At 40.8% G+C, this 72,089-nt stretch overlaps 2 protein-coding genes across 2 annotated transcripts; one reads left to right on the forward strand and one right to left on the reverse strand.

Moving 5' to 3' along the window:
* Positions 1–45,411: 45,411 nt before the first annotated feature.
* Positions 45,412–47,679, forward strand: LOC133546646 (uncharacterized). The gene is made up of 2 exons (XM_061892446.1): positions 45,412–46,332; positions 46,888–47,679. Exons 1-2 carry the CDS (start codon positions 45,505–45,507, stop codon positions 47,209–47,211), a joined length of 1,152 nt encoding a protein of 383 aa, XP_061748430.1. The 5' UTR covers positions 45,412–45,504; the 3' UTR covers positions 47,212–47,679.
* Positions 47,209–52,609, reverse strand: LOC133546638 (uncharacterized). Its single transcript, XM_061892435.1, has 5 exons — positions 52,366–52,609; positions 51,668–52,260; positions 50,400–50,531; positions 49,177–49,500; positions 47,209–48,844 (listed from the first exon to the last, which is right to left on the reverse strand). The coding sequence occupies exons 2-5, from the start codon at positions 52,115–52,117 to the stop codon at positions 47,783–47,785; spliced, it is 1,968 nt and encodes a 655-aa protein (XP_061748419.1). The 5' UTR covers positions 52,118–52,260; positions 52,366–52,609; the 3' UTR covers positions 47,209–47,782.
* Between the last annotated feature and the right edge of the window lie 19,480 nt (positions 52,610–72,089).

The following is a 72,089-nucleotide window of genomic DNA, read 5'->3' on the forward strand; positions in this document are numbered from 1 at the left end:
GAGATCATCTACAAGACAGGAGTCAGAGATCATCTATAGGACAGGGGTCAGAGATCATCTATAAGACAGGAGTCAGAGATCATCTACAAGACAGGAGTCAGAGATCATCTACAAGACAGGAGTCAGAGATCATCTATAAGACAGGAGTCAGAGATCATCTATAAGACAGGAGTCAGAGATCATCTATAAGACAGGAGTCAGAGATCATCTATAAGACAGGAATCAGAGATCATCTACAAGACAGCAGTCAGAGATCATCTATAAGACAGGTGTCAGAGACCACCAAAAGACAGGAGTCAGAGATCATCTACAAGACAGGAGTCAGAGATCATCTATAAGACAGGAGTCAGAGATCATCTACAAGACAGGAGTCAGAGATCATCTATAAGACAGGAGTCAGAGATCATCTACAAGACAGGAGTCAGAGATAATCTACAAGACAGGAATCAGAGATCATATATAAGACAGGAGTCGGAGATCATCTATAAAACAGGAGTCGGAGATCATCTATAAGACAGGAGTCAGAGATCATCTACAAGACAGGAATCAAAGATCATCTATAAGACAGGAGTCAGAGATCATCTATAAGACAGGAGTCAGAGATCATCTACAAGACAGGAGTCAGAGATCATCTATAAGACAGGTGTCAGAGATCATCTATAAGACAGGAGTCAGAGATCATCTATAAGACAGGAGTCAGAGATCATCTATAAGACAGGAATCAGAGATCATCTATAAGACAGGAATCAAAGATCATCTACAAGACAGCAGTCAGAGATAATCTATAAAACAGGTGTCAGAGATCATCTATAAGACAGGAGTCAGAGATCATCTATAAGACAGGAGTCAGAGATCATCTATAAGACAGGAATCAGAGATCCTCTATAAGACAGGAATCAAAGATCATCTACAAGACAGCAGTCAGAGATAATCTATAAGACAGGTGTCAGAGATCATCTATAAGACAGGAGTCAGAGATCATCTATAAGACAGGAGTCAGAGATCATCTATAAGACAGGAATCAGAGATCCTCTATAAGACAGGAATCAAAGATCATCTACAAGACAGCAGTCAGAGATAATCTATAAGACAGGTGTCAGAGATCATCTATAAGACAGGTGTCAGAGATCATCTATAAGACAGGAGTCAGAGATCATCTATAAGACAGGAATCAGAGATCATCTATAAGACAGGAATCAAAGATCATCTACAAGACAGCAGTCAGAGATAATCTATAAGACAGGTGTCAGAGATCATCTATAAGACAGGAGTCAGGGATCATCTACAAGACAGGAGTCAGAGATCATCTATAAGACAGGAGTCAGAGATCATCTACAAGACAGGAGTCAGAGATCATCTATAAGACAGGAGTCAGAGATCATCTATAAGACAGGAGTCAGAGATCATCTATAAGACAGGAGTCAGAGATCCTCCAAAAGACAGGAGTCAGAGATCATCTATAAGACAGGAGTCAGAGATCATCTATAAGACAGGAGTCAAAGATCATCTACAAGACAGCAGTCAGAGATCATCTATAAGACAGGTGTCAGAGATCATCTATAAGACAGGAGTCAGAGATCATCTATAAGACAGGAGTCAAAGATCATCTACAAGACAGCAGTCAGAGATCATCTATAAGACAGGTGTCAGAGATCATCTATAAGACAGGAGTCAGAGATCATCTATAAGACAGGTGTCAGAGATCATCTATAAGACAGGAGTCAGAGATCATCTATAAGACAGGAGTCAGAGATCATCTACAAGACAGGAGTCAGAGATCATCTACAAGACAGGAGTCAGAGATCATCTATAAGACAGGAGTCAGAGATCATCTACAAGACAGGAGTCAGAGATCATCTATAAGACAGGAGTCAGAGATCATCTATAAGACAGGAGTCAGAGATCATCTACAAGACAGGAGTCAGAGATCATCTATAAGACAGGAGTTAGAGATCATCTACAAGACAGGAGTCAGAGATCATCTACAAGACAGGAGTCAGAGATCATCTATAAGACAGGAGTCAGAGATCATCTATAAGACAGGAGTCAGAGATCATCTATAAGACAGGGGTCAGAGATCATCTATAAGACAGGAGTCAGAGATCATCTATAAGACAGGAGTCAGAGATCATCTATAGGACAGGAGTCAGAGATCATCTATAGGACAGGAGTCAGAGATCATCTATAAGACAGGAGTCAGAGATCATCTATAAGACAGGAGTCAGAGATCATCTATAAGACAGGAGTCAGAGATCATCTACAAGACAGGAGTCAGAGATCATCTATAAGACAGGAGTCAGAGATCATCTATAAGACAGGAGTCAGAGATCATCTATAAGACAGGAGTCAGAGATCATCTATAAGACAGGAATCAGAGATCATCTACAAGACAGCAGTCAGAGATCATCTATAAGACAGGTGTCAGAGACCACCAAAAGACAGGAGTCAGAGATCATCTACAAGACAGGAGTCAGAGATCATCTATAAGACAGGAGTCAGAGATCATCTACAAGACAGGAGTCAGAGATCATCTATAAGACAGGAGTCAGAGATCATCTACAAGACAGGAGTCAGAGATAATCTACAAGACAGGAATCAGAGATCATATATAAGACAGGAGTCGGAGATCATCTATAAAACAGGAGTCGGAGATCATCTATAAGACAGGAGTCAGAGATCATCTACAAGACAGGAATCAAAGATCATCTATAAGACAGGAGTCAGAGATCATCTATAAGACAGGAGTCAGAGATCATCTACAAGACAGGAGTCAGAGATCATCTATAAGACAGGAGTCAGAGATCATCTATGAGACAGGAGTCAGAGATCATCTATAAGACAGGAATCAGAGATCATCTACAAGACAGCAGTCAGAGATCATCTATAAGACAGGTGTCAGAGATCATCTATAAGACAGGAGTCAGAGATCATCTATAAGACAGGAGTCAGAGATCATCTATAAGACAGGAATCAGAGATCATCTATAAGACAGGAATCAAAGATCATCTACAAGACAGCAGTCAGAGATAATCTATAAGACAGGTGTCAGAGATCATCTATAAGACAGGAGTCAGAGATCATCTATAAGACAGGAGTCAGAGATCATCTATAAGACAGGAATCAGAGATCCTCTATAAGACAGGAATCAAAGATCATCTACAAGACAGCAGTCAGAGATAATCTATAAGACAGGTGTCAGAGATCATCTATAAGACAGGAGTCAGAGATCATCTATAAGACAGGAGTCAGAGATCATCTATAAGACAGGAATCAGAGATCCTCTATAAGACAGGAATCAAAGATCATCTACAAGACAGCAGTCAGAGATAATCTATAAGACAGGTGTCAGAGATCATCTATAAGACAGGTGTCAGAGATCATCTATAAGACAGGAGTCAGAGATCATCTATAAGACAGGAATCAGAGATCATCTATAAGACAGGAATCAAAGATCATCTACAAGACAGCAGTCAGAGATAATCTATAAGACAGGTGTCAGAGATCATCTATAAGACAGGAGTCAGAGATCATCTACAAGACAGGAGTCAGAGATCATCTATAAGACAGGAGTCAGAGATCATCTACAAGACAGGAGTCAGAGATCATCTATAAGACAGGAGTCAGAGATCATCTATAAGACAGGAGTCAGAGATCATCTATAAGACAGGAGTCAGAGATCCTCCAAAAGACAGGAGTCAGAGATCATCTATAAGACAGGAGTCAGAGATCATCTATAAGACAGGAGTCAAAGATCATCTACAAGACAGCAGTCAGAGATCATCTATAAGACAGGTGTCAGAGATCATCTATAAGACAGGAGTCAGAGATCATCTATAAGACAGGAGTCAAAGATCATCTACAAGACAGCAGTCAGAGATCATCTATAAGACAGGTGTCAGAGATCATCTATAAGACAGGAGTCAGAGATCATCTATAAGACAGGTGTCAGAGATCATCTATAAGACAGGAGTCAGAGATCATCTATAAGACAGGAGTCAGAGATCATCTACAAGACAGGAGTCAGAGATCATCTACAAGACAGGAGTCAGAGATCATCTATAAGACAGGAGTCAGAGATCATCTACAAGACAGGAGTCAGAGATCATCTATAAGACAGGAGTCAGAGATCATCTATAAGACAGGAGTCAGAGATCATCTACAAGACAGGAGTCAGAGATCATCTACAAGACAGGAGTCAGAGATCATCTATAAGACAGGAGTCAGAGATCATCTATAAGACAGGAGTCAGAGATCATCTATAAGACAGGGGTCAGAGATCATCTATAAGACAGGAGTCAGAGATCATCTATAAGACAGGAGTCAGAGATCATCTATAAGACAGGAGTCAGAGATCATCTATAGGACAGGAGTCAGAGATCATCTATAGGACAGGAGTCAGAGATCATCTATAAGACAGGAGTCAGAGATCATCTATAAGACAGGAGTCAGAGATCATCTACAAGACAGGAGTCAGAGATCATCTATAGGACAGGAGTCAGAGATCATCTATAAGACAGGAGTCAGAGATCATCTATAAGACAGGAGTCAGAGATCATCTATAAGACAGGAGTCAGAGATCATCTATAAGACAGGAGTCAGAGATCATCTATAAGACAGGAGTCAAAGATCATCTATAAGACAGGAGCACGCTGTCTTAAAGCACCAATGGAGAATATATCCTTGTGTTGTCCAGGCCGCCTTACAGTCCTCTTAAAGGTCCAAGACGGGTGCCACGAAGCGTCGGGTGGCGGCCCTCACACTCGCCGCCCAACAGATGAAACGCGTATCCGTGGCAACGGCGAGCTGCTGCTCCTCCGCCGGGGGTTAAAGAGTGAGCGCTCGGCGGGTAATGAGGGTGCGGGCGTGTACAGTCTTGAGGTTAAACGACATGACGGGCTTTGCTGCCTGAAAGGTCAGCGGGAGTTTCTCTCTGCCGCCGCGGCGAGTGCATTGAAATGTAAATAGGAGCGCAGGACCGCTGCGGGGGACGTGCTGATTCATGTGCGTGCACGGTCGGGGGGTGGAGGCATAGACGGGGGGGTGGGGGGTTTGAGCAGGGAAAAAGAGGGCGCTCGCCGCATGTTGATGCAGCACAAAGTGTTCATCGATCGCTTATTGATCCTTTTCCACCTCGCTTTGTTGATCGACGCTCGCCTCGCCTTTCACTTTGCTGCCTAAACGGGCAGCCATCGCAGTCCACACAAACCCTTTTACAGTGTGTTGTGTTTAAAAGCAAGCTTTTTTTCCCCCCGGATGTTGTCATACCCAATGTTGTCTTCCATACCTCGCAAACCCAGGTAAACAGTTTGCTGCCTAAACGGGCTGCCATCGCAGTCGACAGAGCCTTTCGCGCTGACCTTAAATGTGAAGTCATAGTTGCCTGCCTAAACGGGTTGCCATGTCAGTCGACAGCCCCGTTTACAGTGTGTTGTGCTTAAAATAAAGCTTTTTTCCCGGATGTCATCAGACTCACCGATGTGTGTCCCATACCCTACAATACCAGGACCACAAGATTAAGATGTGGTTTGCCACCTAAACGGGCTGCCATCAGTATTAAAAGCGCTTTCCACACTCCCCTTAAAAGCCTGCTATGGCCGGGTTATAGTAGGGTCACATCCCGCAATGTTATCAGACCCAATGTTGTGTTCCATTCCTCGCAAACCTAGGTACACAGTTTGCTGCCTAAACAGGCTGCCATCAAGATTTTATAAATCTAAGTCTAAGTCAACAGACCCGTTCACATTGCCCTTAAATGCCAGCTTGTTTTCAGGTTTTATTAGAGTCACTGTTCTGTTTGCCACATCCCGTACTGTGAAGTCATAGTTTTCTGCCTAAACGGGCTGCCATCTCAGTCGACATCCCCCGTTTACAGTGTGCTGTGCTTCAAAGAAACCTTTATTCCCAAATGTCAACAGACTCACTGTAGTGTGTCCCATACCCTACAATACCAGGACCACAAGATTAAGATGTGGTTTGCCGCCTAGACGGGCTGGCATCAGTATCAAAAGTCCCATTTCACACTGCCCTTAAATGCCAGTTTTTTTCAGGTTTATTTCGGCTCATTGTTCTCTGTTCCACATCCTGCATTGTGAAGTCGTAGTTTTCTGCCTAAACGGGCTGCCATCTCATTCGACAGCCCCTTTCATGACTACTTAAAAGGAAGCTTTTTTCCTAGATGTAATCAGACTCATGTTTGTGTGTCCCATACCCTATAATACTAGGACCACAATATGAAGTTGTGGTTTGCTGCCTAAACGGGCTGCCATCTCAGTCGACAAACCCTTTACAGTGCGTTGTGTTTAAAAGCAAGCTTTTTTCCCCGGATGTTGTCAGACCCAATGTTGTGTTCCATACCTCGCAAACCCAGGTACACAGTTTGCTGCCTAAACGGGCTGCCATCGCAGTCGACAGAGCCTTTCGCGCTGACCTTAAATGCCGGCTTTTTTCAGGTTTTATGTGACACGCTGTTCCGTGTGCCTCACCCCACAATGTGAAGTCATAGTTGCCTGCCTAAACGGGTTGCCATGTCAGTCGACAGCCCCGTTTACAGTGTGTTGTGCTTGAAATAAAGCTTTTTTCCCGGATGTCATCAGACTCACCGATGTGTGTCCCATACCCTACAATACCAGGACCATAAGATTAAGATGTGGTTTGCCGCCTAAACGGGCTGCCATCAGTATTAAAAGCCTGCTTTGGCCGGGTTATATTAGGGTCACATCCCGCAATGTTATCAGACCCAATGTTGTGTTCCATACCTCGCAAACCCAGGTACACAGTTTGCTGCCTAAATGGGCTGCCATCAAGATTTATTAAGTCTGAGTCTAAGTCTAAGTCAACAGACCCAATCACATTGCCCTTAAATGCCAGCTTGTTTTCAGGTTTTATTAGAGTCACTGTTCCGTATGCCACATCCCGTAATGTGAAGTCATAGTTTCCTGCCTAAACGGGCTGCCTTCTTAGTCAATAGCCCCTTTTAGTGAGTACTGTGCTTAAAAGCAAGTTTTTATCCCTGACGTCAACGGACTCACTGTTGTGTGTCCCATACCCTATAATACCAGGACCACAATAGGAAGTTGTGGTTTGCTGCCTAAACGGGCTGCCATCAGTATTAAAAGCACTCCCCTTAAAAGCCTGCTTTGGCCGGGTTATATTAGGGTCACATCCCGCAATGTGAAGTCGTAGTTTTCTGCCTAAACAGGCTGCCATCTCGGTCGACAAACCCTTTTACAGTGTGTTGTGTTTAAAAGCAAGCTTTTTTTCCCCGGATGTTGTCATACCCAATGTTGTGTTCCATACCTCGCAAACCTAGGTACACAGTTTGGTGCCTAAACAGGCTGCCATCAAGATTTATTAAGTCTGAGTCTAAGTCTAAGTCAACAGACCCGTTCACATTGCTCTTAAATGCCAGCTTGTTTTCAGGTTTTATTAGAGTCACTGTTCCGTATGCCACATCCCGTAATGTGAAATCATAGTTTCCTGCCTAAACGGGCTGCCTTCATAGTCGATAGCCCCTTTTAGTGTGTACTGTGCTTAAAAGCAAGTTTTTATCCCTGACGTCAACGGACTCACTGTAGTGTGTCCCATACCCTACAATACCAGGACCACAATAGGAAGTTGTGGTTTGCTGCCTAAACGGGCTGCCATCAGTATTAAAAGTGCTTTCCACACTCCCCTTAAAAGCCTGCTTTGGCCGGGTTTTATTAGGGTCAAATCCCGCAATGTGAAGTCGTAGTTTTCTGCCTAAACGGGCTGCCATCTAGGTCGACAAACCCTTTTACAGTGCGTTGTGTTTAAAAGCAAGCTTTTTTCCCCGGATGTTGTCAGACCCAATGTTGTGTTCCATACCTCGCAAACCCAGGTACACAGTTTGCTGCCTAAACGGGCTGCCATCGCAGTCGACAGAGCCTTTCGCGCTGACCTTAAATGCCGGCTTTTTTCAGGTTTTGTGTGACACGCTGTTCCGTGTGCCTCACCCCACAATGTGAAGTCATAGTTGCCTGCCTAAACGGGTTGCCATGTCAGTCGACAGCCCCGTTTACAGTGTGTTGTGCTTAAAATAAAGCTTTTTTGTCATCAGACTCACCGATGTGTGTCCCATACCCTACATTACCAGGACCACAAGATTAAGATGTGGTTTGCCGCCTAAACGGGCTGCCATCAGTATTAAAAGCGCTTTCCACACTCCCCTTAAAAGCCTGCTTTGGCCGGGTTATATTAGGGTCACATTCCGCAATGTTATCAGACCCAATGTTGTGTTCCATTCCTCGCAAACCTAGGTACACAGTTTGCTGCCTAAACAGGCTACCATCAAGATTTTATAAGTCTAAGTGTAAGTCAACAGACCCGATCACATTGCCCTTAAATGCCAGCTTGTTTTCAGGTTTTATTAGAGTCACTGTTCCGTATGCCACATCCCGTAATGTGAAGTCATAGTTTCCTGCCTAAACGGGCTGCCTTCTTAGTCGATAGCCCCTTTCATGTGTACTGTGCTTAAAAGCAAGTTTTTATCCCTGACGTCAACGGACTCACTGTAGTGTGTCCAAAACCCTACAATACTAGGACCACAATAGGAAGTTATGGTTTGCTGCCTAAACGGGCTGCCATTTCAGTCGACAAACCCTTTTATAGTGTGTTGTGTTTGAAACCAAGCTTTTTTTCCCCGGATGTTATCAGACCCAATGTTGTGTTCCATACCTCGCAAACCCAGGGACACTGTTTGCTGCCTAAACGGGCTGCCATCAAGATTTATTAAGTCTAAGTCTAAGTCTAAGTCTAAGTCAACAGACCCGTTCATATTGCCCTTAAATGCCAGATTGTTTTCAGGTTTTATTAGAGTCACTGTTCTGTTTGCCACATCCCGTAATGTGAAGTCATAGTTTCCTGCCTAAACGGGCTGCCTTCTTAGTCGATAGCCCCTTTTAGTGTGTACTGTGCTTAAAAGCAAGTTTTTATCCCTGACGTCAACGGACTCACTGTTGTGTGTCCCATACCCTACAATACTAGGACCACAATAGGAAGTTGTGGTTTGCTGCCTAAACGGGCTGCCATCAGTATTAAAAGCACTCCCCTTAAAAGCCTGCTTTGGCCGGGTTTTATTAGGGTCACATCCCACGATGTGAAGTCATAGTTTTCTGCCTAAACGGGCTGCCATCTCAGTCCACACAAACCCTTTTACAGTGTGTTGTGTTTAAAAGCAAGCTTTTTCCCCGGATGTTGTCATACCCAATGTTGTGTTCCATACCTCGCAAACCCAGGTACACAGTTTGCTGCCTAAACAGGCTGCCATCAAGATTTTATAAGTCCAAGTCTAAGTCTAAGTCAACAGACCTGATCACACTGCCCTTAAATGCCAGCTTGTTTTCAGGTTTTATTAGAGTCACTGTTCCGTATGCCACATCCCGTAATGTGAAGTCATAGTTTCCTGCCTAAACGGGTTGCCATGTCAGTCGACAGCCTCGTTTACAGTGTGTTGTGCTTAAAATAAAGCTTTTTTCCCGGATGTCATCAGACTCACCGATGTGTGTCCCATACCCTACATTACCAGGACCACAAGTTTAAGATGTGGTTTGCCGCCTAAACGGGCTGCCATCAGTATTAAAAGCGCTTTCCACACTCCCCTTAAAAGCCTGCTTTGGCCGGGTTATATTAGGGTCACATCCCGCAATGTTATCAGACCCAATGTTGTGTTCCATACCTCACAAACCTAGGTACACAGTTTGCTGCCTAAACAGGCTGCCATCAAGATTTTATAAGTCCAAGTCTAAGTCTAAGTCAACAGACCCGATCACATTGCCCTTAAATGCCAGCTTGTTTTCAGGTTTTATTAGTCACTGTTCCGTGTGCCACATCCTACTATGTGAAGACTTGGTTTTCTTCCTAAACGGGCTGCCATCTCGGTCGACAGCCCCTTTTACTGAGTACTGTGCTTAAAAGCAAGCTTTTTTCCCCCGGATGTTGTCAGACCCATTCCTCGCAAACCCAGGTACACAGTTTGCTGCCTAAACAGGCTGCCATCAAGATTTTATAAGTCCAAGTCTAAGTCTAAGTCAACAGACCCGTTCACATTGCCCTTAAATGCCAGCTTTTTTCAGGTTTATTTAGGCTCATTGTTCTGTGTTCTATATCCTGCTATGTGAAGTCATAGTTTTCTGCCTAAACGGGCTGCCTTCATAGTCGATAGCCCCTTTCATGAGTACTGTGCTTAAAAGCAAGTTTTTTATCCCTGACGTCAACAGATTCACTCTAGTGTGTCCCATACCCTACAATACTAGGACCACAATAGGAAGTTGTGGTTTGCTGCCTGTCGGGGCGGCAATCCTAAAACCCCTTGGTGGACACCAGCGGTGAGGGATGCCGTCAAGCTGAAGAAGGAGTCCTATCGGGTCCTTTTGGCTCATAGGACTCCGGAGGCAGTGGACAGGTACCGACAGGCCAAGCGGTGTGCAGCTTCAGCGGTCGCGGAGGCAAAAACTCGGACATGGGAAGAGTTCGGGGAAGCCATGGAAAACGACTTCCGGACGGCTTCGAAGCGATTCTGGACCACCGTCCGCCGCCTCAGGAAGGGGAAGCAGTGCACTATCAACACCGTGTATGGTGCGGATGGTGTTCTGCTGACCTCGACTGCGGATGTTGTGGATAGGTGGAAGGAATACTTCGAAGACCTCCTCAATCCCACCAACACGTCTTCCTATGAGGAAGCAGTGCCTGGGGAATCTGTGGTGGACTCTCCTATTTCTGGGGCTGAGCTCGCTGAGGTAGTTAAAAAGCTCCTCGGTAGCAAGGCCCCAGGGGTGGACGAGATCCGCCCGGAGTTCCTTAAGGCTCTGGATGCTGTGGGGCTGTCTTGGTTGACAAGACTTTGCAGCATCGCGTGGACATCGGGGGCGGTACCTCTGGATTGGCAGACCGGGGTGGTGGTTCCTCTCTTTAAGAAGGGGGACCGGAGGGTGTGTTCCAACTATCGTGGGATCACACTCCTCAGCCTTCCCGGTAAGGTTTATTCAGGTGTACTGGAGAGGAGGCTACGTCGGATAGTCGAACCTCGGATTCAGGAGGAACAGTGTGGTTTTCGTCCTGGTCGTGGAACTGTGGACCAGCTCTATACTCTCGGCAGGGTTCTTGAGGGTGCATGGGAGTTTGCCCAACCAGTCTACATGTGCTTTGTGGACTTGGAGAATGCATTGGACCGTGTCCCTCGGGAAGTCCTGTGGGGAGTGCTCAGAGAGTATGGGGTATCGGACTGTCTTATTGTGGCGGTCCACTCCCTGTACGATCAGTGCCAGAGCTTGGTCCGCATTGCCGGCAGTAAGTCGAACACATTTCCAGTGAGGGTTGGACTCCGCCAAGGCTGTCCTTTGTCACCCATTCTGTTCATAACTTTTATGGACAGAATTTCTAGGCGCAGTCAAGGCGTTGAGGGGTTCCGGTTTGGTAACCACAGGATTAGGTCTCTGCTTTTTGCAGATGATGTGGTCCTGATGGCTTCATCTGACCGGGATCTTCAGCTCTCGCTGGATCTGTTCGCAGCCGAGTGTGAAGCGACCGGAATGAGAATCAGCACCTCCAAGTCCTAGTCCATGGTTCTCGCCCGGAAAAGGGTGGAGTGCCATCTCCGGGTTGGGGAGGAGACCCTGCCCCAAGTGGAGGAGTTCAAGTACCTAGGAGTCTTGTTCACGAGTGAGGGAAGAGTGGATCGTGAGATCGACAGGCGGATCGGTGCGGCGTCTTCAGTAATGCGGACGTTGTACCGATCCGTTGTGGTGAAGAAGGAGCTGAGCCGGAAGGCAAAGCTCTCAATTTACCGGTCGATCTACGTTCCCATCCTCACCTATGGTCATGAGCTTTGGGTCATGACCGAAAGGATAAGATCACGGGTACAAGCGGACGAAATGAGTTTCCTCCGCCGTGTGGCGGGGCTCTCCCTTACAGATAGGGTGAGAAGCTCTGCCATCCGGGAGGAACTCAAAGTAAAGCCGCTGCTCCTCCACATCGAGAGGAGCCAGATGAGGTGGTTCGGGCATCTGGTCAGGATGCCACCCGAACGCCTCCCTAGGGAGGTGTTTAGGGCACGTCCAACCGGTAGGAGGCCACGGGGAAGACCCAGGACACGTTGGGAAGACTATGTCTCCCGGCTGGCCTGGGAACGCCTCGGGATCCCCCGGGAAGAGCTAGACGAAGTGGCTGGGGAGAGGGAAGTCTGGGTTTCCCTGCTTAGGCTGCTGCCCCCGCGACCCGACCTCGGATAAGCGGAAGATGATGGATGATGGATGGGTTTGCTGCCTAAACGGGCTGCCATCAGTATTAAAAGCACTTTCCACACTCCCCTTAAAAGCCTGCTTTGGCCGGGTTTTATTAGGGTCAAATCCCGCAATGTGAAGTCGTAGTTTTCTGCCTAAACAGGCTGCCATCTCAGTCGACAAACCCTTTTACAGTGTGTTGTGTTTAAAAGCAAACTTTTTTCCCCCGGATGTTATCAGACCCAATGTTGTGTTCCATACCTCGCAAACCCAGGGACACAGTTTGCTGCCTAAACAGGCTGCCTTCAAGATTTTATAAGTCTAAGTCTAAGTCAACAGACCAGTTCACATTGCTCTTGAATGCCAGCTTGTTTTCAGGTTTTATTAGAGTCACTGTTTCGTGTGCCACATCCCGCAATGTGAAGTCATAGTTTCCTGCCTAAACGGGCTGCCATCTCAGTCGACATCCCCCGTTTACAGTGTGCTGTGCTTCAAAGAAACCTTTATTCCCAAATGTCAACAGACTCACTGTAATGTGTCCCATACCCTACATTACCAGGACCACAAGATTAAGATGTGGTTTGCCGCCTAGACGGGTTGGCATCAGTATCAAAAGTCCCCTTTCACACTGCCCTTAAATGCCAGCTTTTTTCAGGTTTATTTAGGCTCATTGTTCTATGTTCCACATCCTGCATTGTGAAGTCATAGTTTCCTGCCTAAACGGGCTGCCTTCTCAGTCAACAGCCCCTTTTACTGTGTAATGTGCTTAAAAGCAAGCTTTTATCCCTGACGTCAACAGACTCACTGTAGTGTGTCCCATACCCTACAATACCAGGACCACAATAGGAAGTTGTAGTTTTCTGCCTAAACGGGCTGCCATCTCAGTCCACCAACCCTTTTACAGTGTGTTGTGTTTGAAACCAAGCTTTTTTTCCCCAGATGTTATCAGACCCAATGTTGTGTTCCATACCTCGCAAACCCAGGGCCAGAGTTTGCTGCCTAAACGGGCTGCCCTCAAGATTTATTAAGTCTAAGTCTAAGTCTAAGTCAACAGACCCGTTCATATTGCTCTTGAATGTGTGTGTGTGTGTGTGTGTGTGCGTTTGTGTGTGTGTGTGTGTGTGTTCTTGTATCTTGTTTCTGTAATATTGCAATATTTTCTCGTAAATTAATTAACGTTTTTGAGTAAAAATTTTTACTTTTTAATGCAAAATGGAGACTCTTGTCGTATAAAATTCGGACTTTTATCACAATATCCCCATTGTTTTTGTTGTTGTAAAACAGTGAACTTTTTTGACTAAAATGATGACTTTTGTCATAATTTTGCCAAGTAAAATTACAATTATTATTATGATATTGCAAAAAATTGAAAGTTTTGTTGTAAAATTATGACTTGTGCGGACTCAAATTACGATTATTTTTGTAAAATTGCCAAAATTTTTGATCTTTTCTTGTAAAATTAATGAGGAAAATTCCAACTTTTATCATAATATTGCACAAATGTTCAGTTTTTCTTGTAAAATGTTGCCTATTGAGTAAAATGACGACTTTTACTATAATACTGCCAAAATTCTAAGTTTTTCTTGTGAAATTATTCTTTTCATAAAATTGCCAACATTTTAGTCTTTTCTTGTAAAATTATGACTGTTATCGAGTAAAATTCCATTTTTTTATCATAACATAGCACATATATTACGATTTTCTTGTAAAATTTTGACCTGTGTTGAGTAAAATGAAGACTTTTACTATAATACTGCAAAAATTCCAAGTTTTTCTTGTGAAAATGTGACCTTTTTCTTTTAAAATTCCCGCTCATTTTTCACAACAAGTTTTTTTATATTACATTTTTTCAGTGGTCTCAAGAAGGTCAGAAATACAAAAAAGTGTGTGTGTGTGTGTGTGTGTGTGTGTGTGTGTGTGTGTGTGTGTGGCTTGTTTCTGTAATATTGCAATATTTTCTCGTAAAACAATTAACGTTTTTATGTAAAAATGTTTACTTTTTAATGCAAAATGGTGACATTTGTCGTATAAAATTCGGACTTTTATCACAATATCCCCATTGCTTTTTTTGTTGTAAAACAGTGAACTTTTCTGACTAAAATGATGACTTTTGTCATAATTTTGCCAAGTAAAATCACAATTATTATTATGATATTGCAGAAATTTGAAAGTTTTCTTGTAAAATTGTGACTTGTGCGGACTAAAATTACGATTGTTTTTGTAAAATTGCCAAAATTTTAATATTTTCTTGTAAAATTGCGATTGTTACTGAGGAAAATTCCAACTTTTGTCATAATATTGCACAAATGTTCAGTTTTTCTTGTAAAATGTTGACTATTGAGTAAAATGACGACTTTTACTAGAATACTGCCAAAATTTTAAGTTTTCTTGTGAAATTGTGACATTTTTCTTGTGCAATTCCAACTCATTTTTCGCAACACACTTTTTTAAATAATTGCATTGTATTTATATATTATTAATGTAACATATGCAATTCTGACTTTTATCACGATATTGCCATTTTTTTGATGATGTTTGTCATAATTTTGTCATCTTAAACTCTGATTATTATTAGAATATTGCCAAAATTGGAAAGTTTTCTTATACAATTGTGACTTTTGTGGAGTAAAATTAGGACTCTTTTCATAAAATTTCCAAAATTTTAATCTTTTTTTGTAAAATTGCAACTGTTATCGAGTAACATTCCAACTTTTATCATAATATAGCACATATATTACGTTTTTCTTGTAAAATTTTGACCTGTGTTGAGTAAAATGACGACTTATACTAAAATACTGCAAAAATTCCAAGTTTTTCTTGCGAAAATGTGACCTTTTTCTTTTAAAATTCCCGCTCATTTTTCACAACAAGTTTTTTTATATTACATTTTTTCGGTGGTCTCAAGAAGGTCAGAAATACAAAAAGTGTGTGTGTGTTTGTGTGTGTGTGTCTGTTTGTGTTCTTGTATCTTGTTTATGTAATATTGCAATATTTTCTCGTAAAACAATTAACGTTTTTATGTAAAAATGTTTACTTTTTAATGCAAAATGGTGACATTTGTCGTATAAAATTCGGACTTTTATCACAATATTGCCATTGTTTTTGTTGTTGTAAAACAGTGAACTTTTTTGATTAAAATGATGACTTTTGTCATAATTTTGCCATGTAAAATTAGTATTATTATTATGATATTGCAGAAATATGAAAGTTTTCTTGTAAAATTGTGACTTGTGCGGACTAAAATTACATTTATTTTTGTAAAATTGCCAATATTTTAATATTTTCTTGTAAAATTGGGATTGTTACTGAGGAAAATTCCAACTTTTTTCATAATATTGCACAAATGTTCAGTTTTTCTTGTAAAATGTTGACTATTGAGTAAAATGACGACTTTTACTAGAATACTGCCAAAATTTTAAGTTTTCTTGTGAAATTGTGACATTTTTCTTGTGCAATTCCAACTCATTTTTCGCAACACACTTTTTTAAATAATTGCATTGTATTTATATATTATTAATGTAACATACACAATTCGGACTTTTATCACGATATTGCCATTTTTTTGATGACTTTTGGCATAATTTTGTCAAGTTAAACTCTGATTATTATTATAATATTGCCAAAATTGGAAAGTTTTCTTATACAATTGTGACTTTTGTGGAGTAAAATTACGACTCTTTTCATAAAATTTCCAAAATTTTAAGCTTTTTTTTGTAAAATTGCAACTGTTATCGAGTAACATTCCAACTTTTATCATAATATAGCACATATATTACGTTTTTCTTGTAAAATTTTGACCTGCGTTGAGTAAAATGACGACTTATACTAAAATACTGCAAAAATTCCAAGTTTTTCTTGTGAAAATGTGACCTTTTTCTTTTAAAATTCCCGCTCATTTTTCACAACAAGTTTTTTTATATTACATTTTTTCGGTGGTCTCAAGAAGGTCAGAAATACAAAAAAGTGTGTGTGTGTTTGTGTGTGTGTGTGTGTGTGTGTGTGTGTGTGTGTGTTCTTGTATCCTGTTTCTGTAATATTGCAATATTTTCTCGTGAAACAATTAACGTTTTTATGTAAACATTTTTACTTTTTAATGCAAAATGGTGACATTTGTCGTATAAAATTCTGACTTTTATCACAATTTCGCCATTGTTTTTGTTGTTGTAAAACAGTGAACTTTTTTGATTAAAATGATGACTTTTGTCATAATTTTGCCATGTAAAATTAGTATTATTATTATGATATTGCAGAAATATGAAAGTTTTCTTGTAAAATTGTGACTTGTGCGGACTAAAATTACATTTATTTTTGTAAAATTGCCAATATTTTAATATTTTCTTGTAAAATTGGGATTGTTACTGAGGAAAATTCCAACTTTTATCATAATATTGCACAAATGTTCAGTTTTTCTTGTAAAATGTTGACTATTGAGTAAAATGACGACATTTACTATAATACTGCCAAAATTCTAAGTTTTTCTTGTGAAATTGTGACATTTTTCTTGTGCAATTCCAACTCATTTTTCGTAACACACTTTTTTTAATAATTGCATTGTATTTATTTATTATTAATGTAACATACACAATTCTGACTTTTATCACGATATTGCCATTCTTTTGATGACTTTTGTCATAATTTTGTCAAGTTAAACTCTGATTATTATTAGAATATTGCCAAAATTGGAAAGTTTTCTTATACAATTGTGACTTTTGTGGAGTAAAATTAGGACTCTTTTCATAAAATTTCCAAAATTTTAATCTTTTTTTGTAAAATTGCAACTGTTATCGAGTAACATTCCAACTTTTATCATAACATAGCACATATATTACGTTTTTCTTGTAAAATTTTGACCTGTGTTGAGTAAAATGACGACTTATACTAAAATACTGCAAAAATTCCAAGTTTTTCTCGTGAAAATGTGACCTTTTTCTTTTAAAATTCCCGCTCATTTTTCACAACAAGTTTTTTTATATTACATTTTTTCGGTGGTCTCAAGAAGGTCAGAAATACAAAAAAGTGTGTGTGTGTTTGTGTGTGTGTGTGTGTGTGTGTGTGTGTGTGTGTGTGTGTGTGTGTGTGTGTGTGTGTGTGTGTGTGTGTGTTCTTGTATCTTGTTTCTGTAATATTGCAATATTTTCTCGTAAAACAATTAACTTTTTTATGTAAAAATGTTTACTTTTTAATGCAAAATGGTGACATTTGTCGTATAAAATTCGGACTTTTATCACAATATCCCCATTGTTTTTGTTGTTGTAAAACCGTGAACTTTTTTGACTAAAATGATGACTTTTGTCATAATTTTGCCAAGTAAAATTACAATTATTATTATGATATTGCAAAAAATTGAAAGTTTTGTTGTAAAATTATGACTTGTGCGGACTCAAATTACGATTATTTTTGTAAAATTGCCAACATTTTTGATCTTTTCTTGTAAAATTAATGAGGAAAATTCCAACTTTTATCATAATATTGCACAAATGTTCAGTTTTTCTTGTAAAATGTTGCCTATTGAGTAAAATGACGACTTTTACTATAATGCTGCCAAAATTCTAAGTTTTTGTTGTGAAATTATTCTTTTCATAAAATTGCCAACATTTTAGTCTTTTCTTGTAAAATTATGACTGTTATCGAGTAAAATTCCATTTTTTTTTCATAACATAGCACATATATTACGATTTTCTTGTAAAATTTTGACCTGTGTTGAGTAAAATGAAGACTTTTACTATAATACTGCAAAAATTCCAAGTTTTTCTCGTGAAAATGTGACCTTTTTCTTTTAAAATTCCCGCTCATTTTTCACAAGTTTTTTTATATTACATTTTTTCGGTGGTCTCAAGAAGGTCAGAAATACAAAAAAATGTGTGTGTGTGTGTGTGTGTGTATGTGTGTGTGTGTTTTTGTGTGTGCATGTTCTTGTATCCTGTTTCTGTAATATTGCAATATTTTCTCATGAAACAATTAACGTTTTTATGTAAACATTTTTACTTTTCAATGCAAAATGGTGACATTTGTCGTATAAAATTCTGACTTTTATCACAATTTCGCCATTGTTTTTGTTGTTGTAAAACAGTGAACTTTTTTGATTAAAATGATGACTTTTGTCATAATTTTGCCAAGTAAAATTACAATTATTATTATGATATTGCAGAAATTATAACGTTTTCTTTTAAAAGTGTGACTTGTGCGGACTAAAATTACGATTGTTTTTGTAAAATTGCCAAAATGTTATCGTTTTCTTGTACAATTGCGATTGTTACTGAGGAAAATTCCAACTTTTGTCATAATATTGCACAAATGTTCAGTTTTTCTTGTAAAATGTTGACTATTGAGTAAAATGAGGACTTTTACTATAATGCTGCCAAAATTCTAGGTTTTTCTTTTGAAATTGTGACATTTTTCTTGTGCAATTCCAACTAATTTTTCGTAACACACTTTTTTTAATAATTGCATTGTATTTATATATTATTAATGTAACATATGCAATTCTGACTTTTATCACGATATTGCCATTTTTTTGATGACGTTTGTCATAATTTTGTCATCTTAAACTCTGATTATTATTATAATATTGCCAAAATTGGAAAGTTTTCTTATACAATTGTGACTTTTGTGGAGTAAAATTACTGCTCTTTTCATAAAATTTCCAAAATTTTAAGTTTTTTTTTGTAAAATTGCAACTGTTATCGAGTAACATTCCAACTTTTATCATAATATAGCACATATATTACGTTTTTCTTGTAAAATTTTGACCTGTGTTGAGTAAAATGACGACTTATACTAAAATACTGCAAAAATTCCAAGTTTTTCTTGTGAAAATGTGACCTTTTTCTTTTAAAATTCCCGCTCATTTTTCACAACAAGTTTTTTTATATTACATTTTTTCGGTGGTCTCAAGAAGGTCAGAAATACAAAAAAGTGTGTGTTTGTGTGTGTGTGTGTGTGTGTGTGTGTGTTCTTGTATCTTGTTTCTGTAATATTGCAATATTTTCTCGTAAAACAATTAACTTTTTTATGTAAAAATGTTTACTTTTTAATGCAAAATGGTGACATTTGTCGTATAAAATTCGGACTTTTATCACAATATCCCCATTGTTTTTGTTGTTGTAAAACAGTGAACTTTTTTGATTAAAATGATGACTTTTGTCATAATTTTACCAAGTAAAATTACAATTATTATTATGATATTGCAGAAATTTGAAAGTTTTCTTGTAAAATTGTGACTTGTGCGGACAAAAATTACGATTATTTTTCTAAAATTGCCAACATTTTTGATCTTTTCTTGTAAAATTACTGAGGAAAATTCCAACTTTTATCATAATATTGCACAAATGTTCAGTTTTTCTTGTAAAATGTTGACTATTGAGTAAAATGACGACTTTTACTATAATGCTGCCAAAATTCTAAGTTTTTCTTGTGAAATTATTATTTTCAATAAATTGCCAACATTTTAATCTTTTCTTGTAAAATTGCGATTGTTATCGAGTAAAATTCCAATTTTTGTCATAATTATAGCACATATATTACATTTTTCTTGTAAAATTTTGACCTGTGTTGAGTAAAATGAAGACTTTTACTATAATACTGCAAAAATTCCAAGTTTTTCTCATGAAAATGTGACCTTTTTCTTTTAAAATTCTCGCTCATTTTTCACAACAAGTTTTTTTATATTACATTTTTTCGGTGGTCTCAAGAAGGTCAGAAATACAAAAAAGTGTGTGTGTGTGTGTGTGTGACTTGTTTCTGTAATATTGCAATATTTTCTCGTAAAACAATTAACGTTTTTATGTAAAAATGTTTACTTTTTAATGCAAAATGGTGACATTTGTCGTATAAAATTCGGACTTTTATCACAATATCGCCATTGTTTTTTTTGTTGTAAAACAGTGAACTTTTCTGACTAAAATGATGACTTTTGTCATAATTTTGCCAAGTAAAATTACAATTATTATTATGATATTGCAGAAATTTGAAAGTTTTCTTGTAAAATTGTGACTTGTGCGGACAAAAATTAAGATTATTTTTGTAAAATTGCCAACATTTTTGATCTTTCCTTGTAAAATTACTGAGGAAAATTCCAACTTTTATCATAATATTGCACAAATGTTCAGTTTTTCTTGTAAAATGTTGACTATTGAGTAAAATGACGACTTTTACTTTAATGCTGCCAAAATTCTAAGTTTTTCTTGTGAAATTATTCTTTTCATAAAATTGCCAACATTTGAATCTTTTCTTGTAAAATTGCGACTGTTATCGAGTAAAATTCCAATTTTTGTCATAATTATAGCACATATATTACATTTTTCTTGTAAAATTTTGACCTGTGTTGAGTAAAATGAAGACTTTTACTATAATACTGCAAAAATTCCAAGTTTTTCTCGTGAAAATGTGACCTTTTTCTTTTAAAATTCCCGCTCATTTTTCACAACAAGTTTTTTTATATTACATTTTATCGGTGGTCTCAAGAAGGTCAGAAATACAAAAAAGTGTGTGTGTGTGTGTGTGTGTGTGTGTGTGTGTGTGTGTGTGTGTGTGTGTGTGTGTGGCTTGTTTCTGTAATATTGCAATATTTTCTCGTAAAACAATTAACGTTTTTATGTAAAAATGTTTACTTTTTAATGCAAAATGGTGACATTTGTCGTATAAAATTCGGACTTTTATCACAATATCCCCATTGTTTTTGTTGTTGTAAAACAGTGAACTTTTCTGACTAAAATGATGACTTTTGTCATAATTTTGCCAAGTAAAATTACAATTATTATTATGATATTGCAGAAATTTGAAAGTTTTCTTGTAAAATTGTGACTTGTGCGGACAAAAATTACGATTATTTTTGTAAAATTGCCAACATTTTTGATCTTTTCTTGTAAAATTACTGAGGAAAATTCCAACTTTTATCATAATATTGCACAAATGTTCAGTTTTTCTTGTAAAATGTTGCCTATTGAGTAAAATGACGACTTTTACTATAATGCTGCCAAAATTCTAAGTTTTTCTTGTGAAATTATTCTTTTCATAAAATTGCCAACATTTTAATCTTTTCTTGTAAAATTGCGACTGTTATCGAGTAAAATTCCAATTTTTGTCATAATTATAGCACATATTACATTTTTCTTGTAAAATTTTGACCTGTGTTGAGTAAAATGACGACTTTTACTATAATACTGCAAAAATTCCAAGTTTTTCTCGTGAAAATGTGACCTTTTTCTTTTAAAATTCTCGCTCATTTTTCACAACAAGTTTTTTTATATTACATTTTTTCGGTGGTCTCAAGAAGGTCAGAAATACAAAAAAATGTGTGTGTGTGTGTGTGTGTGTTTGTGTGTGTGTGTTTGTGTGTGTGCATGTTCTTGTATCTTGTTTCTGTAATATTGCAATATTTTCTCGTGAAACAATTAACGTTTTTATGTAAACATTTTTACTTTTTAATGCAAAATGGTGACATTTGTCGTATAAAATTCTGACTTTTATCACAATTTCGCCATTGTTTTTGTTGTTGTAAAACAGTGAACTTTTTTGATTAAAATGATGACTTTTGTCATAATTTTGCCAAGTAAAATTACAATTATTATTATGATATTGCAAAAATATGAAAGTTTTCCTTAAAAATTGTGACTTGTGCGTACTAAAATTACGATTATTTTTGTAAAATTGCCAACATTTTTGATCTTTTCTTGTAAAATTACTGAGGAAAATTCCAACTTTTATCATAATATTGCACAAATATTCAGTTTTTCTTGTAAAATGTTGACTATTGAGTAAAATGACGACTTTTACTATAATACTGCCAAAATTCTAAGTTTTTCTTGTGAAATTATTCTTTTCATAAAATTGCCAACATTTTAATCTTTTCTTGTAAAATTGCGACTGTTATCGAGTAAAATTCCAATTTTTGTCATAATTATAGCACATATATTACGTTTTTCTTATAAAATTGCCAAATTTTTAATCTTTTCTTGAAAAAATTGCGATTGTTACTGAGGAAAATTCCAACTTTTGTTATAATATTGAACAAATGTTCAGTTTTTTTCGTAAAATGTTGACTATTGAGTAAAATGACGACTTTTACTATAATACTGCCAAAATTCAAAGTTTTTCTTGTGAAATTATTCTTTTCATAAAATTGCCAACATTTTAATCTTTTCTTGTAAAATTGCGACTGTTATCGAGTAAAATTCCAATTTTTGTCATAATTATAGCACATATATTACGTTTTTCTTGTAAAATGTTGACCTGTGTTGAGTATAATGAAGACTTTTACTATAATACTGCAAAAATTCCAAGTTTTTCTCGTGAAAATGTGACCTTTTTCTTTCGAAATCCCCTCTAATTTTTCACAGTTTTTTAGTTTTTTATATTAAATTTTTTCGGTGGTCTCAAGAAGGTCAGAAATACAAAAACATGTGTGTGTGTGTGTGTTTGTGTATGTGTGTGTGTGTGTGTTCTTGTATCTTTTTTCTGTAACATTGCAATATTTTCTCGTAAAACAATCAACGTTTTTATGTAAAAATGTTTACTTTTTAATGCAAAATGGTGACATTTGTCGTATAAAATTCGGACTTTTATCACAATATCCCCATTGTTTTTGTTGTTGTAAAACAGTGAACTTTTCTGACTAAAATGATGACTTTTGTCATAATTTTTGCCAAGTAAAATTACAATTATTATTATGATATTGCAGAAATGTGAAAGTTTTCTTGTGAAATTGTGACCTTTTTTCCAACTCATTTTTCACAACAAGCTTTTTTTATATATTAGAATAGTATGTATATATTATTAATGTTTTAAATCCACATCTTTATATAACTAGAAAGGCTGCTCCTAAAGAGGTTAACATTTTTCAGAGGTCTCATGAAGGTCAGAAATACAAGTGTGTGTGTGTGTGTGTGTGTGTGTGTGTGAGTGTGTGTGTGTGTGTGTGTGTGTGTGTGTGTGTGTGTGTGTGTATGTGGACATGTAGATACGTGGTGGATAGCAACGTGGCCATTTTGTCAATAGACGCGGGAATCATTAAATTTTATTGCCGCACTTTAATCCTCTCAAAATGGACGCCCCTGCCCCCGCGCTCTACACACACACACACACACACACACACACACACACATTGGTGCATAGTTTTGTCCGGGGTCAGCAAAGCTTCCGGAAGTCTTCCGCCTGGATGTGTTCCAGGCTGAGCTTCCCAATATGCTCGCTGCTCGGAAACTTGCTGACTGCGGCGTAACAATGCGGAGCCCCGTCGAGCACATCTGTGATTTTCGGCCCTGACAGAGCGCCTAAACACACACACACACACACACAAACACACAGGGTCGCCTTTTCAGGTTTATTCCGGTTTCTTATGTATTTATTTTCATATTTGAATTGCAGCGCCGCTGGAAGTAGTCCAGCCAGGTAGAAATACTCAACATCTCCACTTCCTGCGGAGAAGAAGGCCACCAAACTACTGCCACACCATCAGAGTGCATGTTCGATAGCTGACTAGTGGCATGAAACGATGGACTCAAATGACCTTGAACGTTACTTAAAAACAACAAACTACTTCTTGGAGATAAAAATGACAATAATAATATTATTATTATTTAAATAATGGTTTATACTATTTGTTATGTATCCATATTTGTTTTTAATAGGCATGGTCTTTTTATTGTTGTATGGCCATCCATGTTTCTACCGCTTGTCCCTTTCAGAGTCACAGGGGGTACTGGAGCCTATCTCAGCTGCATTTAAAAAAAAATGTATATATATATATATATATATATATATATATATATATGTATATATATATATATATATATATATATATATATATATATATATATATATATATATATATATATATATATATATATATGTATATATATATATATATATATATATATATATATATATATATATATATATATAAATATATATATATATATATATATATATATATATATATATATATATTTATACATATATATACATATATACATATATATATATACATATATATATATATATATATATATATATATATATATATATATATATATGTATATATATATATATATATATATATATATATATATATATATATATATATATATATATATATATATATATATATATATATATACATGTTATTAAGTATGTTTTAGTATATTGTATCCATATGTTTTCATAGTATGTAAGATATTTTCTAGTTCTAAAAAATAATAGATATTCTTATAAAATAGTATTTGTATATCTTATATATATATATATATATATATATATATATATATATATATATATATATATATATATATATATATATATATAAAAGAGTAAAACCGGCCTAAAAATATTTTTGAAAATTTGATTCTCATGGAAAAAAATAAAAATAATTTAAAAAAAATAAAAATAAAATAAAATAAAATTTAAAAAAAATAAATAAATAAAAAATACATAAATAAATAAATAAAAATAATATATATATATAATATATATATGTATATATATATATATATATATATATATATATATATATATTGCTTCAAATCTAGAATCAGGATGAATGAAAATCGCGTTTTTCGAATGTGAACTGTTTTCTGTTTTTTTGCCCACCTTGTAGATTTTATTGTTAAAAAAATAAATAAAAAAAAAAGGTCATTCGGCAGTAAAATGTAATTAAAAAAAATAAATATTACTGCTTTTCTATTAACAATAATGCTCTGTAAAAACAACAATCTTATAGTTTATGGCAAAACAATTGGGAGCTCATTAGTAGCAATAACAGTAATTTCGACATTATTTGGTTTAAAAAATGTAATGAACATTTTTCAAAAGGAGGTTTCAGGTAATAAAATAAATTAATAATAAAACAGCAATAATAATAATAATTAAAATAATAAAATAAACAAAATTTTTTCTTTTTTTTTTTAAAAAGGACTTAAACTGGCCTAAAAAATATTTTTGAAAAATTGATTCTTATGGGAAAAAAAATCTAATCGGGGTACATGAAAATCCAATCCAATCCAATCCACTTTATTTATATAGCACATTTAAACAACAATAACGTTTCCAAAATGCTGCACAGCCATGTTAAAAACAATTGTAAAAAAATAATAATAAAATAAAATAAAATAAAAAAAAAAATATATATATATACATATTATGCTCCACCAATGACTGAATAAAACAAAAAATAAATAAATATAAAACCAATAAAAACAATATAAAAACAAATATGATTAAAAACTATTTGAAAGGGTAAGATCAATTAAAACAGTAAAATAGAAATCAAAGTGTATAAAAAACAACAGAGAACAGAGGACCACACAACTCACGTAGTGTTAAAAGCCAAAGAATAAAAGTGGGTCTTAAGACGAGACTTAAAATGTTCGATTTCGGATGTAAATGTTTTTTTTTTTAACCCCCTCGTAGATTTTATTGTAAAAAACAAAACAAAAACAAAAAAACAGGTCAGTTCAGTCGGCAGAAATATGCAATAAAAATCAAAATATTCCTGCCTTTCTATTTACATTAATGCTCTGTAAAAACAACAATCATATAGTTCATGGCCAAAAATAAATACATTGGGATCTCATTAGGACCAAATAACAGTAATTTGGAGTAAAACACAACCATAATTTTCACAGCTGCCAAAGTTTGACCCTAAAATCCACAGATTTGTGGTTTGCCGGTATCTTTTTTTACTTAAGTGTCTTCATTATGGATTTTACATCAAGGCTGTAAATGTAAAAAAATGCTCCCAAGGGCCCTGATGAGTCAATAAGTGTTTTCCAACGGGAGCAAAAGTGCCTTCGCTTGGTTGCAGCCCGCCGGACGCACGCGTGGCGATCGATGCCACAAACGGGGACGGTCCGGACGCAAAGAGAGCGCCACCGATGAGACTATTTATAACTTTTGCTCCGTCCATCGGAATAATGATCCAGGCAGGAGTGGCCGGGACCGCTCCTCGGGCGGCGATCCATACCGCTGTCCGGGTCGCCGGGGCTGCAGCCAAACATCCCGATAAAACCCCGAGGGTGACCTTTCTTCTTGTTCAAACACACACCTTAACTCCATTGATCATCTTTGCTCCGAGGAAGTGCTTGGAATGCAATGTTTTTTTTATCGTAAGGAAGATGAATAACATTTTTATCGGACAAGACACCCCCCTGGGCGATTATTTTGCCTCGGAAGGCCAAATTTTGAGAAAAAACGTGACTATTTTTTGGAACAGTAATACAAAACCTCACAATAATGTCTGATTGAACGCTAAAAACACTATGAGGACTGCCTAGAAAAAACAGAATGGAATTTTATTTTTATTTTTTTACTGAAAGACACACCCAGAATGAACATGAAAGTAAAGAACTTGTTTACAAGTGTCGGTGTTAGTATGTGGAGGGGGGTGTGGTCTGCGGGCCTGCCGCATAGCGAGATGTGTAAGGACCGGCCTCGAAGCCAGCGGCAGATGAGTGGATTGCCCAGCTGGGATTGTCGCCCTTATTAGCAGCAGCCGGACCAAGACACGTTGTGGGAGTTGGAGACAGAGAGAGAGAGAGCACGAACAGAGACACACGCCGGACTAAAAATTCTTAAATATATTGCTGGAAAGCACACCATACCTGTGTATGAGAAATACTTTTTAATTTTTTGTATTATTCCAGTCTCATAAATTCACCAAAACGTCACCGTGTAGTTACCGTTTAGCTGATTAAAGAGCTCGCTTGCGGAGCTCGTGGGTCCACACACCGACTTTGGGAGCATTTACGTGGGAAAAAAAGAAAAAATGGAGTTAAAACGAATTAATTTTAAATAAAAAAACAGTAAAGTTGTGTTAATCGTTTATAAAAGCAGATGATTTGCCAATAACAATCCGGATGGTTCGTTTCCTCTTTGGTTCGACGGACACAACGTCCACAGTTTCCAAAAACGATTTCAAATTATGACTCGTCAGACCACAGAACATTTTTCCACATCGCATCAATCCATCTTAGCCGGCGAGGTTTCTGGGTGTTGTTGATAAAAAGCTTTGGGTTTTGCATTGTAGAGTTTTAACTTTCACTTACAGATGTAGCGACCAACTGTACTTACTGACAGGGGTTTTCCGAGGTGTTCTCGAGCCATTGTGGTGATATCCTTTACACACTGATGTCGCTTTTTGACACAGTACCACTTGAGGGATCCTAGATTCCTTAATATCATTGCTTACGTGCAGTGATTTCTCCAGATTCTCTGAACCTTCTGATGATATTACGGACCGTAGATGTTGAAATCCCCGAATTCCTTGCAATAGCTGGTTTAGAAATGTTGTTCTTAAACTGTTGGACAATTTGCTCACGCATTTGTTGACAAAGTGGAGACCCTCGCCCCGTCCTTGTTTGGAAGCTGCTTTTATACCCAATCATGGCACCCACCTGTTTCCAATTAGCCTGTGGGATGTTCCAATAAGTGTTTGATGAGCATTCCTCAACTTTATCAGTATTTATTGCCACCTTTTCCGACTTCTTTGTCACATGTTGCTGGCATCAAATATGTTGTCTTTGTAGCATATTCGACTGAATATGGGTTGAAAAGGATTTGCAAATCATTGTATTCTGTTTATATTTACATCCAACACAATTTCCCAACTCATAGGGAAACGGGGTTTGTATGTGTGGCGTAAATTTTTTTTTGAGGCATGTTTGTGTGTAAGCCTCTGTTCCGTGGCCTTGATCTTGTGTCGTCCAAAGTCAACAACAACAAGTGTGTGTCCACGAGAGACAAGAAGGGAGTTTGTTGTGTCTTCGCTGCACTGTCCTTCAGGAGAGTCTCCAAGCCAGGGAAACAATCCAAGTTAGAAGGTTTTGTATGCGAGTGAAAATAAAATTCGCTTTTGACTCGAAATCGCTGGTCCTCAAAAATCTTGCGGGGCAGACAGTCCGACAGTTGTTGTGTGAGCTCCAAACGCCGTAGATGTTAAGGAGGAACATTATCACAATTTCAAAAGGGTTAAAAACAATAAAAATCAGTTCCCAGTGGCTTGTTTTATTTTTCGAAGTTTTTTTCAAAATTTTACATCTCCCGGAATATCCCTAAAAAAAGCTTTGAAGTCCTTGATTTTTGCTATTTGCGATGCGACTGTCCATTTCCCTGTGACGTCATACAGGGCTGCCGATACAAACAACGATATAGCGACATTAGCTCGGATTCAGACTCGGATTTCAGCGGTTTAAGCGATTCAACAGATTACGCATGTATTGAAACAGATGGTCGGAGTATGGAGGCAGATAGCGAAAATGAAATTGAAGCTATTGACGCTATTCGGCCATAGCGTGGGTGTACCTAATGAGGTGGCCCCTAGCATGGCTGCCTTATTAGCATCGCCGGTAAAATGTGCGGACCAAACGATCAGGACTTTCGCATCTTGTGACACTGGAGCAACTTAAATCCGTCGATTGGTAAGTGTTTGTTTCGCATTAAATGTGGGTATCTAGTTTCAAATGTACATACAGCTAGCGTAAATAGCATGTTAGCATTGTTTAATGTAGCATGTTAGGATCGATTAGCTGGCAGTTATGCTGCGATCAAATATGTCCGATTAGCACATAAGTCAACAACATCAACAAAACTCACCTTTGTGATTTCGTTGACTTAATGGTTGCAAATGCATCTGCAGGTTATCCATACATCTCTGTGCCATGTCTGTCTTAGCATCGCCGGTCAAATGTGAAGACACTCTGGTACATTCAATGGGGGTCTGGCGGGAGATTGTGAAGACACTCTGGCACATTCAATGGGGGTCTGGCGGAAGATTGTGAAGACACTCTGGCACATTCAATGGGGGTCTGGCGGAAGATTGTGAAGACACTCTGGCACATTCAATGGGGGTCTGGCGGGAGATTGTGAAGACAATCTGGCACATTCAATGGGGGTCTGGCGGGAGATTGTGAAGACAATCTGGCACATTCAATGGGGGTCTGGCGGGAGATTGTGAAGACACTCTGGCACATTCAATGGGGGTCTGGCGGGAGATTGTGAAGACACTCTGGCACATTCAATGGGGGTCTGGCGGAAGATTGTGAAGACACTCTGGCACATTCAATGGGGGTCTGGCGGCAGATTGTGAAGACAATCTGGCACATTCAATGGGGGTCTGGCGGAAGATTGTGAAGACACTCTGGCACATTCAATGGGGGTCTGGCGGGAGATTGTGAAGACACTCTGGCACATTCAATGGGGGTCTGGCAGCAGATTGTGAAGACACTCTGGCACATTCAATGGGGGTCTGGCGGAAGTTTGTGCAGACACTCTGGCACATTCAATGGGGGTCTGGCGGGAGATTGTGAAGACACTCTGGCACATTCAATGGGGTCTGGCGAGAGATTGTGAAGACACTCTGGCACATTCAATGGGGGTCTGGCGGAGGATTTCTTGCCAGTGGTGCAACTTGAATCCCTCCTTTTTAGTGTTGTTACACCCTCCGACAACACTCCCACGAGGCATGATGTCTCCAAGGTTCCAAAGAATAGTCGAAAAAACGGAAAATAACAGAGCGGAGACCCGGTGTTTGTAATGTGTAAATGAAAATGGCGGCTGTGTTACCTCGGTGACGTCACGCTCTGACGTCATCGCTAAAAGACCGATAAACAGAAAGGCGTTTAATTTAGAAGCCTTTAAGTCTCACCTTAAAACTCATCTGTATACTCTAGCCTTTAAATAGACCTCCTTTTTGGACCAGTTGATCTGCCACTTCTTTTCTTTTTTCTCCTATGTCCCCCCCCCTCCCTTGTGGAGGGGGTCCGGTCCGATGACCATGGATGAAGTACTGGCTGTCCAGAGTCGAGACCCAGGATGGACCGCTCGCCTGTGTATCGGTTGGGGACATCTCTACGCTGCTGATCCGCCTCCGCTTGAGATGGTTTCCTGTGGACGGGACTCTCGCTGCCGTCTTGGATCCGCTTGAACTGAACTCTCACGGCTGTGTTGGAGCCACTATGGATTGAACTTTCACAGCATCATGTTAGACCCGCTCGACATCCATTGCTTTCGGTCCCCTAGAGGGGCGGGGGGGTTGCCCACATCTGAGGTCCTCTCCAAGGTTTCTCATAGTCAGCATTGTCACTGGCGTCCCACTGGATGTGAATTTTCCTTGCCCTTTTCTGGGTTCTTCTGAGGATGTTGTAGTCGTAATGATTTGTGCAGTCCTTTGAGACATTTGTGATTTGGGGCTATATAAATAAACATTGATTGATTGATTGATTGATTGACGAGACGTTTGGCGGACGACGGCGGTTATTAATATTCCGCGGCGCCGTTGAAGAAAAGAGTGATTATTAGGACCAAACGGTGCACTCTATCTCACCCAATTCATGCTGGGACTACCTCTGCATCTTAATGTGAATGTTTTCCACTTCTCATTTGTCTTTTTCAGATTACGAAACCCAAAAGCAGTGAAGTCGTCACCTTGCGTAAATGGTCAATAAAAACAGAATAGAGTGATTTGCAAATCCTTTTCAACTTATATCGTACTTGCCAACCATCCCGAATTTCAGTGCCTCTCCCGAAAATCTCCCGGAACAACCATTCTCCTGAATTCCTCCCGATTTCCAGCTGGACCTGAGTGAGGACATCCTGTTGTCACTTCCGCTTTGATCTCCTTACAAACAGTGCCGGTCCAGTCACGTTTTAAAGGGGAACATTATCACCAAACCTATGGAGAGGACCTAAAATGTGGGCAACCCCCCCTCTAGGGGACCGAAAGCAATGGATGTCGAGCGGGTCTAACATGATACTGTGAAAGTTCAATCCATAGTGGCTCCAACACAGCCGCAAGAGTTCAGTTCAAAGCGGATCCAAGACGGCAGCGAGAGTCCCGTCCACAGGAAACCATCTCAAGCGGATCAGCAGCGTAGAGATATCCCCAACCGATACAGGCGAGCGGTCCATCCTGGGTCCCGACGAGCGGTCCATCCTGGGTCTCGACTCTGGACAGCCAGTACTTCATCCATGGTCATCGGACCGGACCCCCTCCACAAGGGAGGGGGGGACATAGGAGAAAGAAAAGAAGCGGCAGATCAACTGGTCTAAAAAGGAGGTCTATTTAAAGGCTAGAGTATACAGATGAGTTTTAAGGTGAGACTTAAATGCTTCTACTGAGGTAGCATCTCGAACTGTTACCGGGAGGGCGTTCCAGAGTACTGGAGCCCGAACGGAAAACGCTCTATAGCCCGCAGACTTTTTTTGGGCTCTAGGAATCACTAATAAGCCGGAGTCCTTTGAACGCAGATTTCTTGCCGGGACATATGGTACAATACAATCGGCAAGATAGGATGGAGCTAGACCGTGTAGTATTTTATACGTAAGTAGTAAAACCTTAAAGTCACATCTTAAGTGCACAGGAAGCCAGTGCAGGTGAGCCAGTATAGGTATATATGTATGTATATATGTATATAAAGGTATATACAGTATAGGTATATATGTATGTATATATGTATATAAAGGTATATACAGTATAGGTATATATGTATGTATATATGTATATAAAGGTATATACAGTATAGGTATATATGTATGTATATATGTATATAAAGGTATATACAGTACAGGCGTAATATGATCAAACTTTCTTGTTCTTGTCAAAAGTCTAGCAGCCGCATTTTGTACCAGCTGTAATCTTTTAATGCTAGACATGGGGAGACCCGAAAATAATACGTTACAGTAATCGAGACGAGACGTAACAAACGTCGACCAAATCCGAGTGTAGCCTCCTGCAAAGTATGCAAAAAGAAAATCCCAACCAGTCTACATGTGCCTTGGGGACTTGGAGAAGGCATTCGACCGTGTCCCTCGGGAAGTCCTGTGGGGAGTGTTCAGAGAGTATGGGGTATCGGACTGCCTGAATGTGGCGATCCGGTCCGTGTATGATCAGTGCCAGAGCTTGGTCCGTAGGTCGGACACGTTTCCAGTGAGGGTTGGACTCCGTCAAGGCTGTCCTTTGTCGCCCATTTTGTTCATAACTTTTATGGACAGAATTTCTAGGCGCAGTCAAGGCGTTGAGGGGATCCGGTTTGGTGGCTGCAGGATTAGGTTTCTGCTTTTTGCAGACGATTTGGTCCTGATGGCTTCATCTGGCCGGGATTTTCAGCTCTCCCTGGATCGGTTCGCAGCCGAGTGGGAAGGGACTGGGATGAGAATCGGCACCTCCAAGTCCGAGTCCGAGGTTCTCGCCCGGAAAATTCAACTTATATCGTACTTGCCGACCATCCCGAATTTCAGTGCCTCTCCCGAAAATCTCCCGGAACAACCATTCTCCCGAATTTCTCCCGATTTCCAGCTGGACCTGAGTGAGGACAGCCTGTTGTCACTTCCGCTTTGACCTCCTTATAAACAGTGCCGGTCCAGTCACGTTTTTAACATCTACGGTTTTCGGAGCTCGATGCGCAACTGCACACACAACATCTGTCAGACTGTCTCCCCCGCAAGATTTTTGAGGACCAGCGATTTAGAGTCAAAATCAAATTTTATTTTCACTCGCATACAAAACCTTCTAACTTGGATTGTTGCCCTGGCTTGGAGACTCTCCTGAAGGACAGTGCGGTGAAGACACAACAAACTCCCTTCTTGTCTCTCGTGGACACACACCTGTTGTTGTTGACTTTGGACGACACAAGATCAAGGCCGCGGAACAGAGGCACAAACATGCATCAAAAAAAAAATATACGCCACACATACAAACCCCGTTTCCATATGAGTGCCATCTGCGTAATGGGGAGGAGACCCTGCCCCAAATGGAGGAGTTCGAGTACCTCGGAGTCTTGTTCACAAGTGAGGGAAGAGCGGACGGCGAGATCGACAGGCGGATCGGTGCGGCGTCTTCAGTAATGCGGACGCTGTATCGATCCGTTGTGGTGAAGAAGGAGCTGAGCCGGAAGGCAAAGCTCTCAATTTACCGGTTGATCTACGTTCCCATCCTCACCTATAGTCATGAGTTTTCGGTTATGACCGAAAGGATAAGATCACGGGTACAAGCAGCCGGGTGGCGGGTCTTTCCCTTAGAGATAGGGTGAGAAGCTCTGCCATCCGGGAGGAACTCAAAGTAAAGCCGCTGCTCCTCCACATGGAGAGGAGCCAGATGAGGTGGTTCAGGTTTCTGCTCAGGATGCCACCCGAACGCCTCCCTAGGGAGGTGTTTCGGGCAAATCCCAACTGATAGGAGGCCACGGGGAAGACCCAGGACACGCTGGGAAAACATTTCCAAAATTGTATTAAAAAAATGTATACAAACATTTTTTTTTTTTTAATTTGCCACAATTTGTTTTTTTGGTGGCTTAAATTTATTCAAGCACAGGCTGCAACAAATAAATACATGTATTGACATATACTTTTTTTTTTTAAAGGCTAAAAAACTAAAAATAAATTTTATTTAAAAAAAAATGTATACAAACATTTTTAATTTTTTTTTTTTAATTGCCACAATTTGTTTTTTTGGTGGCTCAAATTTATTCGAGGGCGGGCTGCCACAAATAAATGATTTAATTGACATATACTTTTTTTTTTAAAAGGCTAAAAAAAAAAAAAATTTGTATTTAAAAGAAAATGTATACAAACATTTTTTTTTTTTTTTTAATTTGCCACAATTTGTTTTTCATTCAAGGGCGGGCTGCCACAAATAAATTATTTGATTGACATAAACTTTAGTTTTTTTAAAAGGCTAAAAAACAAAAAAAACAATTGTATCTAAAAGAAAATGTATACAAACTTTTTTTTTTTTTTTTTTAAATTTGCCACAATTTGTTTTTTTGTTGGCTCAAATGTATTCAAGGGCGGGCTGCCACAAATAAATGATTTAAATTGTCATTTCCTTTTTTTTTTTTTTTTTAGGCTAAAATAATTATACTTATATTTGAATAATTATTTTATTTTTTAAGATGAATAAATATCTGGGGACACCACAAATATATTAAAGTTTGGGAGCCAGCATGGGCTATAATGCATGAATTAAAAAAAAAAGGACAAAATATTTTGGACCTTAATGAAAATGTCTACCGGCTGGCCTGGGAACGCCTCGGGATTCCCTGGGAAGAGCTAGACGAAGTGGCTGGGGAGAGGGAAGTCTGGGCTTCCCTGCTTAGGCTGCTGCCCCCGCGACCCGACCTCGGATAAGCGGAAGATGATGGATGGATGGATGGACATTAAAATGCTTGCATTATTGGTCTTGTTTGTACAAATTATGTTGTAGTTTTTACACGACTTCATGAGGGTGCACCACCTTTCGCCTCTGTAAACATATTGATTCAATCCAACTTTGTATTATCTGATTGTGAGTAATGAAAACTGTTGATACAAACTCTCTATTGTTCCTGTTTAAGATTCGGCATTTCTACTACGAAAAATTAGTGTCACGACCAGGATGAGACCCCCGGGTTAAATCCCGGACATTTCGACCACGTAAACGACATGAGAGGTCAAGTCACCCTGAACATTGGACGGTTATATAAGTCGTTATGCTACAAACCAGGCCATCATGGAGTGTAGTGAAGTGAATTATATTTATATAGCGCTTTTCTCTAGTGACTCAAAGCGCTTTACGTAGTGAAACCCAATATCTAAGTTAGATTTAAACCAGTGTGGGTGGCACTGGGAGCAGGTGGGTAAAGTGTCTTGCCCATGGACACAACGGCAGTGACTACGATGGCGGAAGTGAAGTGAATTATATTTATATAGCGCTTTTCTCTAGTGACTCAAAGCGCTTTACGTAGTGAAGCCCAGTATCTAAGTTACATTCAAACCAGTGTGGGTGGCACTGGGAGCAGGTGGGTAAAGTGTCTTGCCCAAGGACACAACGGCAGTGACTAGGATGGCGGAAGTGAAGTGAATTATATTTATATAGCGCTTTTCTCTAGTGACTCAAAGCGCTTTACATAGTGAAGCCCAATATCTAAGTTAGAATTAAACCAGTGTGGGTGGCACTGGGAGCAGGTGGGTAAAGTGTCTTGCCCAAGGACACAACGGCAGTGACTAGGATGGCGAAACAGAAGTGAAGTGAATTATATTTATATAGCGCTTTTCTCTAGTGACTCAAACCGCTTTACATAGTGAAACCCAATATTTAAGTTGCGTTCAAACCAGTGTGGGTGGCACTGGGAGCAGGTGGGTAAAGTGTCTTGCCCAAGGACACAACGGCAGTGACTAGGATGGCGGAAGTGAAGTGAATTATATTTATATAGCGCTTTTCTCTAGTGACTCAAAGTGCTTTACATTGTGAAACCCAATATCCAAGTTACATTTAAACCAGTGTGGGTGGCACTGGGAGCAGGTGGGTAAAGTGTCTTGCCCAAGGACACAACGGCAGTGACTAGGATGGCGGAAGTGAAGTGAATTATATTTATATAGCGCTTTTCTCTAGTGACTCAAAGCGCTTTACGTAGTGAAGCCCAATATCTAAGCTAGAATTAAACCAGTGTGGGTGGCACTGGGAGCAGGTGGGTAAAGTGTCTTGCCCATGGACACAACGGCAGTGACTAGGATGGCGGAAGTGAAGTGAATTATATTTATATAGCGCTTTTCTCTAGTGACTCAAAGCGCTTTGCGTAGTGAAGCCCAATATCTAAGTTAGAATTAAACCAGTGTGGGTGGCACTGGGAGCAGGTGGGTAAAGTGCCTTCCTTGCCCAAGGACACAACGGCAGTGACTAGGATGGCGGAAGTGAAGTGAATTATATTTATATAGCGCTTTTCTCTAGTGACTCAAAGCGCTTTACGTAGTGAAGCCCAATATCTAAGTTACATTCAAACCAGTGTGGGTGGCACTGGGAGCAGGTGGGTAAAGTGCCTTCCTTGCCCAAGGACACAACGGCAGTGACTAGGATGGCGGAAGTGAAGTGAATTATATTTATATAGCGCTTTTCTCTAGTGACTCAAACCGCTTTACATAGTGAAACCCAATATCTAAGTTACATTCAAACCAGTGTGGGTGGCACTGGGAGCAGGTGGGTAAAGTGTCTTGCCCAAGGACACAACGGCAGTGACTAGGATGGCGGAAGTGAAGTGAATTATATTTATATAGCGCTTTTCTCTAGTGACTCAAAGCGCTTTGCGTAGTGAAGCCCAATATCTAAGTTAGAATTAAACCAGTGTGGGTGGCACTGGGAGCAGGTGGGTAAAGTGCCTTCCTTGCCCAAGGACACAACGGCAGTGACTAGGATGGCGGAAGTGAAGTGAATTATATTTATATAGCGCTTTTCTCTAGTGACTCAAAGCGCTTTACGTAGTGAAGCCCAATATCTAAGTTACATTCAAACCAGTGTGGGTGGCACTGGGAGCAGGTGGGTAAAGTGCCTTCCTTGCCCAAGGACACAACGGCAGTGACTAGGATGGCGGAAGTGAAGTGAATTATATTTATATAGCGCTTTTCTCTAGTGACTCAAACCGCTTTACATAGTGAAACCCAATATCTAAGTTACATTCAAACCAGTGTGGGTGGCACTGGGAGCAGGTGGGTAAAGTGTCTTGCCCAAGGACACAACGGCAGTGACTAGGATGGCGGAAGTGAAGTGAATTATATTTATATAGCGCTTTTCTCTAGTGACTCAAAGCGCTTTACATAGTGAAACCCAATATCTAAGTTAGATTTAAACCAGTGTGGGTGGCACTGGGAGCAGGTGGGTAAAGTGTCTTGCCCAAGGACACAACGGCAGTGACTAGGATGGCGGAAGTGAAGTGAATTATATTTATATAGCGCTTTTCTCTAGTGACTCAAAGCGCTTTACATAGTGAAACCCAATATCTAAGTTACATTCAAACCAGTGTAGGTGGCACTGGGAGCAGGTGGGTAAAGTGTCTTGCCCAAGGACACAACGGCAGTGACTAGGATGGCGGAAGTGAAGTGAATTATATTTATATAGCGCTTTTCTCTAGTGACTCAAACCGCTTTACATAGTGAAACCCAATATCTAAGTTCCGTTTAAACCAGTGTGGGTGGCACTGGGAGCAGGTGGGTGAAGTGCGTTCCTTGCCCAAGGACACAACGGCAGTGACTAGGATGGCGGAAGTGAAGTGAATTATATTTATATAGCGCTTTTCTCTAGTGACTCAAACCGCTTTACATAGTGAAACCCAATATCTAAGTTACATTTAAACCAGTGTGGGTGGCACTGGGAGCAGGTGGGTAAAGTGTCTTGCCCAAGGACACAACGGCAGTGACTAGGATGGCGAAACGGAAGTGAAGTGAATTATATTTATATAGCGCTTTTCTCTAGTGACTCAAAGCGCTTTACATAGTGAAACCCAATATTTAAGTTGCGTTTAAACCAGTGTGGGTGGCACTGGGAGCAGGTGGGTAAAGTGCCTTCCTTGCCCAAGGACACAACGGCAGTGACTAGGATGGCGGAAGTGAAGTGAATTATATTTATATAGCGCTTTTCTCTGGTGACTCAAACCGCTTTACATAGTGAAACCCAATATCTAAGTTACATTCAAACCAGTGTGGGTGGCACTGGGAGCAGGTGGGTAAAGTGTCTTGCCCATGGACACAACGGCAGTGACTAGGATGGCGAAACAGAAGTGAAGTGAATTATATTTATATAGCGCTTTTCTCTAGTGACTCAAAGCGCTTTACATAGTGAAACCCAATATCTAAGTTAGATTTAAACCAGTGTGGGTGGCACTGGGAGCAGGTGGGTAAAGTGTCTTGCCCATGGACACAACGGCAGTGACTAGGATGGCGGAAGTGAAGTGAATTATATTTATATAGCGCTTTTCTCTAGTGACTCAAAGCGCTTTACATAGTGAAACCCAATATCTAAGTGACATTCAAACCAGTGTGGGTGGCACTGGGAGCAGGTGGGTAAAGTGTCTTGCCCAAGGACACAACGACAGTGACTAGGATGGCGGAAGTGAAGTGAATTATATTTATATAGCGCTTTTCTCTAGTGACTCAAAGCGCTTTACGTAGTGAAGCCCAATATCTAAGTTAGATTTAAACCAGTGTGGGTGGCACTGGGAGCAGGTGGGTAAAGTGTCTTGCCCAAGGACACAACGGCAGTGACTAGGATGGCGGAAGTGAAGTGAATTATATTTATATAGCGCTTTTCTCTAGTGACTCAAACCGCTTTACATAGTGAAACCCAATATCTAAGTTACGTTTAAACCAGTGTGGGTGGCACTGGGAGCAGGTGGGTAAAGTGTCTTGCCCATGGACACAACGGCAGTGACTAGGATGGCGGAAGTGAAGTGAATTATATTTATATAGCGCTTTTCTCTAGTGATTCAAAGCGCTTTACGTAGTGAAGCCCAATATCTAAGTTAGATTTAAACCAGTGTGGGTGGCACTGGGAGCAGGTGGGTAAAGTGTCTTGCCCAAGGACACAACGGCAGTGACTAGGATGGCGAAACGGAAGTGAAGTGAATTATATTTATATAGCGCTTTTCTCTAGTGACTCAAAGCGCTTTACATAGTGAAACCCAATATTTAAGTTGCGTTTAAACCAGTGTGGGTGGCACTGGGAGCAGGTGGGTAAAGTGCCTTCCTTGCCCAAGGACACAACGGCAGTGACTAGGATGGCGGAAGTGAAGTGAATTATATTTATATAGCGCTTTTCTCTAGTGACTCAAACCGCTTTACATAGTGAAACCCAATATCTAAGTTAGATTCAAACCAGTGTGGGTGGCACTGGGAGCAGGTGGGTAAAGTGTCTTGCCCAAGGACACAACGGCAGTGACTAGGATGGCGAAACAGAAGTGAAGTGAATTATATTTATATAGCGCTTTTCTCTAGTGACTCAAAGCGCTTTACATAGTGAAGCCCAATATCTAAGTTAGAATTAAACCAGTGTGGGTGGCACTGGGAGCAGGTGGGTAAAGTGTCTTGCCCAAGGACACAACGGCAGTGACTAGGATGGCGGAAGTGAAGTGAATTATATTTATATAGCGCTTTTCTCTAGTGACTCAAAGCGCTTTACGTAGTGAAGCCCAATATCTAAGTTACATTCAAACCAGTGTGGGTGGCACTGGGAGCAGGTGGGTAAAGTGTCTTGCCCAAGGACACAACGACAGTGACTAGGATGGCGGAAGTGAAGTTAATTATATTTATATAGCGCTTTTCTCTAGTGACTCAAAGCGCTTTACATAGTGAAACCCAATATCTAAGTTCCGTTTAAACCAGTGTGGGTGGCACTGGGAGCAGGTGGGTAGAGTGCCTTCCTTGCCCAAGGACACAACGGCAGTGACTAGGATGGCGGAAGTGAAGTGAATTATATTTATATAGCGCTTTTCTCTAGTGACTCAAAGCGCTTTACATAGTGAAGCCCAATATCTAAGTTAGAATTAAACCAGTGTGGGTGGCACTGAGAGCAGGTGGGTAAAGTGTCTTGCCCATGGACACAACGGCAGTGACTAGGATGGCGGAAGTGAAGTGAATTATATTTATATAGCGCTTTTCTCTAGTGACTCAAAGCGCTTTATGTAGTGAAGCCCAATATCTAAGTTAGAATTAAACCAGTGTGGGTGGCACTGGGAGCAGGTGGGTAAAGTGTCTTGCTCAAGGACACAACGGCAGTGACTAGGATGGCGGAAGTGAAGTGAATTATATTTATATAGCGCTTTTCTCTAGTGACTCAAACCGCTTTACATAGTGAAACCCAATATCTAAGTGACATTCAAACCAGTGTGGGTGGCACTGGGAGCAGGTGGGTAAAGTGTCTTGCCCAAGGACACAACGGCAGTGACTAGGATGGCGGAAGTGAAGTGAATTATATTTATATAGCGCTTTTCTCTAGAGACTCAAAGCGCTTTACATAGTGAAACCCAATATCTAAGTTCCGTTTAAACCAGTGTGGGTGGCACTGGGAGCAGGTGGGTAAAGTGCCTTGCCCAAGGACACAACGGCAGTGACTAGGATGGCGGAAGTGAAGTGAATTATATTTATATAGCGCTTTTCTCTATTGACTCAAACCGCTTTACATAGTGAAACCCAATATCTAAGTTACATTCAAACCAGTGTGGGTGGCACTGAGAGCAGGTGGGTAAAGTGTCTTGCCCATGGACACAACGGCAGTGACTAGGATGGCGAAACAGAAGTGAAGTGAATTATATTTATATAGCGCTTTTCTCTAGTGACTCAAAGCGCTTTACATAGTGAAACCCAATATCTAAGTTCCGTTTAAACCAGTGTGGGTGGCACTGGGAGCAGGTGGGTAAAGTGCCTTCCTTGCCCAAGGACACAACGGCAGGGACTAGGATGGCGAAAGCGGGAATCGAACCTGTAACCCTCAAGTTGCTGGCACGGCCACTTTACCGACCGAGCTATGCCGCCCCAAGGTAATATTTATACAAATTTTGTACATATAAGATGTGAAGACCAAGCCTGAGGTGCGCTCTTTCTAATTCCTTTCATGAGGGTGCACCATCTTTCGCCTCTGTACACATATTGATTCAATCAATCAATCAATCAATGTTTACTTATATAGCCCTAAATCACTAGTGTCTCAAAGGGCTGCACAAACCACTACGACATCCTCGGTAGGCCCACATAAGGGCAAGGAAAACTCACACCCAGTGGGACGTCGGGGACAATGATGACTATGAGAACATGATACTGTGAAAGATCAATCCATGATGGATCCAACACAGTCGCGAGAGTCCCGTTCACAGCGGAGCCAGCATGAAACCATCCCAAGCGGAGGCTGATCAGCAGCGCAGAGATGTCCCCAGCCGATACACAGGCGAGCAGTACATGGCCACCGGATCGGACTGGACTCCCTCCACAAAGGAGAGTGGGACATAGAAGAAAAAGAAAAGAAACGGCAGATCAACTGGTCTAAAAAGGGAGTCTATTTAAAGGCTAGAGTATACAAATGAGTTTTAAGGTGAGACTTAAATGCTTCTACTGAGGTAGCATCTCGAACTGTTACCGGGAGGGCATTCCAGAGTACTGGAGCCCAACTTTGTACTATCTGATTGTCCATCCATCCATCCATCTTCTTCCGCTTATCCGAGGTCGGGTTGCGGGGGCAACAGCCTAAGCAGGGAAACCCAGACTTCCCTCTCCCCAGCCACTTCGTCTAGCTCTTCCCGGGGGATCCCGAGGCGTTCCCAGGCCAGCCGGGAGACATAGTCTTCCCAACGTGTCCTGGGTCTTCCCCGTGGCCTCCTACCAGTTGGACGTGCCCTAAACACCTCCCTAGGGAGGCGTTCGGGTGGCATCCTGACCAGATGCCCGAACCACCTCATCTGGCTCCTCTCCATGTGAAGGAGCAGCGGCTTTACTTTGAGTTCCTCCCGGATGGCAGAGCTTCTCACCCTATCTCTAAGGGAGAGACCCAAACTCATTTGGGCCGCTTGTACCCGTGATCTTATCCTTTCGGTCATGACCCAAAAGCTCATGACCATAGGTGAGGATGGGAACGTAGATCGACCGGTAAATTGAGAGCTTTGCCTTCCGGCTCAGCTCCTTCTTCACCACAACGGATCGGTACAACGTCCGCATTACTGAAGACGCCGCACCGATCCGCCTGTCGATCTCACGATCCACTCTTCCCTCACTCGTGAACAAGACTTCTAGGTACTTGAACTCCTCCACTTGGGGCAGGGGTCTCCTCCCCAACCCGGAGATGGCACTCCACCCTTTTCCCGGGCGAGAACCATGGACTCGGACTTGGTGGTGCTGATTCTCATTCCGGTCGCTTCACACTCGGCTGCGAACCGATCCAGTGAGAGCTGGATGAAGCCATCAGGACCACATCATCTTTGCAGTCATTTTTGCAGATGACTATCTGATTGTGAGTAATTAAAACTGTTGTAACAAACTCTCTGTTGTTCCTGTTTAAGATTCGGCATTTCTACCACGTAAAAATGGCGTCACGAACAGGATGAGGCCCCGGGTTAAATCCCCGACATTTCGACCACACAGTCACGTCCGTATCCTCTCTCCCATCCTGCTCCCGGCCGCTTACTGTTAAAGACAACGCACGATTAGATTGACAGGTACCGCTTGTGGATGCTAATCACCTGCCAGCTGTGTCTCGCCGTCAACACCGCCACGCCCCCCCAACCCCCACCCCCCAACCCCCCCCCCCCCGCCGTCCGATGCCTGGTCGCCGGCTCTCTTCGCCGAATTAAATGCGGTCTTTTGGCTTCGCGCGCTCCAATTTCGTCAGCAACTTTCCCCCATCTGAATTTCAAATGATGAATGGAAACGCGAGCGGCGCTTAGCGGAGTAATTCCATTAAAGGGGGAGACACATTATGGAAATAAAGACAAAAAGCTACAGTGCGTAATTCAATTCCGCGCGTTTTGCCTTTCTCGCCGCGCCGCAGACCATCCAGACAATTGACTAATATTTAAGTGGCTCCTCTTCCCTGAAAGCGCGCATAATCAAACGTCGGCGTGCAGGCGCTGCTTGGGAGTTCATTTAGGTTTTGGTTTTATTTTATTTTTTTAACTGCCGCTCCATTTAAGCAAAGAACTTCCGTAATGAAGAGAGATTTTCTTCGGGCGGGGGGGCTATGTAAATTATTGTGGCTCCGCGTGATGTTGGGTATCTTTTTTTTTTTAAGGTTTTAGCTTCACTTCCAAAACGCTGAAAAAAAAAAAAAAAAAAAAAAAAAAAAATTTTAAAATAATAATAAAATACATTCACGATCAAAAGTTTACATACACTTGAAAAGGACATAATGTCATGGCTGTCTTGAGTTTACAATTATTTCTACAACTCTTATTTTTTTTTTTTGTGATAAAGTCATTGTAGCACATACTTGTTGGTCACAAAAAAAAACAATCATAAAGTTTGCTTCTTTTATTATGGCTTTACTGAAAATGTGAGCAATCAAAAAATATCATATTTCGCTAATTAATTTAAAACCTCTTCTCACTCTGGCGCTTACCAAAGGCATGCGGTAAATTTAGGCCTGCGTTAATAAATTTGAGTGTGATGTAAGGATACCATCATGAAAAGCACATTTAATAAAACAAACGTTATTATGGTCTTACCTTTACTTATAAATAAAATCCATGCGCAGCTCCTTCTGATCAAAAGCATCGATAACTTGTTTATAGAAGTCTTCCTTATCTTCCTTCAGTTTTAAAAGTCTCGATGGAGATCTTCCTTTATTACCTCCTGCTTCGATTGAAAGTCCAGTTATGAAAACAGTTTTATTTTTTATATGTAATCCTCCATGTTAAAAGTGCAAGCGAGAGGAAAAAATAAAGACAGCCGAGTAGTCGCAAGAAGGATCACTATCGCCCTCTATCACCAGGAGGCGGGAGTCATTTAATGACTCATATTTGACACACGCAGCTACGGTATATTAATAAAACATAGCTGCTTACTGTTCTTTTTAGAATATTCAATAGTTTGGACCTTAAATCCTACTGAATAGCTCTTAATTTTCTTCCCTTTATGCGATTTCAAATGATTGAAATTAGCCTCCTCCATTTTGAAAATGATGACAGGTGAAGTGTCACTCGTGACGTGACGAGTTTGACCCGGTGGAAATTCTAGACATGCGATAATAAAAATAATATTTTGCGAAACGAGTTTATACAATTTTATTTAATTTATACAAAAATATATTTTTTTAAATTTGCCACAATTGGTATTTGTGGCGGCTCAAATGTATTCAAAGGGCGGGCTGCGACGGATAAATGAATTGATTGACATATACTTTTTTTTAAAGGCTAAAACAAATGTAAAAATTGTTTGTTAAAAAAAATGTATAATTTTATATATATATTTTTTAATTTGCCACAATTCATATTCGTGGTGGCTCAAATGTATTCAAGGGCAAGCTGCCACAAATAAATTAATTGATTAACATATTTTTTTTTTTAAAAGGCTAAACAAATTTGCAAAAATTGTATTTAAAAAATGTATACAAACATTTATTTTTTTTTTAATCTGCCACAATTTGTATTTGTGGAGGCTCAAATGTATTCAATGGCGGGCTGCCACAAATAAATTAATTGATTAACATATACTTTTTTAATAAAAAAAGGCTAAAACAAATTTAAAAAATTGAATCAAAAAAAATGTATACAACATTTTTTTATTTTATTTGCCCCACTTTGTATTTGTGGCGGCTCAAATTTATTCGAGGGTGGGCTGCCACAAATAAATTAATTGATTAACATATACTTTTTTTTTAAAAGGCTAAAAAAATTTGCAAACATTTTATTTAAAAAAATGTAGACAAACTTTTTTTTTATTTTTTTTATTTTGCCACAATTTGCATTCGTGGCGGCTTCAATCTATTCAAGGGCAGGCTGCCACAAATAAATTAATTGATTGACATATACTTTTTTTTTTTTAAGGCTAAAAAAAAATTTAAAATTTGTATTTGAAGAAAATATATACAATTGTTTTTTTTTTTTTATTTGCCACAATTTGTATTTGTGGCGGCTCCAATGTATTAAAGGGCGGGCTGCCACAAATAAATTAATTGATTAACATATACTTAATTTTTTTGTAAAGGCTAAAACAAAATTTCAAAAATTGTATTAAAAAAATGTATACAATTTTTTTTTTTTTTTTAAATTTGCCACAATTTGTTTTTTTGGTGGCTCAAATTTATTCAAGCACAGGCTGCCATAAATAAATAAATTGATTTACATATACTTTTTTTTTTAAAAGACTGAAAAAAAAAAAAAAATTGTATTTAAAAGAAAATGTATACAAACTTTTTTTTTTTTTTTTTTAATTTGCCACAATTTGTTCTTTTGGTGGCTTAAATTTATTCAAGCACAGGCTGCAACAAATAAATACATTTATTGACATATACTTTTTTTTTTTAAAAGCTATAAAAATAAAAATAAATTTTATTTAAAAAAAAATGTATACAAACATTTTTTTTTTTTTTTTAATTGCCAGAATTTGTTTTTTTGGTGGCTCAAATGTATTCAAGGCTGGGCTGCCACAAATAAATGATTTAATTGACATATACTTTTTTTTTAAAAGGCTAAAAAAAAAAAAAATGTATTTAAAAGAAAATGTACGGAGCCCCTAAAGGGACATGGGGATTTTTTTTTTTTTAGACATGTATCTCGTGCGCACGAGAAACTACGAGAAACTTTCTATAAAAAAAATAAAAACTTTTTTTTTTTTTTTTTTTTAATAAAAAGTTTTTCGTGCGCACGAGATAGTTTCTCGTGGCCACGAGATAGTTTCTCGTGCGCACGAGATAGTTTCTCGTGGCCACGAAATAGTTTCTCGTGGCCACGAGATAGTTTCTCGTGGCCACGAGATAGTTTCTCGTGCGCACGAGATAGTTTCTCGTGCGCACGAGAAAGCATTGGATGCGTGCGTGTGGTTTGAGGTGTGTGTTAAAATGGCAGTTCAGGAGTTAATTCGGCTGTATTTCCAACTCGGACTTCATTGTAAGGACATTGCTGCTTTGCTTGCAAGTCGTCATCGGTATATTGTGTCTGAAAGACATTTAAAACGAATTATGAAGGCATGTAGTCTGTTTCGGCGCAAAGGATACACCTCTTTGGATCGCGTGGTAGATTTCATTCAGCAGCAGTTACAAACAAGTGGCCTGCTGTGTGGATATAGGTGGATGTACACTAAATGCAAGGAGGATGGATTACACGTCAAGAAAGGAGAAGTACGCTTAATTCTTAAAGAACTTGACCCGAGGGGTGTTGAACTGAGAGCAAGGAGACGGCTCCATCGTCGCAACTATTTCGCAAAAGGGCCCAATTATATTTGGCACTTTGACTCTTATGACAAACTGAAACCATTTGGTATCTGTATAAACGGCTGTATTGACGGATTCTCCCGGAAAATTATCTGGATGAATGCATTTACGACCAGCAGTGACCCAAAAATCATTGGAGGCTACTATATGGAGGCAGTGAAGAAATTTGGTGGTTGTCCGAGGATTGTCAGAGGCGATCGGGGCACTGAAAATGTTAAAGTCAGAGACTTTCAGCGTTTTCTCCGTCGCAACATTGATGACGGTTCTGGTATTGACAGCTACATCGAAGGGGCAAGCACAGCAAATCAGCGCATAGAGAGTTGGTGGGGTTTCCTCAGAAGAGAATCAATGGAGTTCTATATCTCTATGTTCACTGACCTGAAGGACCGTGGTTTGTTCGGTGGTACATACTTGGACCGAGGTCTAATTCAGTTCTGCTTTATGAGCTTCATTCAGGTAAGCGACAATGCATTGTTTTATCTATTTTCTGATGTTTTTATTGACTGGCATGCACACACATGTAATATAGCAAGTGCATCTCTTTTTTACAAGCGGGCTGCAGAGATGGAATGAATCAACAGTACAACAGTGCCATCTAATGGAAAAACTACTGAATTACATTTTCGTTTTTGTCTTTTAACATCCTTCCATGAGCAGACAGTGGGTGTGAATATTAGCACTTGTGTCTCATGTCTATGTGTCTTCTTAATTACTGTTATTGGTGTCCTACAATACCCTATTAATTCATCATCAGTGTCGGGGGGTTTGGTAGCCCTAATAACCCCCCCGTACAAGCATAGTGGGCAGCAAACTGTTTTTATTCATTTATGTTTATTAATTTATATATTTATATTTGGCCTTTTCCACTCATTTTCTCCTAACGTCATAAAAAACCTCAAGATTTAACATAATTTATTTGAAGTAATCTCATAACTAAATTAAAGAGCACATGATGAGAATAACAAATTGCATATTAATGTACTTTTCTTTCTCTCTGTACTGTTTTTCCAGGATGAATTAGACGAGACCATCAATGTGTGGGATGCACATGTCATCAGACCATCAAAGAATGACAGGGTGCCCAGTGGTCGCCCCCGAATCATGTACATGTTCCCAGAACTCTACACAACTTGTGATTGCATTTCCCCAGTGGACAGAGCTGATGTACAGTTGTGTCAGAGTAACTGCACATTCCGACCAGCAGTGCCATGTGACACAGACATCTACAACATCTGCAACATTCTGATGGCAGAGTCACAGCTGCATCTTCCAGCTGATGCTTATCAGGCATTGGATTTGTACCTTCACTTGAGGAATGAGATAACAACTCTCTAATTTGAGATGGATTTTTATTCAGATTATTCAGAGCTACAACATGTCCACACTGACTACACTTGAACAGTGCTATGCCACAAACATTAAGAACATTTTGCAGCAAAACTGAGGTGCAAATAGGATTGATATGTCACTATATGCACACTGACTGCAAAGAGAAACAAGGCAGGACATGAAAGAGGAAATGAACAGAACTGAACAACCATTAGAAATGTATTGTACTTGCATTGAACATGAACTTGTTTGTTGAATGATGACATAAATTCTGAACATTATTCAGAATAACAATTGTATAAAAGATGCACATGAAAATGTAATAATTGTACAAAAAGGGACATTTACCTATGAGAACAGACCCTGCTGCCTTATCAAAATTATTAAACTGTCTTGTGGAAAAAAAACTGAATCTCAATGTACTAACAATTTACAGAAAAAAATAAGAAAATAAAACAATTTTAAAAATGTAAACGGTCTCTGTTTTAATAAGAACAATAAATGAAAATCTGTAGAAACAGTTTTGCATCAGACAAATGCAAAACTCAGTGTAGAAGATAGATGTGCTTTCCATTCACTACACAATATCCATTGTGAAGCAGTCATCAGACAAGACATTATCAAATTCTTTGCGAAACTCAGGGTATGTGATGTAAGTGCATGGTAACTCAAGAACTGCTCCACATGTGTGTGCTACAGGCCTGCGACTTAAACCACACAATGTGTTAAAAATTACTTCAATTGTGTCTTTGCACAGCACAGTAGATCCTGTGCAGAAGCGTAAGAAAATCTCCAATTTTCTTTGGTCGATGCTTCTCACATACCGTAGCAGGTGGTTAAGAGCAGTCTGCTCTTGTGGATTTAGGCTTTCAAGTGATGATTTTATCATCTGGGCCACTTTCTTGTTAGTTGGCCTCTTAGATTCATATATCTCCATTATGTTGTCTGTGGTTATGAGCGTTGGCATAGCATTATGAACACTGGAGTGGAAACAGTCAATTATAAACTTTGGCTCTTGAAGAAGAGCTTTGTGGGCCATTGTTAAAATAGCAGCCCGTAAATTGTTTTTAGGGGGCAGGCAGTGTGAGCCCATTCTGGAGAAGACATCAAGTAAGTCCTCCTCAACAGTTTCATCAATGGTACCCTGTAGTGCTTTTTCAAGCGACACACGCTCATTTTCTGAAAGAAATCTGGCAAATGACATCATTAATAGATCTTCATCCACTGAGCTAACTCCTTTACGACAGGCAAGAACAAAGGCTGGTGACAGTCTGATTGGTAGGATTTTGTGGTCCAGGTATCCTTTCAACCACACTCTTCCGAGCGCTTGCAATTTCTTCTCAGAATAGTCTGGTCGTAGCCTGGGTACTCGTTCATCTTCCCCGTCACACTGGTCCAAGAAGTGGTCCCAGAATGCGGAGTACGCCTCTCTTGACACACCATCACTGTCCATAGCTTTCTCATTTGTAAACTCCATTCTTAGACGAGCATTCAGTACTTTTGGATCCATGAAGACATTAAGGACATCATCGACTATGTTTACTCGTCTTAATTTCAAAATAAGGATTTCTTTGTCAAATGGATCTGGTGATGCTGGAAGACAGCTTGATGATACAGGACCATCATTGAATGTGGAATGCTGCAAGATATTTTAAAAAGGTAATTAGGTGTGATTATTGATTGATTAATCCTTTTGTGAACAGAAAAGAATCAAAAATTTGACAATCAATGTATCAAATAGCATGCAAAAATGGTGATAATGTTGTGGTTTTAGATTTGCCGCTTTTCTATTTCATACAACGATGCATTAAATTACAAATGAGTTTTGGAATGGTTGGATGAAACATGAATCTAAAAACATATGCTTAGGATGAAAGATCTTCGGATGGTAATGTTACAGTTTTTGTACATTTTAAAAATGTAAAATGTAACAATTTTACAGGACTGTAAGACGTTAGTGCTACATTGTACCTGCATGCTGCTCAAGTCATGTGGATTCCAGGGAAGTGTGGTGTCTTGAGAATCACTATCATCACCAACAATGGGTCCAAACTTCACTTCAGAGTCCTCAAGAGATTGTTGAATGGCAGGATTAAGAGGGGAATCTGAGACATCACTTAACAACTGGTCTGCTTCTTGACTTGGCACAGCCGTTAAACAGTCATCTTCAGATCCATGCCTTCTTGTTGACTGCTGAGTATGACTGCCAACATCCTCAGTAGGTTGTGTATGCAGGAGCTCTGTGTTACCCATCTCAGGAGTTGCTGATCTTGACTGGCTGATTGTCTCTCTTCTCTATTGATCATTTCATATAAAAAACAAGAAAACAAACAAATGTATTATCCATCCATCCATCCATTTTCTACCGCTTATTCCCTTTAGGGTGGCGGGGGGCGCTGGTGCCTACTCAGCTACAATTGGGCGGAAGGCAGGGTACACCCTGGATAAGTCACCACCTCATGGCAGGGCCAACACAGATAGACAGACAACATTCACACTCACATTCACACACTAAGGACCATTTAGGGTTGCCAATCAACCTATCATATTATCTATAGTTTGAATAATCTCATCCAAGCTGCCGGGTACTCCGGCTTCCTCTCACTTCCAAAGACATGCACCTGGGGATAGGTTGATTGGCAACACTAAATTGGCCCTAGTGTGTGAATGTGAATGTTGTCTGTCTATCTGTGATGAGGTGGCAACTTGTCCAGGGTGTACCCCACCTTCCGCCCAAATGCAGCTGATAGGCACCGGCAACCCCCGCGATCCCAAAAGGGACAAGCGGTAGAAAATGGATGGATGGATGGAAGCTGCTATATATATTCATGTGACTATAACACTCTGCACCTGAGTAAATTATTTGGTGTATGCATTTTTACTTAATGTAGGATAACATTTAAAGCATTCGCAGACTTCCATCTTAACTGCAGATTTAAAACTAAAACTATAAATTATGGTTTCTTAAAGGCCATTTCTGTGCCCTCATATATTTCACCTGCAATTTATAATAAACATAGCTCCTGTGTCATGCAGATTTAATTTAAATGACACTACAGGAAACTATAACTATAAAAATATGTTTGAATTTTAATGAATACCGAACATTTTGGTACAATAAAATCTTCAGACAACACAAGTTCAGTACTGTTTAGCAAAGACTGGTTCCATAAAAATGCAATACGAGTGCTTACTTGTTCATGGTTTTGCTGCATTGAGCCACTTGGAGATAGATCTAAATCAGAGGAGCTCTCTGGATGATCCACTTCATTGAGTCTCCTGGTCTTGTTCCTCAAGGATCGTGTCTTCATTGTTCTAGACCTAGCCTATAAAACGGTGAGCAGCAAATTGTGAGCAGCACATTGTGAGCTTATACAGACTTGACATAGAAATAAGACACTAGATTTATCCAAAAAAAAAAAAAGACATCTGTGAAAGTACAGATCACATTGAATAAGACCACAGGTAAGAAAGCAAACGTGAATATCAACATCATATCCGTCATATGAGACAGGTGTGGTACACAACCATAATCAGTATTGGCGCTAGGAATTTTCAAAATGGGGCCCCACACTAAATTTTGGGGGTTCCACTTTTTTGTAAGCTTTTTAAAACAAATGATAAATGTATGCATTATCCTGTTATATCTCACATTCTGTATTGTGTTTTGGAAAAAGGTTGTTATCGACGTTACTTAATCCATTAAACAAATAATACAAAAGAAAACACATTTTAATGCATATGTAAATGTCTTCAGTTATAAACATTCATTCACATTCTTCTTTCCTTCATGGATTCTAACTTAATTTGTTTCTGTATTATTATTTAATAAGTGGTAGGTGTATTTATTTCAGTATAAAAGTGTAAACACTTTTTTGCTTGGGTCATGAAATGATGATAATGGTGTGCCAGGGCATACATACATTTTCGTTTGTTTGTTTTATACCCTTTTTGTCAAACAAAACTATGTTTTTTTGTGGCAAACAAACATCCATCCATCCATCCATTTTCTACTGCTTGTCCCTTTCCGGATCACAGGGGGTGCTGGAGCCTATCTCAGCTGCCTAGGATAGGTCAATAATTCATAAAAACATACATTTTCATTCAATATTATGTTTTGAGCAATGACAGTTTTAAAGAAAAAACAGCTTTGTTTTATTAGTCAACAGTGCACCTTTTTCTAAATTACATTTCACCTCTAAACTTTTTCATTCCACTTTTGTTATTTTTTGTTTATTTTATTAGTATTTTTAGAATGTGACGTGGGCCTTTAAAACATCAGCTGTGGGCCGCAAATGGCCTCCGGGGCACACTTTTGACACCCTTGCTAGAGATAATAAAACATTAAATCTGATAAGTCTGTGGATAAAAAGCAGAGCCTGGCGACGCATGCAATCAATATAAATAGAATACCTACAGTAATCTATGTATTGATATCACAAATGTGGCAGAGGATAATTACCTTCAGCGGCGTTTTCTGTGTTGGCTCCATGTCCGATGATTCATCAGAGAGAAGTAGAATGTTGTTAGACTTGGTGGCTGTGTAGACGCGTAGCATTTTTAGTTTAGTCTGTTCGTACAGCTGGCCCACCGTGACTTCACGGGGCACAGGACTGGGACTGTAATCACAAATGTCAAACTCGAAGTCTTCTATCAGTCCTTTTGATGAATGCCCATTTGCAAAAAACAAGCATTTGCCTGTCTCCAACAGTTCAGCCATAGTCACTGATTTCTGGACCGACAGATTCCGTGTTCCTCCTCCTTTTCTCGTTCTAACCGGGTGATACATTCCACTCTCAAAGTGGAGCCATCCCATTTCAACCCGCCGGGTGATTTTGGCTGCATTTTTTGGGCCAGTAGCGGTGTCTTGTACAGTATTAGGAGTTCTTAACCTGTCTCTTAATTTCTGCATGAGGGAGGACTTCACTGTCTCGGCTCTTCGTTTGTCACAGTTCTTTGACGGCAAAATGCTCTGAGCGCAAGTCGATCCCCATATCTTTCCATATACTTGCTTAACTCCTTATCTGTCATAATGCCTATGACATTGGTGTCGATCTGTAAAAAGCAAAACGTTTGCTAAATGGTATTTCCTACAGTAAAATAGCAACATTAAAAGTAGGCTATTTCTTACTTTATATAAAAGTTAATAAGTATCCTCACCTTGTCTTCTTTTAGTTTGTTGATGACACTTTCAGGTATATTCCGCATTTGAAGGAACATGAATACATCTACTGCAGCCATCTTTGTTTAATAACAGGTATCAAAACTGCTGAGCGACGGGAGATTATTATAAATTCAATATCAACGTCTTTGTTGGAAATAGAGCCGCATAAACTCCTAAACTGCCATTTTAAAACACACCTCAAACCACGTGCACGCATCCAATGCTTTCTCGTGCGCACGAGAAACTTTCTCGTGGCCACGAGATAGTTTTTATTTAAAAACTTTTTTTTTTTTTTTTTTTTTAAATAAAACGTTTCTCGTGGCCATGAGAAACTTTCTCGTGGCCACGAGATAATTTCTCGTGCGCACGAGATACATGTCTAAAAAAAAAAAAATCCCCATGTCCCTTTAGGGGCTCCGTAAAAATGTATACAAACATTTTTTTTTTTTTTTTTTTTGCCACAATTTGTTTTTTATTCAAGGGCGGGCTGCCACAAATAAATTATTTGATTTACATACACTTTTTTTTTTGAAAGGCTAAAAAAAAAAAAAAAAAATTGTATTTAAAAGAAAATGTATACAAACTTTTTTATTTTTTTTTTTAAATTCGCCACAATTTATTTTTTTTGTTGGCTCAAATTTATTCAAGGGCACAAATAAATGATTTAAATTGTCATTTACTTTTTTTTTTTTCAGGCTAAAATAATTATACTTATATTTAAAGAATTATTTTATTTTTTAAGATGAATAAATATCTGGGGACACCACAAATAGATTAAAGTTTGGGAGCCAGCGTGGGCTATAATGCGTGAATAAAACAAAAGGTCAAAATATTTTGGACCTTATTGAAAAAGACACATTAATACTACACATACAACACTCACGGTTTTCCTGACACATGAGACGTGACAAATCTAAAAATGTGTTTGGTGAAAATTCCAATGTCGCTATGTAGAGTGGCACTTTCCGTCATTTTCAGCAGACTGCATTGCAGAATGAATAACTTCCAACTTCTTTACCTGTATGAATCTTTTCCCTCCTGAAGCCACATATAAAAAAACCCAATGCAAAGCAGCAGACATTTATCAGGCAAGACGATATATGAGGGAGTGAGCGCTCTGGCGGCGCGGAGGATCTTTAGTCATCTTTTATTCAGAGATCAGAGGTAAGATGCAATCAGCTTCCTGCGGGCCGACTCATCTTTTACCTTTTTTTCTTCTTCCTGCCCCTTAAATCAGCAATATTCATGCACTCTCCTCGCTCGCCCCGGAGCCCCCCCCCCCCACGGCGCGGCGAAAAAGCGAAAGTTGCATCAACGCCTCGAAGAGGATCTCGTAGTTACGTTACGGATGGACGACGGGGCTTTGAGGTTATTTAAAAACTGTTTCCTGGTCGAGCGGCGACAGTTTTTACTGCCATCTAGTGGCCACTTTTAAGTCTGTGTGCTGTAAAATGAGTAAACCATCAATATTGTTGTGTATTTAGGGACCGAATCTCCCTTTGGGACTGAGGACCCTATTGTATTTCTAAGGTTTTATTGTTATTATTATACCGCCGCCTCTTTGAGCTGTAATTTGACCCCCTTAACATGCTTCAAAACTCACCACATGTGACACACACATCAGGACATAAAACCAGCAACAACAAAAAAAGAACAAATAACATGAAAAAATTATAAAAAATGTATAAATATGAAATTGATACCGGGATTTAGGTGTTTGAAGTAAAAAAAAAAAAAAAAAAATGTTTTATTTTGAACTATTTTATGAGTGGGGTCTTGAGTTTTGGCCGATACCAGTATTTGACATATTTACGGATCTAATAAAGCAAAGAAAAAGCTTTTTAACATGTTTATTCCACATGTGGAAGGTTTAACGGCTCGCGATACCTTCTAAAAATTATTAAAAAAAAAAAAAAAAGGAAAAAAAAATTGGTGAAATATAACGAGAAAAAGTCGCAATGTTGATATTAATAACACAAAGTTTGTATGCGGGCCATTTTTTTTTTTTTTTTTTAAGCGTCTTTGAATAAAAATAATAATGAATCAATGTTGTAAATTATTGATCCCCACCCCCCCAAAAAAATAAAAAATAAATAAAATAAAATATTCCAATTTCAAATGTTCCTTAGGGAACATATTGCATATTGTCTGCCTTTCCTATGGAAAAAGTTTACTATGACAAAAAAGGCATGAAAAAAGCAAACAAAAACAAAAATAACATGAAAAATTATAAAAAACTTATATTTGACAAAAAGATCTGAAGTTGATCCCGAGATTTAGGTGTTTGAGGTAAAAACAAATAATAATTTGTGACGTATTTTGAACTATTTTATGAGTGCGGCCTTGAGTTTTGGCCGATGCAAAAATATTTTACATACTTACAGATCAAATGAATGAAAAGAAAAACGTTTTAACACTTTTCTTCCACATGTGGAAGGTTTAACAGCTCGCGATAAATTCTAAAAATACTTTAAAAAAATAAATAAATACATGAAAATGGTGAAATATAACGAGAAAAAATGTGCAATGTTGATACTAATAACACAAAGTTGCTAAGCGGGCTGTTTTTTTTAGATTATTTTAAAGTCTCATTGATCAAAAATAATAATGAATTAAATCAATGTTGTGAATTATTGAACCCCCCCCCCCCCCAAAAAAAATGAAGTAATAATATTCCAATTTCAAATGTTCCTTAGGGAACATATTGCATATTGTCTGCCTTTCCTATCGAAAAAGTTTACTATGACAAAAAAGGCATAAAAAGCAAACAAAAATAACATGAAAAATAAAAAAAAACTTATATTTCACAAAAAGATCTGAAGTTGATCCCGAGATTTAGGTGTTTGAAGTAAAAACAAATAAGAATTTATTTTGAACTATTTTATGAGTGCGGCCTTGAGTTTTGGCCGATGCAAAATTATTTTATATACTTACAGATCAAATGAATCAAAGGAAAAACGTTTTAACACTTTTCTTCCACATGTGGAAGGTTTAACGGCTCGCGATACATTCTAAAAAATACTTTGAAAAAAATAAATAAATACATAAAAATGGTTAAATATAACGAAAAAAAAATTGCAATGTTGATACTAATAACACAACATTGCTAAGCGGGCTGTTTTTCTAATTATTATTTTAAAGTCTCATTGATCAAAAATAATAATGAATAAAATCAATGTCGTGAATTATTGAACCCCCCCCAAAAAAAATGAAGTAATAATATTCCACTTTCAAATGTTCCTTAGGGAACATATTGCATATTGTCTGCCTTTCCTATAAAAAAGTTTACTATGACAAAAAGGGCATAAAACCAGCCAAAAAAATAAAATAAAAATAACATGAAAGATTTTAAAAAATGTATGAATATGAAATTGATACCGTGATTTAGGTGTTTGAAGTAAAAAAAAAAATAATAATAATAATTTATGACTTATTTTGAACTATTTTATGAGTGGGGTCTTGAGTTTTGGCCGATACCAGTATTTTACATATTTACAGATCTAATAAAGCAAAGAAAAAGGTTTTTCACACATTTATTCCACATGTGGAAGGTTTAACAGCTCGCGATACCTTATAAAAATTATTAAAAAAAAAAAAAAAATGGAATAAAAAAATGGTGAAATATAACAAGAAAATGTCGCAATGTTGATATTAATAACACAAAGTTGCTATGTGGGCCGTTTTTTTTTTTTTTTTTTTTAAGCTTCATTGAACTAAAATAATAATGAATCAATGTTGTAAATTATTAATCCCCCCCCCAAAAAAAATACAAAATAAATCAAATATTCCAATTTCAAATGTTCCTTAGGGAAAATATTGCATATTGTCTGCCTTTCCTATGGAAAAAGTGGCCCGGATTGCCAAGGTCCCTGCTTTCGGCTGTCGTCCAACTCACAATTCACCCGACCCCCTTGGGGAGGACCCTTATTGCCTCTTTGGGCTGTGCCCCGCCGGGCACCAGGCGCTCGCCCCATGGACCTCGCTCCAGGTGAGACCCTAGTGACCCGCATCCAGGTTGAGGAATCCTAGTGACCAAGCTTGTGTCTTGTCCCTTGTCTGCTCCCTCACAGAGGATTCGTTGGTCTAACGGGACCTGGACAACATAGCTCTTGGATTCATTGACAACCACAATGTCCCTTACCACGATAGGGTGGTAGCTCAGAGAGGAACAGGCCAACCACTAATTTGTTATCAAACAATAATACATTAAATTGTGAGATTGTGTAACTCAAGGAAAAATTTAGGATACTTTAGAAAAAAAACGAATCTCAGCCAGAGGTGCAACATGTATTGCCACCCCTAACCACCACCTCTAACACCTTGCAACGCCATAGGAGAGAGTCTAACCCTTCTTGGACTGGTTCCAGAGCACATACTCTGCATCAAGAGAGGTCACATTCCACATCCAAAGAGCTAACTCTGCAACCGTGGCCCGGATTGCCAAGGTCCCTGCTTTCGGCTGTCGTCCAACTCACTATTCAGCCGACCCCCTTGGGGAGGACCCGTACTACCTCTTTGGGCTCTGCCCCGCCGGCCACCAGGCGTTCGCCCCATTGACCTCTCTCCAGGGGGTACCGTAGTGACCCGCATCCAGGTTGGGGAATCCTAGTGACCAAGCTTGTGTCTTGTCCCTTGTCTGCTCCCTCACAGAGGATCCGTTGGTCTAACGGGACCTGGACAACATATCTCTTGGATTCATTGACAACCACAATGTCCCTTACCACGATAGGGTGGTAGCTCAGAGAGGAACAGGCCGACCACTAATTTGTTATCAAACAATAATACATTAAATTGTGAGTTTGTGTAACTCGAGGAAAAAATTAGGATACTTTAGAAAAAAAACTAATATCAGCCAGAGGTGCAACATGTATTTCCACCCCTGACCATCACCTCTAACACCTTGCAACGCCATAGGAGAGAGTCTAACCCCTCTTGGACTGGTTCCAGAGCACATACTCTGCGTCAATTTGAGTCCGGCTCCTTCCCTCCCAAGAGGGGTCACATTCCACATCCAAAGAGCCAACTCTGCAACCGTGGCCCGGATTGCCAAGGTCCCTGCTTTCGGCTGTCGTCCAACTCACAATTCACCCGACCCCCTTGGGGAGGACGCGTATTGCCTCTTTGGGCTCTGTCCCGCCGGCCAACAGGCGGTCGCCCCATGGACCTTGCTCCAGGGGAGACCCTACATGTATTTCCACCCCTGACCACCACCTCTAACACCTTGCAACGCCTAAGGAGAGAGTCTAAACCCTCTTGGACTGGTTCCAGAGCACATACTCTGCGTCAAGAGAGGTCACATTCCACATCCAAAGAGCTAACTCTGGAACCGTGGCTCAGATTGCCAAGGTCCCTGCTTTCGGCAGTCGTCCAAGTCACAATACACCCGACCTCTTAGGGGTGGACCCATATTGCCTCTTTGGGCTGTGCCCCGCCGGCCACCTTGCTCCAGGGGGGACCCTAGTGACCCGCATCCAGGTTGAGGAATCCTAGTGACCAAGCTTGTGTCTTGTCCCTTGTCTGCTCCCTCACAGAGGATTTGTTGGTCTAACGGGACCTGGACAACATAGCTCTTGGATTCATTGACAACCACAATGTCCCTTACCACGATAGGGTGGTAGCTCAGAGAGGAACAGGCCGACCACTAATTTGTTATCAAACAATAGTACATTAAATTGTGAGTTTGTGTAACTCGAGGAAAAAATTTGGATATTTTAGAAAAAAAACAAATCTCAGCCAGAGGTGCAACATGTATTGCCACCCCTGACCGCCACCTCTAACACCTTGCAACGCCATAGGAGAGAGTCTAACCCTTCTTGGACTGGTTCCAGAGCACATACTCTGCATCAAGAGAGGTCACATTCCACATCCAAAGAGCTAACTCTGCAACCGTGGCTCGGATTGCCAAGGTCCCTGCTTTCGGCTGTCGTCCAAGTCACAATACACCCGACCTCTTGGGGGTGGACCCGTATTGCCTCTTGGGGCTCTGCCCTGCCGTCCACAAGCCTCTTGCCATCTAGCCCAATCTCCAGACTTCGCTCCAGGGGTAAGCCTATTGACCCGCATCCAGGTTGGGGAATCATAGTGTCTGCTCCCTTCCCATGGTCTTACGGGACCTGGGCAACATAGCTCTTGGATTCATTTACAACCGCAAAGTCCCTTACTAGGATAGGGTGGTAGCTCCCAACCGCTAACTGGTTATCAAACAATAATACATTAAATTGTGAGTTTGTGTAAGTCGAGGAAAAAAATGACGATACTGTAGGAAAAACAACGAGTGGTATGGCTCCCGGCAGTAAGCATTTTTGAACAGATCTCTTGAAAGTTTCATGATTTCTTGCTTTGCCAAGGGAAAAAGAAGTCTGGATTCATTTCAGAACAAAGTTCCGGGGCGAACTGGGAATCAAACCTGGACCGTCTTCCATATTTCATCGGGTCAAGCAAAGGGGAGGACTTAGCATGAGAGACGAGTCTAAAAGTTGAGCCCCGTCATCCGTTCGACGTCTTCAACCCGGTCCAAACTTCTCCTTTCATGCCGGCTCCCATTGTTTGCTTCCTTTTTTTGTTCTTTCTTTTTTCCCCTGCACGGCGTTTTATCTCGGCAAGATCAAAGTGGACGGAATTAGACATGCAAAGACTTCATTAAAACAAATAAAAAAAGGTAAGGTTATACCTCAGCTGGAATAAGTTCAATCGTAATGAGGGGGGGGGGGGGGGGGGGGTGATTTGGGACGGAACAGAAGAGTCGGGTCTATTTGGGAATTCTGCTCGGGGGGGGGGGGGGGGGACGTTGCCGCCAAGGAGAAGGTTTTGTTACGGGGAAATATTAGTTTGTTTTTTTTATTACAGAGCGCACGCAGAGTCTTGTTGGGTTGAACACAACAAAACCCTTCAAAAACACCCTGACTGAAAATAAAGAAAAACATTTCATTTGAACACAAAACATCGATAGATGGAAGTTGGAGCCTCCATCTAAAAACATTTAGAATGTTCCAAAATCAATATAAACAGTTTTGGTCAAAGGTTTACATACACTTGTAAATAATGGAGTACTGTTGTAAAATGACAGTTCTCTTTGACACTGCGAAAACTTCACAATTTTTGTCTTTTTCAGTTTGAAATTCGGAACATGGTCCACTCGGACTCGATGTCCAGCACCTCCCTCGTGACATGTTCAAAGTTCTCCCGGAGGTGGGAGTTGAAACTCTCTCTGACAGGAGACTCTGCCAGACGTTCCCAGCAGACCCTCACAATGAGTTTGGGCCTGCCAGGTCTGTCCGGCATCCTCCCCCCACCATCGCAGTCAACTCACCACCAGGTGGTGATCGGTAGAAAGCTCCGCCCCTCTCTTCACCCGAGTGTCCAAAACATGAGGCCGCAAATCCGATGACACAACTACAAAGTCGATCATGGAACTGTGGCCTAGGGTGTCCTGGTGCCAAAACACCGATTCTGTTCATAACTTTTATGGACAGAATCTCTAGGCGCAGTCAAGGCGTTGAGGGGTTCCAGTTTGGTGACCGCAGGATTAGGTCTCTGCTTTTTGCAGATGATGTGGTCCTGATGGCTTCATCTGGCCGGGATCTTCAGCTCTCACTGGATCGGTTCGCAGCCGGGTGTGAAGCGACCGGAATGAGAATCAGCACCTCCAAGTCCGAGTCCTTGGTTCTCGCCCGGAAAAGGGTGGAGTGCCATCTCCGGGTTGGGGAGGAGACCCTGCCCCAAGTGGAGGAGTTCAAGTACCTAGGAGTCTTGTTCACGAGTGAGGGAAGAGTGGATCGTGAGATCGACAGGCGGATCGGTGCGGCGTCTTTAGTAATGCGGACGTTGTACCGATCCGTTGTGGTGAAGAAGGAGCTGAGCCGGAAGGCAAAGCTCTCAATTTACCGGTCGATCTACGTTCCCATCCTCACCTATGGTCATGAGCTTTGGGTCATGACCGAAAGGATAAGATCACGGGTACAAGCGGCCCAAATGAGTTTGGGTCTCTCCCTTAGAGATAGGGTGAGAAGCTCTGCCATCCGGGAGGAACTCAAAGTAAAGCCGCTGCTTCTCCACATGGAGAGGAGCCAGATGAGGTGGTTCGGGCATCTGGTCAGGATGCCACCCGAACGCCTCACTAGGGAGGTGTTTAGGGCACGTCCAACCGGTAGGAGGCCACGGGGAAGACCCAGGACACGTTGGGAAGACTATGTCTCCCGGCTGGCCTGGGAACGCCTCGGGATCCCCCGGGAAGAGCTAGACGAAGTGGCTGGGGAGAGGGAAGTCTGGGCTTCCCTGCTTAGGCTGCTGCCCCCGCGACCCGACCTCGGATAAGCGGAAGATGATGGATGGATGGATGAGTTTGAAATTCTCCCAAAACCTCATGTTCTCTGTGCCCGTCTCTCTTCCACTGTCGTTGTTTTTATGAGCCATCTCTCTCTTTACCACACACTGTAAGCTAGAATTTGTTTTCCATCCATCCATCCATCATCTTCCGCTTATCCGAGGTCGGGTGGCGGGGGCAGCAGCCTAAGCAGGGAAGCCCAGACTTCCCTCTCTCCAGCCACTTGCCAGAATTTGTTTTAGTAAAGTTAATTCATGTTTTGGTAGGTAAGAGAACATAATGTCAAGGCTGTCTTGAGTTTCCAGTAATTTCTACAACTGTTATTTTTTTTATTTTTGTGATTGGAGCACATACTTGTTGGTCCGAAAAAAAATTATGAAGTTTGTTTCTTTTATGAATTCATTGTGGGACTACTGTAAATCTACATATATGAGGATATATATATATATATTTTTTATTTATTTATATATAACCGACGGGCCGACAGCGGGGTAGGACAAACCGTGGTCTTACTCAAGATGATCGGAAGAACCAGGCGCGTAATACACACACCTGCTCTCAATCTGTGCATCTCCTCCTGCTGTATAAACGGGGAGAAGGAGGAGCAATCATGGCAGAAGGAGTAAATAGATAAATGGATAGATAGTACTTTATTTATTCCATCAGGATAATTAAAATTTTCAGCACAATCCCATTCAAGTTTAGACAAACATTACAGGGAGACAGAACAGGATCGCTGACGGGTCTGCCGGCTTCCAGCGCCCCTTACCAAAAAAGATGAGATACAGGTAAACAAGGAGGGGGGTGGGAGAAAAAAATAGAAGATTAAAATAAAATAAAACAATCGGTCTTAGCCTGGGCCCTGGAGAGGAGGTGCAGACTGAGGCCAATGGAAAAAGAACAACTCATAGCCATAGTACACATACCTCTTCCATGTGTGTAAGAGGGAAACATCAAACATCAAAGAACACAGCGGACATTAAAGACATTAAAGCAGTGGACACTTCTACATACAGCTATGAATAAAAAGTAAAAGAAACATATCCACTGAGGTGGCCTCTGCGGTGTTCCACGCCATCGTCCGCTGGGGTGGAGGGAGCAGGGCCAGAGACAGGAGCAGACCCAACAAAGCAACCAAGTCAGCCGACTCCACTCTCGGCCAGTGTCCAGTTCGCATGGATGAGCGAGGATACGTCCAAGGAGACTGAGATGTCCCGACACCTGCTCACCCAGCCAAGACACCACGAAGCCTCTCCGTCCCAGCACTCGGTGCTAGCTCCGCAGCCCTGTCCCCCCTCATCCGCATCCTCTCCAGTCCCTCCAAACCGACTCCGGTGTGGCAGAGACCCTGCGGCTGGTCTCCATGGCCAAAAGGTTTCCCGGGAGGCAGATCCAGAAGTCACCACAGAGGTCACGAAAGTGCCACCCCCTTGTCACACAGTCCCAAAGGGTCCCGGACCAAAAGGCAAGAAAATATAATAAGACATGAAAACAAGAAGGGAAACACAAAAGGATGACACAAGAGCACAGAGCTCCTGCCAACAGCTGCCACTACTGCAGCGCCATCTTGGGAAAAAAAAAAGTAGGAGAGAGACGGAGTGAAGACAGCCGGACGGACAATCGGACGGACGAGCGAGAACCACCCAGAGCCGCGGAGCGACCAACACCAGCACAGGAAGACGCGGGCGACTGAAAAGGAGCAGCGAAGGAGGCACTGAAAGAGTGACTGACTGACTCTGCGAGCGACTTTATTGCAAAATAAAGAGTCAAACCTGTGCGAAACGATGTCCTTCCTTAATGGTCCATGCAACCCACACGATGGCAGCAGGAAGCTATTCATATATATATATATATATATAGATATATATATATATATATATATATATATATATATATACACATATATATATGTACATATTTATCCATCCATCCATCTTCTTCCGCTTATCCGAGGTCGGGTCGCGGGGGCAACAGCCTAAGCAGGGAAACCCAGACTTCCCTCTCCCCAGCCACTTCGTCTAGCTCTTCCCGGGGGATCCCGAGGCGTTCCCAGGCCAGCCGGGAGACATAGTCTTCCCAACGTGTCCTGGGTCTTCCCCGTGGCCTCCTACCGGTTGGACGTGCCCTAAACACCTCCCTAGGGAGGCGTTCGGGTGGCATCCTGACCAGATGCCCGAACCACCTCATCTGGCTCCTCTCCATGTGGAGGAGCAGCGGCTTTACTTTGAGTTCCTCCCGGATGGCAGAGCTTCTCACTCTATCTCTAAGGGAGAGACCCAAACTCATTTGGGCCGCTTGTACCCGTGATCTTATCCTTTCGTTCATTACCCAAAGTTCATGACCATAGGTGAGGATGGGAACGTAGATCGAGCGGTAAATTGAGAGCTTTGCCTTCCGGCTCAGCTCCTTCTTCACCACAACGGATCGGTACAACGTCCGCATTACTGAAGACGCCGCACCGATCCGCCTGTGGATCTCACGATCCACTATTCCCTCACTCGTGAACAAGACCCCTAGGTACCCGAACTCCTCCACTTGGGACAGGATCTCCTCCCCCAACCCGGAGATGGCATTCCACCCTTTTCCCGGGCGAGAACCATGGACTCGGACTTGGAGTTCCGGTCGCTTCACACTCGGCTGCGAACCGATCCAGTGAGAGCTGAAGATCCCGGTCAGATGAAGCCATCAGGACCACATCATCTGCAAAAAGCAGAGACCTAATCCCGCGGCCACCAAACCGGAACCCCTCAACGCCTTGACTGCCCCTAGAAATTCTGTCCATAAAAGTTATGAACAGACATAAGTCATGTTAGCGCTCATGTTAAATGTTCCAAGTATTGTCATATTAAACACACGGTCGGGAACATGTTCTAAACGGAGACCATTAACCTGACTTTGGCTTCCTGGTGGGCTCACGTTCCCGGCGCCTCCCGAGTCTTTCTTTGCACGCGTAAAAGCGCCAAAGCGGCGGCGCTTTAGCAGCCACACCAATATTTACTCCTGCTAACAGTCGGATGTGTTGCTTCTGGCCTCCGCCATCTGTCGACTTGTCTGCCGGCACTCCGGCGAGCGTGTGATGCTCAGGGGAGGAAGAAGCCATAAAAAAAACTATATTTGTTTGTCAAGCTATCACAGAGTAAACAACAGAAAGCCGACTGAAAGAAATGTACTTTTGCTTTTGTTCCTCGCCACATGCATTTTGATATATTTTGTACGTTAAAGATGCTCCGGCTGTTTGATTGTAACATTTAGTTTTGGTTTATTAACGCAACTAGAGATGTGGAAATCGCCATGTAAAATCGCTAATGCTAATGGGTGTTGTTGATAAATGGCGTTGGCCTTGCATAGTAGTGATTTAACTCACACTTACAGATGTGGCGACCAGCTGTAGTTACTGACAGTGGTTTTCTGAGGTCTTTCTGAGCCCATGCGGTGATATCCTTTACACACTGATGTCGGTTTTCGGTGCAGTACCGCCTGAGGGATCCAAGGTTCCTGGCCACATGCATTTTGATATATTTTGTACGTTAAAGATGCTCCGGCTGTTAGATTGTAACATTTAGTTTTGGTTTATTAACGCAACTAGAGATGTGGACATCGCCATGTAAAATCGCTAATGCTAATGGGTGTTGTTGATAAATGGCGTTGGCCTTGGATAGTAGTGATTTAACTTGCACTTACAGATGTGGCGACCAACTGTAGTTACTGACAGTGGTTTTCTGAGGTCTTCCTGAGCCCATGCGGTGATATCCTTTACACACTGATGTCGGGTTTTGGTGCAGTACCGCCTGAGGGATCCAAGGTTCCTGGCCACTTGCATTTTGATATATTTTGTACATTAAAGATGCTCCGGCTGTTAGATGGTAACATTTAGTTTTGGTTTATTAACGCAACTAGAGATGTGGAAATCGCCATGTAAAATCGCTAATGCTAATGAGCAGCGTGTCATGAGCAGAGCCAATGTCCGGAGGACACAAGGTCCACAGTTTCCAAAAACTATTTGAAACGTGGACCACGGAACCCTTTTCCGCTTTGCATTAGTCGATCTTGGCCGGTGGCATTTCTGGGTGTTGTTGATAAATGACGTTGGCCTTGCATAGTAGTGATTTAACTTGTACTTACAGATGTGGCCACCAACTGTAGTTACTGACAGTGGTTTTTTGAGGTCTTCCTGAGCCCATGCGGTGATATCTTTTACACACTGATGTCGGTTTTTGGTGCAGTACCGCCTGAGGGATCCAAGGTTCCTCGCCACATGCATTTTGATATATTTCGTACGTTAACGATGCTCCGGTTGTTTGATTGTAACATTTAGTTTTGGTTTATTAACGCAACTAGAGATGTGGAAATCGCCATGTAAAATCGCTAATGCTAATGAGCAGCGTGTCACGAGCAGAGCCAATGTCCGGAGGACACAACGTCCACAGTTTCCAAAAAATATTTGAAATGTGGACCACGGAACACTTTTCCGCTTTGCATCAGTCGATATTGGATGAGCTCGGCCCCAGCCAAGCCGGTGGCATATCTGGGTGTTGTTGACAAATGGCTTTGGCCTTGCATAGTAGTGATTTAACTTGCACTTACAGATGTGGCGACCAACTGTAATTACTGACAGTGGTTTTCTGAGGTCTTTCTGAGCCCATGCGGTGATATCCTTTACACACTGATATCGGTTTTTGGTGCTTTGATGAGCATCCCTCAATCAATCAATCAATGTTTATTCATATAGCCCCAAATCACAAATGTCTCAAAGGACTGCACAAATCATTACGACTACAACATCCTCGGAAGAACCCACAAAAGGGCAAGGAAAACTCACACCCAGTGGGCAGGGAGAATTCCCATCCAGTGGGACGCCAGTGACAATGCTGACTATGAGAAACCTTGGAGAGGACCTCAGATGTGGGCAACCCCCCCACCCCCTCTAGGGGACCGAAAGCAATGGATGTCGAGCGGGTCTAACATCCATCCATCCATCCATTTTCTACCGCTTATTCCCTTTCGGGGTCACGGGGGCCGCTGGCGCCTATCTCAGCTACAATCGGGCGGAAGGCAGGGTACACCCTGGACAAGTCGCCACCTCATCGCAGGGCCGGGTCTAACATGATACTGTGAAAGTTCAATCCATAGTGGCTCCAACACAGCCGCGAGAGTTCAGTTCAAAGCGGATCCAAGACAGCAGCGAGAGTCCCGTCCACAGGAAACCATCTCAAGCGGAGGCGGATCAGCAGCGTAGAGATGTCCCCAATCGATACAGGCGAGCGGTCCATCCTGGGTCTCGACTCTGGACAGCCAGTACTTCATCCATGGTCATCGGACCACAAGGGAGGGGGGGGACGTAGGAGAAAGAAAAGAAGCGGCAGATCAACTGGTCTGAAAAGGAGGTCTATTTAAAGTCTAGAGTATACAGATGAGTTTTAAGGTGAGACTTAAATGCTTCTATTGAGGTAGCATCTCGAACTGCTACCGGGAGGGCATTCCAGGGTACTGGAGCCCGAACGGAAAACGCTCTAAAGCCCTCAGACTTTTTTTGGGCTCTAGGAATCACTAATAAGCCGGAGTCTTTTGAACGCCGGGACATAAAACTTTCTCAGTCATCAAAACTTACCCTGACTGGATGAAGTCCTCGGGCTCAAATACTAGTGTGACCTCAATCGCCCTGCTGTAGTTTGTAGCATGCTGGGAATGATCCAGGAAATAAATGCACCGCACATGTCACTGAGGAATGCACAGTGCAGGGTTGAAATTCAACTGAATTTGCATGAAATCAGGTTGTTTTAGCTAATAATCTTGCTGCAAGATCTAGCATGTTGCAGCCTCGAGAGTTCAGTTCAAAGCGGATCCAAGACAGCAGCGAGAGTCCCGTCCACAGGAAACCATCTCAAGCGGAGGCGGATCTGGTCTTTTAAGGATGAAGTGATGCGACTGAATCATTAATCGGTGTGATATAGAACCGGACAGGACAGTTCTTTCTAGTCTTGAAAAAGAATCCCCGAAGTGGACCTGCTGTAATTGCGATAGAGCCGTCCTAATTTGGTCTTCAAGTTGCTAGTTTCAGCGCCGGCCCTTTAAGAGGCGGTGAAAGCAGCTCAATTAGGCCACAATGCGGCTCCGCAAGGTGTCAGGAAGCGGCAGCCATTACCTGGCTCACAATGTCAGCTTTCACTCTTTCACCCGTTGCTTCTCTTACCTGCTGAAAGAACATTTTTTTTTTGCTCCTTCGACAAAGAAAGAGGAATATTTTTTTTTTTTTTTACACACACACAAAAAAAAAGAAGACCTTACATGGATGACACGTTGTGTGAAGAATAGAAGACTCTCAAGCACCGGCAGTAAGCTCTGACCTAACAGTTCGAGATGCTACCTCAGTAGAAGCATTTAAGTCTCACCTTAAAACTCATCTGTATACCCTAGCCTTTAAATAAACCTCCTTTTTAGACCAGTTGATCTGCCGCTTCTTTTCGTTTTTTCTCCTATGTCCGGTCCGATGACCATGGATGATGTACTGGCTGTCCAGAGTCGAGACCCAGGATGGACCGCTCGCCTGTGTATCGGTCGGGGACATCTCTACGCTGCTGATCCGCCTCCGCTTGAGATGGTTTCCTGTGGACGGGACTCTCGCTGCTGTCTTGGATCCGCTTTGAACTGGACTCTCGCGGCTGTGTCGGAGCCACTATGGATTGAACGTTCACAGTATCATGTTAGACCCGCTCGACATCCATTGCTTTCGGTCCCCTAGAGGGGGGGGGGGGTTGCCAACATCTGAGGTCCTCTCCAAGGTTTCTCATAGTCCATACCTTTTCTGTGTCTTTGCTTGTTTTTTTTTTGTTTGTTTTTATTATTTGCATTGTGGCTGTCAGCGAAGAAAAATCCATAAATTAGCCGCACCGTTTTCCAAGTCTCGGAAAGAAGTATTAGTAGTAGAAGTACAAAACCCGTTTCCATATGAGTTGGAAAATTGTGTTTGATGTAAATGTAAACGAAATACAATGATTTGCAAATCCTTTTCAACCCATATTCAGTTGAATATGGGTCACAGTATCATGTTAGACCTGCTCGACATCCATTGCTTTCGGTCCCCTGAGAGGGGGGAGGGGGGGGGGGGGTTGCCCACATCTGAGGTCCTCTCCAAGGTTTCTCATAGTCAGCATTGTCACTGGCGTCCCACTGGATGTGAATTCTCCCTGCCCACTGGGTGTGAGTTTTCCTTGCCCTTTTGTGGGTTCTTCCGAGGATGTTGTAGTCGTAATGGTTTGTGCAGTCCTTTGAGACATTTGTGATTTGGGGCTATATAAATAAACATTGATTGATTTATTGATTGATTGAAAGTGGCCCACCACTTCTTTTAATGTAGTAAGCCACAATAATTAAGTGGCCTGACATTTTATTTGATATGGTCTTCCACAATATTTAATAAAAAAAATAGATTGCATTTGTAAAAGTTGAACAAACAACCTCAAAGTGCTACTGTGCATTTAAAAAAACAAGACTAGAACCACAAATAGCTGACCCCAACTAGTAAAAAAAAAAAAGCAACACAAATAAAAAGTAGGAGAGCCCTACATTTATATCTAAAAAAAAAGTTTATTTTCTTTAAAAAAAAAAAAGAAAGAAAGGTTTTTAAAAACCTTCACAGTCTGTGGTGCCCTCAGGTGGTCAGGGAGAGCGTTCCCCGGACAGCGAGAAAACCTGGCGGTCTCCTATAGTTTGAAGCTTTATCCTCGGAGGTTGGAGGAGGTTAGCCTGCCCGAAACGGAGGTGTCATGTGGAGGATTTGGGGGGGTGAGCAGTTCTATGAGGTAGAGGGAGGGCATTTCTATTGAGGCCCAGGTAGGTTAGGAGGGAGACTTTGTATTCAATCCTGAGTCCAACAGGAAGCCAGTGAAGGGATTTGAGAACCGGTGTGATGTGGTCTTATTTAAAGAGACCCAACACATATTTTTATGTAGTTCGCCACGTCGTTTTATGTGTGGCCCGACTTTTCATCTTATGGATGTATGGATGGATGGATTATCGCTTTTATTAGTAGATTGCACAGTACAGTACATATTCCGTACAATTGACCACTAAATGGTAAAAACCCAATAAGTGTTTTAACTTGTTTAAGTCGGGGTCCACGTTAATCAATTAATTGTAATGTATATATATACATACATATATATATATATATATATATATATATATATATAGAGGCAGAGCCAACAGTCCGACAGAGAGGCGGCGGCAAGGAGGCGGGGATGGCGAGCGAGCGGCGAGGCGGGGCGTGCCGGGAGCGACGCCACAACCGGGATCAGGTGTGTGCATCGCGCACCTGTATGCGATTAATGAATCCTCGCACTGTTTAAAAGGGCGGCAGCCGTGAACATCGGGGAGAAATAGTGGAGAAACAACGACGGGAACGAGACGAAGCGCATGAGAGCGAGAGGCAGACGACGTGGGCGACTGAAAAGAACCCAAAAAATACTTTTCTTATAAGAAAACAAAGAAAGTCAACACTGCTCCAAGTCATGTCCTTCCTTGGTGGTCCCTGGAACCCGCAAGACGGTGAGAGTCTTTCACGACTTGAATTGAATTTAACAAGAATATCTCTTTTCTACTCTAACTACTTTTGACAGTGATGACCAAAACCGGGCTGTGCTCTCATTTGGAAGCCGTTCAATCATTCACTGTATATATATATATATATATATATATATGGAGAGGCAGAGCCAAAAGTCCGACAGAGAGGCGGCAAGGAGGCAGGGATGGCGAGCGAGCGGCGAGGCGGGGCGTGCCGGGAGCGATGCCACAACCGGGATCAGGTGTGTGCATCGCGCACCTGTATGCGATTAATGAATCCTCTCGCACTGTTTAAAAGGGCGGCAGCCGTGAACATCGGGGAGAAAAAGTGGAGAAACAACGACGGGACGAGACGAAGCGCATGCAACCCGGAAAAAGAAACCCCCAAAAATACTTTTCTTATTAGAAAACAAAGAAAGTCAACACTGCTCCAAGTCATGCCCTTCCTTGGTGGTCCCTGGAACCCGCAAGACGGTGAGAGTCTTTCACGACTTGAATTGAATTTAACAAGAATATCTCTTTTCTACTCTAACTACTTTTGACAGTGATGACCAAAACCGGGCTGTGCTCTCATTTGGAAGCCGTTCAATCATGTACTGTATATATATATATATATATATATATATATATGGAGAGGCAGAGCCAAAAGTCCGACAGAGAGGCGGCAAGGAGGCAGGGATGGCGAGCGAGCGGCGAGGCGGGGCGTGCCGGGAGCGATGCCACAACCGGGATCAGGTGTGTGCATCGCGCACCTGTATGCGATTAATGAATCCTCTCGCACTGTTTAAAAGGGCGGCAGCCGTGAACATCGGGGAGAAAAAGTGGAGAAACAACGACGGGACGAGACGAAGCGCATGCAACCCGGAAAAAGAAACCCCCAAAAATACTTTTCTTATTAGAAAACAAAGAAAGTCAACACTGCTCCAAGTCATGCCCTTCCTTGGTGGTCCCTGGAACCCGCAAGACGGTGAGAGTCTTTCACGACTTGAATTGAATTTAACAAGAATATCTCTTTTCTACTCTAACTACTTTTGACAGTGATGATCAAAACCGGGCTGTGTTCTCATTTGGAAGACGTTCAATCATTTACTGTATATATATATATATATATATATATATATATATATATATATATATATATATATACATATATGGAGAGGCGGAGCCAACAGTCCGACAGAGAGGCGGCAAGGAGGCGGGGATGGCGAGCGAGCGGCGAAGCAAGGCAGGGCGTGGCGGGAGCGACGCCACAATTGGGATCAGGTGTGTGCATCGCGCACCTGTATGCGATTAATGAATCCTCTTGCATTGTTTAAAAGGGCGGCAGCCGTGAACATCGGGGAGAAAAGTGGAGAAACAATGACGGAAACGAGACGAAGCGCATGCAACCCGGAAAAAGAAACCCCAAAAATACTTTTCTTATTAGAAAACAAAGAAAGTCAACACAGCTCCAAGTCATGCCCTTCCTTGGTGGTCCCTGGAACCCGCAAGACGGTGAGAGTCTTTCACGACTTGAATTGAATTTAACCAGAATATCTCTTTTCTACTCTAACAACTTTTGACAGTGATGATCAAAACCGGGCTGTGCTCTCATTTGGAAGACGTTCAATCATGTACTGTATATATATATATATATATATATATATATATATATATATATATATATATATATATACATATATATATATATATATATATATATAGAGGCAGAGCCAACAGTCCGACAGAGAGGCGGCAAGGAGGCGGGGATGTCGAGCGAGCGGCGAGGCAAGGCAGGGCGTGGCGGGAGCGACGCCAAAATCGGGATCAGGTGTGTGCATCGCGCACCTGTATGCGATTAATGAATCCTCTCGCACTGTTTAAAAGGGCGGCAGCCGTGAACATCGGGGAGAAAAAGTGGAGAAACAACGACGGGAACGAGACGAAGCGCATGAGAGCGAGAGGCAGACGACGTGGGCGACTGAAAAGAACCCAAAAAATACTTTTCTTATAAGAAAACAAAGAAAGTCAACACTGCTCCAAGTCATGCCCTTCCTTGGTGGTCCCTGGAACCCGCAAGACGGTGAGAGTCTTTCACGGCTTGAATTGAATTTAACCAGAATATCTCTTTTCTACTCTAACAACTTTTGACAGTGATGATCAAAACAGGGCTGTGCTCTCATTTGGAAGCCGTTCAATCATTTACTATATATATATATATATATATATATATATGTATATATATATATATATATATATATATATATGGAGAGGCGGAGCCAAAAGTCCGACAGAGGCGGCGGCAAGGAGGCGGGGATGTCGAGCGAGCGGCGAGGCAAGGCAGGGCGTGGCGGGAGCGACGCCACAACCGGGATCAGGTGTGTGCATGGCGCACCTGTATGCGATTAATGAATCCTCTCGCACTGTTTAAAAGGGCGGTAGCCGTGAACATCGGGGAAAAAAGTGGAGAAACAACGACAGAACGAGACGAAGCGCATGCAACCCGGAAAAAGAAACCCCAAAAATATCTTTCTTATTAGAAAACGAAGAAAGTCAACACTGCTCCAAGTCATGCCCTTCCTTGGTGGTCCCTGGAACCCGCAAGACGGTGAGAGTCTTTCACGACTTGAATTGAATTTAACCAGAATATCTCTTTAATACTCTAACAACTTTTGACAGTGATGATCAAAACCGGGCTGTGCTCTCCCTTCAAAGCTGTTCAATCATTTACTGTATATATATATATATATATATATATATATATATATATATATATATATATATATATATATATATATATATATGGAGAGGCGGAGCCAACAGTCCGACAGAGAGGCGGCAAGGAGGCGGGGATGGCGA

This window comes from Nerophis ophidion, linkage group LG02, assembly GCF_033978795.1.
Source record: "Nerophis ophidion isolate RoL-2023_Sa linkage group LG02, RoL_Noph_v1.0, whole genome shotgun sequence".
NCBI lineage: Eukaryota > Metazoa > Chordata > Actinopteri > Syngnathiformes > Syngnathidae > Nerophis > Nerophis ophidion.

Bases quoted from the DNA above. Each gene is read 5' to 3' on its own strand.
- LOC133546646 (XM_061892446.1), top strand. From the start codon at position 45,505: ATGGCAGTTCAGGAGTTAATTCGGCTGTATTTCCAACTCGGACTTCAT. The intron at 46,333-46,887 runs GTAAGCGACAAT...CTGTTTTTCCAG, and splicing joins GCTTTATGAGCTTCATTCAG to GATGAATTAGACGAGACCAT.
- LOC133546638 (XM_061892435.1), bottom strand. From the start codon at position 52,117: ATGCAGAAATTAAGAGACAGGTTAAGAACTCCTAATACTGTACAAGAC. The intron at 49,501-50,399 runs GTAAGCACTCGT...AATGATCAATAG, and splicing joins TGCAGCAAAACCATGAACAA to AGAAGAGAGACAATCAGCCA. The intron at 48,845-49,176 runs GTACAATGTAGC...AATATCTTGCAG, and splicing joins ATGACTTGAGCAGCATGCAG to CATTCCACATTCAATGATGG.